The 72,089-nt window shown below is 42.2% G+C and overlaps 2 protein-coding genes across 51 annotated transcripts in view; both read right to left on the bottom strand.

Moving 5' to 3' along the window:
- Positions 1-8,318: 8,318 nt before the first annotated feature.
- bbx (BBX high mobility group box domain containing) lies at positions 8,319-36,502 on the bottom strand. 10 transcript variants are annotated; one of them, XM_079649912.1, is made up of 16 exons: positions 36,380-36,436; positions 33,518-33,595; positions 30,045-30,216; positions 29,653-29,910; positions 27,146-27,350; positions 26,997-27,064; positions 26,770-26,859; positions 23,892-23,972; positions 23,015-23,077; positions 21,609-22,434; positions 20,440-20,572; positions 18,894-19,045; positions 18,590-18,679; positions 18,069-18,263; positions 12,679-12,871; positions 8,319-12,354 (listed from the first exon to the last, which is right to left on the bottom strand). In XM_079649912.1, the coding sequence occupies exons 3-16, from the start codon at positions 30,201-30,203 to the stop codon at positions 12,276-12,278; spliced, it is 2,592 nt and encodes an 863-aa protein (XP_079506038.1). In that variant the 5' UTR covers positions 30,204-30,216; positions 33,518-33,595; positions 36,380-36,436; the 3' UTR covers positions 8,319-12,275. The 10 variants fall into 10 exon arrangements, with proteins under 10 accessions (XP_079506038.1, XP_079506044.1, XP_079506042.1 ...); XM_079649918.1 differs by lacking the exon at positions 36,380-36,436 and adding an exon at positions 34,828-34,888 and having other exon boundaries at positions 26,785-26,859; positions 29,653-29,907; XM_079649916.1 differs by lacking the exon at positions 36,380-36,436 and adding an exon at positions 34,828-34,888 and having other exon boundaries at positions 29,653-29,907.
- A 34,268-nt stretch (positions 36,503-70,770) lies between these two features.
- dlg2 (discs, large homolog 2) overlaps positions 70,771-72,089 on the bottom strand; it is a gene marked incomplete at its 5' end in the record, with an annotated part of 449,978 nt that continues 448,659 nt past the window's right edge. For all 41 annotated transcript variants that reach the window (XM_079650348.1, XM_079650371.1, XM_079650358.1 and 38 more), the window contains 2 exons: positions 70,771-71,491; positions 71,899-71,990. In XM_079650348.1, the coding sequence (XP_079506474.1) occupies positions 71,385-71,491; positions 71,899-71,990 (199 nt within the window). In that variant the 3' untranslated portion in view covers positions 70,771-71,384. The remainder of the gene's footprint in view (positions 71,492-71,898; positions 71,991-72,089) is intronic.

The raw sequence follows: 72,089 nt of genomic DNA on the forward strand, positions 1-72,089 counted from the left end.
AAGTGTTTCCGGGCCTGGCAACCAAACGGAAGTGTAGTACCGCCGTTTGGCCAGCACGAATATTTTCCATATATTTTCATCTGAGTCCGGCGCACTTCCTGGGGGCTTGGGTGGCAGCCATAGACTGTATATATAAATAGACGTAGTGTCCGTGACGTCACCCATAGGATTCTGCAGAGTTGCCGAGAAGCCCTTAGTAGGCGTAGTCGGCCACTAACGGCTTGACAGCGACGTCAGAGTATAATCCCGCCTGCTCCAAATAAGGCTAAAGAGGCGGAGCAGAGGCTGGACCTGCTGCCTCCAAACTGGAAGTAAACAGAGCTAGCTCAGGCTAAGAAGCTAAGCTAACATGAAATACGTGCATACCAAGTTACTGCTAACAGTGTAGTTCCCCTATATAAACGTTACATTCAAATGAGACAATCTGCAAGAGAATTTGCTTTGTTTTGTTATTCTTAATGCTTGTCATTCACACGTTAAGAAAAGACGGACTCCACTGCCCGGCCCCGGACCTAACGGAGCCGCAGTGGGCTAGCTCTGGGACGCCGGCTGGAGCTAGCCCCCTGCGGCTCCGTTAGCTCCGGCGGCCACCACTGGGATAATTGGGTCCCCTATTAACATTTGCTCCATTTTAGCATTATGGGCGTCCTAGCCACTATAAAAGTCTTACCCAAGGCTGAATCATAAACTAAAATGTATATAGTATAAAGGGTTACGTCCTTAGCTGGCTAATAAGTAACAAGCTAAGCTACCAAGCACACAAACACCTGCGAACGGGACATGTATAATATTATCATTTTAGACTTCTTGGAAGTTCTGTTAGTACATTCAAGCGCACAGCACAACATTTTAGTTGTCTGGTATTTGTAACAATATTCACTAAAAGGCACAATCACCACGAACACGGCTAAAGGGTCAAGTACAGTAACTACAACTAACTAACGTTGTAGCCTCTATGCAGAGGCGCGGGAAGGTATTTTGAGTGGGGGTGCTGAGGTGCTGGACTCCAGTGAACACTATTACGGGCACTATAGAGCACGCACAAAAAAACTCCCCACACGCAAACACACAGTAAACCCGCGACTGTTACAATGAAGGCTCGATAATCAGCTCACGGCATATAGGCAGGGGTAAAGTGCTATTTTTTACGAGAGGGGAGCGGACCTTACCTCCTCTAGGGGGGTCCGGGGGGATGCTCCCCCGGGAAGATTTTTTTTAAATATTGAAGTTAAAAGCATCAATCTGGTGCACATTGAGAGCAACATTAAGAGATCTATGGATACATCTCTCAACACCCAGATGAAACACAACTGTAAGCAGATGTTCTTTTTCTTTATGGATATTTTACAAATCACTCCCCTTTCAAACTGTATTCTTGTTTTACTGCCATATAGTATTTCATAATTGTTTTTCCTTTATTCTCTTATTTTTTTTATAACTATAATGATCATATGAAGGTGTGCCGCGGAAATAATCTTTTGAATAATTTTTGACCAAACTGTTTGAGACCCATTGAGATAACTTAGACTAAAGTTAACTATCTAAACAATCAGAGAGTCCTTTAGCTCATCTGAGCCTCTCAGTCTGAGAGGAGAGCTCTCCTCCAGCTTGTTGTGGAACAAACAGCTCCGTATGTCCGTTAGTGCAGCTAGCTAACCAGATGCTAACAACACGGTCCCTGCTGCTGGCACCTGTCCCTCTCTCTCTCTCCCTCTCTCACACACACACTAAATGCGCTATTTCCGCACACACACAGAGCCGCGAGCTTGAATGACACAAGCACACTTTTATTTCCATGCAACTCTCTGATTGGTCTGGTGTCTTGCCTTTGTTGCAATCACTGAACACGGGAAATCACAGTCCTGCCGTCCTTTCTAGTGTCTTGATGAGGTTCAGGTAAAGCACGGTTAATGTATTATATTATTGAGGTAGAATTGTCCGGGGCTACAGAAAAAACATTCGGGGCAGGCCAAAATATCATTTTACCAACAATGTGGAATTTATTGGCTACATATTACACAGATTATGCACAGCGGGAGCAGAAATAACCGTCAAATAATAATTCAGACAGGGGAGCTCCGCACCCCCTGCCTGCCGCTAGGGGGTGCTGCAGCGCCCTCAGCACCCCCCTTCCCGCGCCCATGCCTCTATGGTTGTAGCCTAGCAGAGTGGACAAGTTGCTGTTAGCTGACAGTGAGGCATGTACATGTCCATCAAAGTGACCACGCCCTAATTTATGCAAAAGCTTTAAGGCTTAATATGAATTAAACAGATGACTTGAGAAAAAATTCACCCCCCCAATCCATATTCATGAAGGGGGGATCTAACTATACAGAGAATATGGTTTTTTGAACCACGATGTAAACATGTTTAATTCTGCTCTAAAGTTGGGCATTTTAACATTGGGGTCTGTGGAGATTCCTCCCTTCTGCAGACTGCTCCTACTGGCCACTAGATGAACTGCAGTTTGAGGCACTTCCGCATTGGCGTCCCGGCTCTTCCCCAGAGTTTGCCGCTTGGTGGCAGCAAGTCCCGCCTCGGCTCCGCCTCTTTGCCCTTATTTGGGGCAGGCTGGAGTAGGCGGGAGTTGAACTCTGACGTCACTGTCGAGCCGTTAGTGGCCGACTTCACCTACTAAGGGCTTCTCGGCAACTCTGCAGAATCCTATGGGTGACGTCTCGGACCCTACGTCCATTTATACAGTCTATGGAATAGAGAGCCGCAGTGACGCGTCCTTAAACCCGGAAGTAAACTTCTTCCGGTTCCTTCGTCTAAAACGCAATGCAATTTCTCCATAGGATTTTGGAAAATAGCTTGAAATAAGGTCTGTGGTTGACACATATTTAAGAGATGGATCACGTTTTGTTCAGCCGGATAATATCCACATGTCAACCCTACTTTTATAATTTTTGAATAATAAATCTAGTCGGCAGAAGCAAAATGCTAACGTTATGCTATAAACGAACTACAAGCCAGTACAGCAGCAGGGTCGCACGACTTCAACGTCACGCCAACTTAAGATCGTTTCAACTGACTTGCACTGAAACTGCACTTTGAAAACTTTAAATATATAACAATTTTAAACTGTATACCCCGGTTATCTACGCCCGTTTTGTTTAAGGTATACCACGTTTATCTAGGCCCTTTTTGTTTTATGTATACATGTCACACTGTGGGAAACGATATTTCGATATTTCTGGATGTATAAGACATGTAGAATTTTTGACAATAAAGCTGAATTTGACTTTCGCGTGCTTGCATATTTTAACAAAGCTTTTCATTTTAGCCACACTGAATTTAACTAGAAGTCATGGCTGTGTTAATTACCAGTCTGATATTGTTTTACAAAGATGACAAGAAGAGTGTAGATAGAGGAGAGAACCACTACAAGTCAGGACACGTTACAGTGCAGCCTAGATGAAGGTGTGCTTACCGGTGTTGTCAGGGCTAGCATGAGGGACAAGGTTTATAGTGTCGGTGAGTAGTGATAGCAAGAGTACCGTTAACCTTTTAATACCGAGTTAATTTATTCACATTAATTCCCATCAACAAATCAATTTTATGTGTCACATGAAATCTTTATTAGGTAAGGCAAGTTTATTTATATAGCACTTTTCAACACAAGGCAATTCAAAGTGCTTTACAAAAAATGAAAGACATTAAGAAAATGGCATTTAAAATCAGTCATTAAAAAGAAAAGCTAATAAAATAAACATTAAAAGAAAAAATACATGGATAAAAGTTACAGTGCAGTCTAAGATATTAATAGTTGAATTAAGAGCAGCGACAAAAAGAAAAGTCTTCAGCCTGGATTTAAAAGTAGTAAGTTGCAGCGGACCTGCAGGTTTCTGGGAGTTTGTTCTAGATATTTGGAGCATAATAACTGTACGCTGCTTTACCATGTTTAGTTCTGACTCTGGGGACAGAAAGCTGACCAGTCCCTGAAGACCTGAGAGATCTGGATGGTTCATCATTTAGCAGGAGGTCAGAAATGCATTTTGGTCCTAAACCATTCAGTGCTTTATAAACAGCAGCAGTATTTTGAAATCTATTCTTTGACACACAGGAAGCCAGTGTAAAGACTTCAGAACAGGAGTGATGTGATCCACTTTATTAGTGTTAGTGAGGACTCGAGCAGCGGTGTTCTGAATCAGCTGCAGCTTTCTAATAGATTTTTTAGTGAGACCTGTGAAGACACCATTGCAGTAGTCCAGTCTACTGAAGATAAAAGCATGGACACGTTTTTCCAAATCCTGCTGTGACTTTAGTCTTTTAATCCTAGATATGTTCTTTAGGTGATAGTAAGCTGATTTAGTAACTGTTTTAATGTGACTGTTGAAACCAATAACTAATTTAACCCGCTGACAAAGGAGCCCACCTCCGAAGATCGTGACTGGCTGAGGGACAGACTCGGGGGCAGGTTCTCAGGAATTTCTTGGCTTCTCTCCCCCGAGCCAGAAGAGGAACACTACAGCTTGGAAACACTTACTGTTCCTGAAATTATCAAATATGTTGGGCATCAGGGACCTGAGGCAATTGTGGCAAGCATGGCATTGTCTGAAGAGCAACAGAGGGCAATTCAGGTGGCTACCACTGGTCAGCGAACCAGCCCAAACTGGCATTTGTTCAGGAAAGGAAGGTTGACTGCCAGCAACTTTGGAGCTGTCCTGAGGTCAAAGCATGTGACTGCTTCCTTTATTGCCAGGGTGCTAGGGCAACAACAGGCCCTTGATGGTGTTTTGTCTGTACAGTGGGGGACTATGAATGAATGTGAGGGCGTCAGGGCATTCACCACTGCAACTCAGATGCAGGTCCATGAGTCAGATTTGTGGCTCTCCCAATCAGGAATGTTGGGGGCATCTCCAGATGGTCTGGTAGGGTCTTCCGCTGTGCTGGAGGTAAAGTGTGCCTACGGAGCAAGGGAAATTACAATTAGTGAAGCATTGCAAATCAAGGCCTTCTTTGTCAGTAAGGAAGGAGAAACATTCAGCCTGCGTGAGGAACATCCTTACTGGCACCAAGTGCAAGGTCAGCTTCACCTCACTGCAAGAAAGAAGAAGAAATAATAAAATTTTGAATTGTTTTTAATTTACATTTACTCGCCTTTGCAATGTTGTGGTTGTTAGAGTGTTAGGTTTTCTGTCAGCTCGTCTGTTGGGAAGATATAAAATATAGTTTCATGGAAGTCACACCGTCACATATACTGTAAGAGCATTAAGACATACAGTACATAGGCTAAAACAAAACATCTAAAGATATAACCTTGCACTTTGATAAGTCTCGTGAACATTTTCACTATTTTGACATTTTTATAGATGAAAATTGAACTAAAGAAACAAATGGTAGATTAATCCATATTGAAAATAGGTGTCAGCTGCTACACTAATTATAATAGTTATATTTCTTAATTAATTAAGATAAGATATTACTGTATTGATCCCAATTTGGGAAATGTTTGTGTTGCAGCAGCATAACAAGAAAAACAAAATATAAGTTATTATATATATATACAAAAGTATGTGAGAGATTTATATTCATTAAATTGAATATAAATGTGATTTTACATCCAAGAGAAGCTATGGAGCAGAGAGTTCTCTGCCAGCCAGAGGTGATTTGTTATTAGTTCTAGTTCAATATGTCAAACTGATTTCCCTGACTACAATCTTTAGTTACATTGTGAAACGTTATGCTGCTTGTACTAATAAGACTTATCATATAAGCCACGCAGGTTTTAATAGGATGTATTCATTATCTTTACTTATGTTGCGGTCTTTTCAGCAGCGCCATCTCTATAACGGCGATACAGTCACTACCCATTATTTACATTTCACCGTGACATGGACAAAAATGTAACGTCAGCTTACCTCATGGCACGAATCCAGACTCTCCTTTGGAAAACATTGGCCGGGAAACGATAGCACAAGCACGTTTCATGCGAAGACCTGTGGCTGCAACCCGGAGCAAAGCAACAAACCATTGCGTAGCTAACTAGTAGCGCTAGCTTTAGCTAACGTTAGCCAACGAAACGAACTGCCGAGTAAAATTGGAGAACACTGGTAATTAATTATTCTATAATTTGTAAAACTACGGCGTTAAAAACGACAATTTCAAAAACACAGATTCTAATGGTCAGATATAGATATACAGATACTAAAGATAGGCAGGTACTTGCTTTTAAGCAGAACACAGGGGAAAACAAACTTAGCGGGAGTGTTTACGTGTTCGGCGTAATGACGTACAACGGCCTCGACAATTTCTGTAGTCCTATTCAGCCATTCGGTAACAACCATCGTTTTTCAGACAAGTAAACTCTTCAAAAATCCCCAGTGGGGTCACTGCTGATGTATTTAATGTCGTAGAACAAAACATCAATTACCTCTTAAATTAGTGTCAACCACAGACCTTATTTCGAGCTATTTTCCAAAACCCTATGGAAAAAATGCATTGCTTTTTGAGGAAGGAACCGGAAGTGCCAAAAATGCTAACTTACTTCCGGGTTTTACGACGCGTCACTGCGGTTCTCTATACACACATGTGTTTAATAGTTAATGTCAGATATGTACTAAGTAAATAGCCTACATTTGTTCCTCCTCAATATCAGATTCAACTTTATTGTTATTGCACTATTACAGGTACTGAGACAATGAAATGCAGTTTAGCTTCTAACCAGGAGTGCAAAAAGCAGTAAAGTGAAAAGTAATGTACACAATAGACAGAATAAAATATATATGAATGGAATGATGAATAAACAGTGAGGGGTATGAATACACTAGATATACACAGCAGCCTGTGAGCAGTATGAACAGTGTGTATGAATATGCTAAGATATATAAAGTATGAAAACGGTAAGCAGTGCAAGTATAGTATAAAATATATAGATATTAATTTCATGATAAACATTGTGGAACAATGATGAAAAATGTGAATGGAAGTGGCGACGTAAAACTGACACAAAACAATAAGCTTTTGCCGAGCCAATTGGAGAGCTTCATCAGCAGCACGGGGTAAAAACCACCAATGAGCGCTCAGCTCGAGATACCAGCGAGTCGTTTTCCATCAAGCATTTCGCTTCCGCAGCCCGTGGAGAGGAACTGCGCCTTCTCGCTGCGCCTCGCTCTCAAGGCTGCGGGCGTCTGTGTCCCGCGAGATTTCAACGTCTCATATAGGCGAGCCTCCAGAGCAAGTCGGTTATGGCTAGAACGGATCCGTCTAGTGTAAATATGACGTCACGTTCTCGTTGTAACTCTCGTTGTAATCGGAGCGGCTCGGAAACACATCTACAGCAGTAACATGATGCAACATACACATTAATGCAGCGGCAATATTAATAGAGAAACATCAGACTTAATAGTAAAACACTGCAAGGGAACATTTTATTGCACCAGGAGCTATCTTGGGACTTTTACTGCGACAACGTTGAATTGCCTGTGAATACAAAATAAAACATAGTGTTGGTGATTTACAGTGTTGTCATTCTTCTTTGAACACCAACAAGACCGCTAACACCCTATTTCAATAATCACACTCCCTGTCATTGACATAATTAATAGATAGTTTAGCTTCTCACCATCATTTGCTGTGGCCAACTGATGTTAACGATCGTAACTGAAAGGCTGCCTGTCAAACGTAAACATTCAGCCATGTGACATTCAGCCAAACTCTCGCGAGAGTTTTACACTAGACGGATCCTTTCTGGCCATAACCGAGCAAGTCGGACAAAATGACTAACCATCATGCAACGCACTAGCAAGACGGCGATCGCAATTGCGCAGGTCTGCGTCGGTCTCGTTCATTCTCGTTCAAACAAGCCTAGTATTAATGTAGGCTATATGAAAGGCACTGTCAACATTTATGCTCATCATTTAAATATAGAGCATGACAAAAGCTCTTCCAACATGTTTAATGTTTTTACTTCTAGTGAGATCCAAAGCAGGACACATATCTATCTGACAATACCTAATAGTATAGTAACTAGCCTTGTACGCAGAGTTGATATTTGGCTCTATATAAAACAAAAAACAATTAAAAACTAGGGCAGTGAATATGGAACTACTGAATATATGCCGAATTAAAAAAGGGGCCCCGATCCTTCTGACTTTTGGGGTTGAAGCAGGAGGTTAAATTAGAGTTTGAGTGTGTTGTGGATTATCTATTATGTTCTACCATTCAAGGCCTCAATGTACACTACAACAAAACCCTGTGAGGAATGAATGACCCGTGTCCATGTTTAAGTTGAGGTGCACATCGTTACTCATTGAGACTAACAATGTTTTTTTTTTTTAACAAAGCAGCATTAACAACCAATATTTTCACACAGATGCAACAGAGGTCATTTTAATAGGTGTTCAACAAGTAATAGTTGCGTCAGCAGAAAGTGTAAAAGGAATAATAGTTGCATCAGCAAACAGTGTAATGACATAGGAGTTGTGGGGAGGGGGGGGATCCCTCACTAAGCTTGGGTTCCAGTAAGGCAAGGCTGCATTTAACCACTGGGCTGTAGCAATTAAGAAGAAACAACTAATCGGTGATGATGCTTACCAGTACCATAAATTAGATCAAGCACATGTTGTACAAATTAGTGGAAAGAAACTTGCAAAGATCTGGCAAAACCTCTTCAACTCTAAAAACAAAGGATAAAAGGAAGCCATGATCTACATTCCAGTAAACGGTTGATCATCTTATACATGTTTAGGTATAAATAGATGCATATTCATTTTTATATTTCATCGTTTTTTATTCAACTAAACCTATAAAAAGGAACAGAAATAAATAAGTTGAAACTCAGGCATTCAATAGTTCTATGTGATTGCAGGAGCGTCCTTGTTTAATAAACTGTCCTGATCAAGCTTTCACTTTACTGCAAAGGAAAAGGAAGTAGCAAAGCAGGGAAAGCTTTTGTCCCACCACGCTTAAAGAATAACTCGGTTGTCAGTCTCATCGATGCTCACATGGTACAGTAAGTCCTTTGGACTTAAACACCTCCATACATTTCCAATGAGTTCGCAGCACAGCAGCTATCCTGTCATGAGAACTGTTAGTTGTGGAACTATGCACCTAAGGAACAGTATACCATTACAGCATACATACAGTACAATCAAGACTGAATTAGAAAAATACAGGTACAAAATGATTACATTCAAGTAGACAGTACTAGCACAAAAGGGTATTGTAGTCATTTAGGTAACCAATATAGGAATATCAACTTTATCGAAGCATTTTTCTGGATAGAAAAAGTGAGGAGATGGGAAATGACAGTATTATGGCTCCTTATTGATGTATGGATTTGTTATTGACTGGACTCTCGCATATAGTTAAAATGCATAATTTACATAGAGCGGGTAAGAATTCGTTTTTTTCTTCAAAGACCATGATCGTTCTGGTTTGGGTCCTAAGGTACTGTGTATTAAAAGAGGCATTGAGCAGTGCCCTTTTGTTGCACTTCGTTCCGACTCTGGGCTCCACACCACCAAAGTCCCATTAGATACACAGGATGAATTGTGCTGATATTGTTACCTGAAGATTTACACACATAGGAAATGCAGCACAACTGCTATGACAGCTTTCTTAATTAAGACAGGATTTCCATTGAATTGACATTTCCCTTTTCTTTGGCAAATGTTAATAAACTCACTTGCTATAAGCAAATATATCTCTTTCTTGGGGGAAGACAATTTCTTTGTCTTTGCAAAGAATTACACTGATGTTCACCAGTGGAAGAACTATACAGTTTACTGCTTGGATGCAATCATCCTTAATGTAACTTTGTTCTCATATCTGAAAAAATAGATATACCATTTCATTAGTAAGATTATCATAAAGCAAAGAGTGATTCCCTTCAGCTTAACTGGAACATATTTGCAGTTAGTTGGTTATTAGGAACAAATTTAGTGAGGAATTGTAGATTTGTTGCATGTACTGTACTATTTGCACGCAAGGGCCTACAGAATGTTATTACCAACAACTATTAGTAACAATGTGTTGATATAGCAAACATGCTCTATTTCAAGATGCACGAGTTCTCGAAATCCCATTCATTTGTTTTTTGTTTGCCTGTCATTAAGATTCTGACAGAACCTTGAACACAACCTTAAACCATATCCAAGAAATGGTGCTGCAGTTGCAGTCAAATACACACCTCCAGAGGAGAAAAGACAACCCATTGTCTGGAGACCGTGCATTTTATCTCAGTGCCTGTTTGCTTAGCAGGTAAGCATAGATGCATTCATAGTCTATGAACTTGATCTTTTTGAAAACATTCTTAATCCAGTAAACTTTACCTCAGAGGAAAAAGCACAAAGAGGACCTAGTTAAAAGGGCATTATAAACACTTCAACAGAAGAACAATTAAATAGAAAACAAAGCGCTATAAAAGTCATAAATGTGGATCTAAAATGTGATAGATTAAGTATTGATCTACGCAGAGGAACAAAAGGCTGGGGTTCAGAAGCTGAGGAGTATTGCTGGCCAGTTACCCTCTGTGTGGCAGCAACCCTTGGGAAGACAACGCCCCTGCAGAGGTACTGCATTCATCCTCATCCTCGTCACTACTACAGCTGATTAACTGTAAACCAAAGTATGTCCAAGACAGAGGCGTGGAAATGGAATGATTTTGACTAAACACTAACAAAACAAAGCCAAAAATAAACACACAAGTTGCATCTCAATATAAATACTTCAAAAAATCAAAACATTGATTATATTGGACCTCTGAGTAGACCATTACTTGGCAAAACAATCTCAAAAGGCTGATAGGACAGAGAAAGAGGAAACAGTTATCAAATGCCTTGTCTCCATTAGTTCTTTAAGGAACATAGCATGGTCGGATTTTACTATATTTTTTTCCACAAAGAATCATAAAACAAATAACATTTCATCTCTGTATTGTGTTTTTTCCAAATAGCTAATTATATGAGACATGTAGTATAAAACATTTGCATGAAACAAATATTCCAACAAACTAGCAAACTGGTGAACTTTTATGATGGGGTTTGTGGCTGGCTTTAGCCATGCCTGAGGACAAAGGAGATACTATCAAGAGCTATGTTTGAAGAACACTGCAACTGGTGGAGACAAGGCATGTGTAACCATTTCAAGAGAAACCCAAACTTCAGCTACAATTCAATACACACATGAATTAACCTTTCTAATTGCTACGCAAACTGCAATAAGATCTATCGATAAAACTGCTTTTCACTATTCAATAAAAAAAAAAAAAGATATATTCAAAGAAAAATGTTTTCACTGACTTTAGGACTGTAATGGCATTGAGCAGAAAGCTGGTTCTAGGTCTGGGTAGGAGGGTCTAGGTGGGAGGGTTAAGGCTATATTTGGATCACTTTCACTCACCCCCCCTATCACAAAAAGAAGTTTTGAAGCTGAGCTACTGTCTCAGAAGCCTGAAAGGGACACTGCGAACCTACAACTAAAGGATAAGCAGGACAAACAAACACCCTCAGCTATAGTCAGCTCTAGTTCAGAAGCAAAGGTAAGAACAGGTTTACTCTTACACATTCAGTCTAACGTGATTAATCATAGCTACCACATACTGTTTTACAGTAGCATCATATCTTACATACAAATACTCAACCATGATTTCTTTGTAGTTTGAGTACACCAGATAAGTGTACCACAGGAAAACACTAAGCAAGTAGTTGGTATTAAAAGTCGATCCACCATGATCATTTACCCTGGTTACAGTCATTTTGGGTTGAAGCTGGAAGGAATGGGAGGGATAAGAACTGTTCAAATACAGAGGTATTCTACCAGAGGTGGAGGGAACTCTTCAGTAGGCATGTGTGTGAGGTAAAAAGGTGACAGAAAGCTGTGTTTGTCTATAAAAGGAATGCAGTGTTGGGTTTTTTGCCCTACCTAATAAAATGCAATTGTTTAAAATCGCAATACTTGACCTTAAAAAGAGCCTCTATTGGACAAAACGGTGTACAATAAACCCATGACAACCACCTCTATAAGGGAAGCCATGCAATGGGGGACAGCTTGGTTCCTCCACAGGGCCAAACAGAGTATCTAAGGGGGTTGGAGAAGTTCAGAAAGGCACCCTCCCTCAAGCCAAAGGAAGGCATTCGGGAAAAACACTGAGATAGCGAGGAACAGGGAGTAGGAGAGCGCTTTTTACCCACTAAAACCCAAGCTCAAGCAAATTCAACACAAGGGTAAGGTGGAGTTTGTCCAAAGCTTCCCTCATTAAGTCTCCCTGCAGTGTAGGGTTACCACCACTGCCAGAGCCATGTTGTGGCTTCTCCTCACAGCAGAACACTTCACTGGTCGGCGCAGGAGATGAGGACTGGAGTCTGGCTAAGCTCTTTCTTCTGGTTCTCAGCCAAGCCTCTCTGGCCTCTGAAAAGGTCAAACAGGATACATACAAGGCTTTACTTAAAAGTGCTTTACCAACTGAGTTAAAGTGCAGTGTCTCAATTGTGATGGGTGCTACTATAGGAGAACAACAGATGATGAGGATTGGCTTTTTTTTTACTTTTGTGTATTTTTACTCCAAACCTCACATTAAGTAGTATTTCTACAGCCTATAACGTCTTATTTTAGTTGACATTATCATTTATGGGCTCACAGGGAGCGATGCGATAAAAACACTCTATTGACCAATGACTCCAGGATATTTTAGAACATTCCACAGTGAGAAAAATAAGTCCAAGCGGTGTCTACCTGTGAACATTTTCCATGGCTGCTACCTCAGCAAGGGCTGCCAGGCTGAAGAAAGCAGGCAGCTCTGGTGCTGCAGCGCTCCTCTCCGCCTCCTGTGCTCTGGGATTACTGTAGCAACCCTTGACATTGCATAAAATCTGTTGGGGTAATGGCTTCTTATCCTCTTCGTGGTTCTGGTCCCACATTTTGTCCTCTGTAAAAACACACAAAAAGAACACAATTGTAAGGAAAACCTTGGAAAATTCCAATTATTTATTTTTCTGCATTAACAGACATCATTTGATGAGAAAATACACTAGTGTCTGCCATGCTTTTCAAAATACGTCTGTAAAGTAACTACTCATTTTACTCATTCATCGAGTGGTTACTTTCCACTGTATCAGCTTTTAGAGTGACGTAGAGAGTTCTTTCAATTACATCCCATCCAAACATAAAGAAAGGACAAACTAAAACATGTCCTAAGTATGATATCACAAATATTCATTACTAAGGTTTCAATAATGTGTAATAAGGAAACAATTTTATCAAACCTGTGGCTTTATTTAGCAGATTGTGTCTCTAGCTAGTAAGCTCTCCTTTATATATTCTGTTCTTAAAATACAGCCCATAAAGTGTTTATTAGGTTCTTAAAATACAGCCCATAAAGTGTTTATTAGTTCAAGAAAAAAAGAGTAATGACAAACAACTTTTTGCAATCCAAACCTCAAGACTTCTCACAATAATAATATTCCTAAACAAGCTAATAATAATAAATACAAAAATTAAAGTAACATGTGATGAGACCTTTTCACAAGGAAACTTTGGATGTGACTGTGGGGCAGCGATCCGCCCACACCCCTTCACATTGGTATGAATCCCGGATGACCGCCAGAGGGGGTGCTTAGCACTCAATATATTCTGTCTCGCGCATGAGCAGGTCGAATATTTATATCAACAAAGTCACATGTAACCTCATATGACCCCGGAAGGCATAAGTTCCGGTGTTGTCAACGAGTTCAGTCCTATGGAATCTTCTCGCGGGAACACGAGATTCCGAGTGACCAAGAACTCTAGCGGTCATCTGGGATTCATAGAACCGTAGTTACATATGTAACTATCGTTCTATTTCATCCTTACTGACCGCCACAGGCGGTGCTTAGCACTGGATGACTTATATCAACAGAGTCACGAGGAAGTCTGAGTACTTACCCTATAGGGATGGCCTAGGTCACATGTGTCAAACTCAAGGCCCGAGGGCCAAATCAGGCCCTTGGTGGATTTAATGTCGGCCCGCAGGATAATTTTAAATTACTATTAGATCTGGCCCGCCGGTATATTGGCAGCAGCGGGTGGGGCCCTCTAGTGGCCAGACCCACAGCTGGAGGCAAGGAGCTTCCCAGCTCAGGAGAGTCTGGGACACCTCTAGCAAGCGTGCAGATTTGGTGCCCCCCTGGTGGTTTGTGATACACCGTTGTAGTGTTGTCCGAGCGGACAAGCACATGCCTTCCCCTCAGGTATGGCAGGAAGTGCCTGAGTGCTAGTTGCACAGCTCGCAGCTCTAACACGTTGATGTGTTCTGTGCAGTCCTGAACAGACCACTGCCGCACGGGCTGTCCTGTTTTGCCACACCGCACCCCATCCCGAGAGGCTGGCATCCGTCGCAACGGTTTCTCAGCGGAAAGGGACGGAGCCCATGGCCATGCCCCTCAACATATCTGACCTCTCCCTCCATGGGGATAGAGTGGAGAGGCATTGTTGTGACACCCTGATTTTTGTGTGCCTGTGCAACTTGGGGTCTAAGTGGAGGCCGTTCAGCCACCTCTGCAGGGGGCGCAGTGACAACAAGCCCAAGGGAACGACAGCTGAGGCAGCTGTTAGATTGCCCAAGAGGCGGAGAAAAATAATTTATGCCAGAGACCTTCCCCTTTTGAAGAGGGGAAGAAGCTGGAGGATGTCTTCCAGGCGCTGAGCAGATGGACAGGCCCACATAGTGACTGTGTCCAGAGCGACACCAATGAAGGTTAGGCTCTGAGAGAGGTTCAGACAACTCTTCTCCATGTTCACCTTGAGGCCTAGCCGGGCGACATGAGAGAGAAGGAGAGCCTGGTCGACTGCAACCGGGATGGTGCACGGATCAACCAGTCGTCTAAGTATGGCAGAATCTTCATACCCTGAGACTGCAGGGCTGCCGCGACACACCCGGTGAACACCCTTGGGGAGAGGGAGAGTCCGAATGGGAGCACCCTGAACTGGTGAACTGGAAATGACAGCCTTTGAAGGCAAAGCGAAGAAACTGCCTGTGATGAGGCACAATAGGCACATGAAAATAAGCGTCCTTCAAGTCGACGGACGAGAACCATTCCCCCCCGGTAACGGTTCGAAGAACGTCCGCTGTGCTCAGCATATGGAAAGGTAAAATATTTAGGAACTTGTTGAGTCCCCTCAGATCGTGGATTGGGCGAAGTCCACCGCCTTTCATCCTTACCAGGAAGTAAGTCGAGTAGAAGCCCCCGGGCTGTGAGATGGGGTTTTCAGGCTCGATTGCACCCATGGCAAGGAGGACTGACAGCTCCTGGTTTAGGGCGATTTCTTTTGCCGGGTCGCTTATGGTGGTCATTTTGACCCGACTGAAGGCTGGGGGCCGGCGTCGGAACTGAAGCTTGTACCCTTGGGTTAAGGTGGAAACCACCCAGGGGTCTGAAGCTTGAGCTACCCAGTAGTTGAGCTGCTGCTTGGAGAAATAACCGACAGCCGGCCCCAGACCCTCAGTACCTTGCCCCCCGGCCTCTGGAGGCTCTGGGGGGGGGGCGACGGTTAGGCACCGGATGCCGAGGCTGCCTTGACCGCGCTGGCCCCCTCGTGGGACGCTGAGGCCTTAGTGTCCCTCCAGCATGCATATAACTCCCTCAGATACTCACAAGAGGGAGGAACGGTAAAGGTGGCGGGTGCCAGAGTGCGCCTGAAGAACACACTGGCAGGCGCTGTTTCGGGCTGCTGTACATCCAGCCGCTGACGAGCCAGTGCCAAGCGAATGACGGCACCCATGGAGCCGTCATCTGCCCCCTCCCAGGCAGGGCTCGAGCTTAAGGACCTCCCGGGGCCGAAAAAAATAGTGTCAGGGAGGATAAAAAATAATTTTGGGACGAATTTGGGACGAGAGTTAAAATAAAAATACCCTGCTAACTCTACTACAAACGGCGATGAAAATGTAATCGACTGCACGTTGTGTGTAGCACACAATTATTAAACCTCCTTGTCAACATAAACACACAAAACATTTAGCAACCCGCGAAAGAAAGAAAGAAAGACAGACAGACAGACAGACAGACAGACAGACAGACAGACAGACAGACAGACAGACAGACAGACAGACAGACACACAGACACACAGACACACAGACACACAGACACACAGACACACACACACACACACACACACACACACACACACACACACACACACACACACACACACACACACACACACACACACACACACACACACACACACACACACACACACACACACACACACACACACACACACACACACACACACACACACACACACACACACACACACACAGTGTCCATGTGCTGTCAGCCAGCCGCACAGCTGGCTGTGCCCGCGAATTCCTGGCCCGCAAATTCGCGGGTCTATCTACAGTAGGCTATGTACTGAGTGTGTGTATTTCGCGGGTTGAGTGATGTAAAATGACAATGGTATCCCGTGGAGGAATTCTGAAATGTTTTACCGTTACATCACAAAAACGCACAGCAGAACCAGAACCTGGAGCGCCGGCCTCTTTATTTACTTACTCCACTTCATCCCCTATGGGTAATAAGGCTGAGATGAGAACCCTCCATCGTATTTAGTCCTTAGCAATATGCTGCGCCTCTCCCCATGTATGGATGGGTACCGAGCCCCGGTATTAAAACGGGCTCCGCCCGGGCCGGAGTTATTAAAGACAGTGGTAACGTTAAGCTCCGACGTTATCTGACTTTTTATCAGTACTGGAGACATTTAAAAAATATGTCATATTTAGTATTGCTACATAAACATTATATCGCAGTTTTAGTTTATCCAACTCCGTTTCTAATATGCAATAAGACTACAACATGCGTCTATGATGTATTTTCGAGCTTTCCAATCCAGACGAGATCTCTCTCTCCCGTCAGTGTGCGAGGGGGCGGGGCAGTTTGTAAAGGTCTCCTGACTGTGTTACAGACTTTCCTCCTGGTTAGTGGTTACTCTGGGTTCTGTCTTCAGGACAGAGTGTTGGATTTTTTTTGTTAATTGGATGGGACTTGATTTGATTCAATATTAGTAATTTTCTCGTTTGTGTGTTTGTTTAAATATATTTGGCCTTTGTCATGTGATTGACTGATTTACTCAAATAAAAAGGTTGATGAATTATCATCTAATGATTTGTATGATGTTTTATTTATGTTAAAGGTCACTTTGAATGATTTTAACTAATGATAAGTAGTAGAAAAACTAATATTTTAAATTCGGGACGGTCCACATTAATTTCGGGACGGTTCCAGGAGGATGGTGAAAAAAGTTAGTCGAGAGCCCTGCTCCCAGGATCAATGAGCTGAGGTACAGGAGCCAGGCCCAGAAGCATGGGATGGGCTTTCCTCGTCATACTCATTAAAATTAGTGGCTGAAACTGCCATCGAGAACCAGCTAAGCAATGGGTGGATTAGGTGCAGCGGCGTGCTCTGTACGGGCACCAGAATGGAGAGCCAGGAGGAGTGACTTCATCTGGGCTAGCTCAGTAGTGAGCAGGTCCACCCTGGAGGACAGCCTATCAGGCTTAGTCCTCTTCTTGGGCGGGGCACCCGCAGCCTCTGCGGCCCAACACCTAGGATGGGTAGGTTGGGCTGGAGTCGACTGTGCAGGGGGAAGGCCACCCTCAGCTAGTAGTTCTACCCCGGCTAGTCTAGCAGCTCTTACCGCACGAGGCATGATGGCATTCAATAATCCCAAAAAATCCCATTGGTTTCTACCGCAGCTTCTGTACAGCCATGTGCCATCCAACAGTTCCAGAAATGAGTCCTCTTTATCAACTTGTTATCCCCACAAAGTCTCTCCTGACCTAATGTAGTGGCTATTTTTAGAATGGTCCATGTTTCTAGGCCATTGAGTCCGCGAGGTGTCTCAGTTCTTACCTGTTGCTTGAGACAAGTGAAAAACATCTCTGACATGCTTGCAGTCTAAACAGGAGGTAAAACATTGTGTTTTGTATTCTTTCATCAAACATGACAGTAGTGACCATGCACCTTTAAAGTTTAATTGTGTTTTCATGTTTCAAATGCTTTTTTAACATACAGTGGTAATCAAACTTTGGACTCTTTAGACACGAGACAGACCCTATAATCCAACACTGATCAATATTATCACTCACCCTCAGCAGGAGACACACTGCCATCAGCTGTGCGCACCAAGTGTGTGATCTTGGTCTTTCTTGCCTTTCTCTTCTGGCTACCAACAAGCATCTCCATACTATTGGTACCCTGGACATCCGGGCACATTATGGCAACGGGGGCACAGGATTTGGCTTTTGCAGCTGAATCCAGCACGGTGGAATCACTCAGTGCCCCTGTGGTTGGGAAAAGGTCAGAGGACAATTCAATGATTTTACCTCTGCACATATTGTATTAAGAGTGCGAGTTGAATCATGTGAGTGTATAACATGAATTACAGAGTTGTTACAGCGTTATTTACTGCAAATTAAGGACTTTTTTGGGCTGTAAAGGTACATTCTGAAAATGTAAGTCGTTTTTCTCACCAAAGGATATTTTAAAGCAATAATGAAGACATTTTTTTATAAATGTAAGAATAAGCAACTGCAAGAGGAATCGGCAATATAGCTATAAAACAAATATTCCTACGTCATTATGCTCAAAGATTAACATTCTAGTTCACCTTTGTCCACTGCACCTGGTTTCTCCTTTTTGTGTTTTTGTTTCCTAACAATCTTGTGGAATGAAGTCTTTTTCTGAGATGGAGATGATCCTGATACGACAAAAAAAAAGATAAGAAAAAAAGAGCATGGCAATGTTATGTTATTTAATGTAGTTGAAATGTTTTTGCTTGAACAAGGGGAAAATGTGCTCGGAACACTAGCGGTGTGAAAAACATGATTCTAAAAACAGGTGCAGAGTGGGACATGGATGAGATGAAAGCGTATTAAACAACATTAATTGTTTTGGTTTATTGTTGTTTTTACCTTTCCCGGCTTTAGAGACTTCCTCTTGGACGCTGGGGCTGTCAGTCTTCTTCTTCTTTACGACAGTAGTCCCCTTCTTATCAAATGTCATTGGGCTATACTGTGGCAGGCTGTTAAACTTCCTTTCAAACTCCTCCTCCAGTTTCCCCAGGCTGACAAGCAAAGTTTAGAGTTCACACAACTGAGCATTTAATCAATAGCCTTGCCTAACAATGAAAACAAAGCAGTATCTTGGTCCTGCAGGGCAAACAGACAGAGGATCAAACACCTTCCTCCTCAATTACACGCACTGAATACAATTCATTCAGAATGTATGCAGCATAGTTTGCGTATCAACGGTACATGTTTCTTCATGCAACGTTTAGGTTAAGTATAATATATTACCTGAATAAATGATTAATTAACTTTAGAAAAATAATCAAGACAGGAGAAGCAGAAAGGCTGATTTTAACAGGACAGAATATTATGAGTGCATTTGGTAAATTGCAGGAGCTAATATTGTATAAAGAGGTCTGCTGCAGGAAAACCATTCATCACCAGCGGGCTTAATCCATTTTTTATTCAATATTATTATTTTCGCTAAACAATATTTTATGGTAATTAGATTGTTTACACAAACTACTCAATGGGCCATTTCTGAATGCCTGTTATCCTTTTACACTAAGAAATGGCAAGGAAACGGTTGAATACATGTTTAATATAAACATGAAGAAATCCCCTGCAACATGACATTATTAGTGTGCTTTTTCTCTTAGTGTACGTTTCTTCATCACATTAGATGCCTGGATGTCGGTGTTAATAATCAGTTTTTAATTTGACCATCAGGTCAACAACATATTTTTTCTCAGTAAGACTGTGATACTGTTAAAATGCAAAGTGTCATCAACTGGTGGGATTTATATTACTGGAGGCGCAGTAGGTTGTTAGCGATTTAATAATAATTGAAAGCATACAGACATGCAGGTGACAGACCGGATTAGATCACTGACCTGTACATATCACAAAGATGTACAGGACGTTTTAACCTGGCTGTGATTCACAATTGTGACCATGGGCCATTTTAACTTTACACAGCCGATTTTGCTTTAGAAATTGGACTAGTCTGTTGTTACTGCATTCTGTTAGCTGGCTGGTTGACCCAGAGGTGGAGACTCAAGCTGATCCAGGAGCTGCTGTATGGATTTACTCTGGGTCGCACTCAGAGACAAACTTCTCAATGAGTTCTGTGATCTTGGAGTCACAATTTTTTCACATTGCTATAATAGAGGTTGTGACTACCACGTTATTAAGACCCATAGTGCACAAAGAGCCACAATCAGAAGAACCAGACCAGGGAATGTATTTTTTAAATTTTAAAAGAAAAACCCTGTATGAACATTGCTTCATTGCACGAGCTAAATACACGAGAAGTGTGAGCAGCTTCTGTAATTACTGACTGGTGTAGATTTACAAAAAGAAAAAAGAGAAAAAGATTCTCAGCACATGTTGAAACACTTGTAATATATGCTAAGGTACAACAATTACAAAAAAAGGAGACGTCACTCACCCTTGAGAACTCTCATCTTTGGACTTGGACTTTTTCAGCTTTTTGGGATTATTAGGTCCCGTCTGAGAAACTGACCAGCTGTCATCACTCCAGTTGGCATCATGATCAGAAGCACGTAAAGCACCGCGCTTACCTGAGGATGCATGAACAAACAACAGTTCAGACAAACAGAAATAGATCAAGTAGAGCTTGAAAGGATCATTCATGCTTTCATATCATCCCGGCTGGATTATTGTAACTCCATTTTCACGTGTCTCAGCAAGTCATCCCTGAACCTCAGGTCTCCCTTGGAAAAGAGATCTTTTGATCTCAAGGGGCTTTCACCTGGTTAAATAAATGCTACAAACAAAACCGTCTCCAAATGGTCCAGAATGCTGCTGCAAGACTGTTAACCAGGTCCAGCAGGATGACTCACATTACACGCATTTCAAGATCTTTATATTTGCTCCCCATCCGGTTAAGAATTCCTTTTACGGTTCTTGTTATTTCTTATAAAGCCCTGCATGGACAAGCACCTGAGTACTTGCGTGACCTTCTCCATCCCTACATCACCAGTATGTCCCCTAGGTCTTCAGACCTAGGGGACTGTCCCACGGCCTCGTTTAAAACTAAAACTGACTGTGCCTTTTAAGTGGTGGCTCCAACACTATGGAACTCCCTCCATACAGACATTTGGTCTGCAGTCTCTGTAGAAGCTTTTAAAAAAACAACTGAAGACCCTTCTTTTTACATTGGCCTATGTGTCTCCTTGAGATGTGTGTGTGTGTGTGTGTGTGTAATGTGTGTGTAATGTGTGTGTAATGTGTGTGTAATGTGTGTGTAATGTGTGTGTAATGTGTGTGTAATGTGTGTGTAATGTGTGTGTAATGTGTGTGAAGTTAGGTTATTTTTGTTGGTTCCTTTTGGGGCTCTTTGTTGCCTGTGCTTTGTTTTTATGTTGACCTTAACTTCTGGCATATGTTTTTATGATCTTCATGTTTCTGTGGTCTTGTTTTTTACTTTTTTCTTTGTGAATTGTATTTCTCTGAAAGTTGATATATTAAATAAACGTGTTATTATTATTATTCATTCATATTAATTAACTACATGAAAAACACAGGCTTGTAACATTAGCTTTAGATTATGCCTCATATGTAATCATTGGTGTTTTCTTGAATTCAAATGGATACCTCGGTCTATGTTGGCTCTCAGTGAAGTCAGCATTCCTTCAGAAACCAGCGTTTTGTACAAGGCGCCTTTGCAGCTCCGCTCTGATTTCCTGGAGCCGTGGTGCTCTGCGGTGGAGTCGCAGTTTCCTTCACCCGACCTCTCCTTCCCCTTGTCTTCCTCTCTTAGCTTAGAAGGTGAGGGGCTGCAGGGGGAGTGCGGGGCTTCTTCCATGCAGCTCTGAAGACCCGTGCTTCCTAAACTATCTTCTTCAGCGTCTCGTTTGGGACAGACGTCGGCCATCTCTTCCTTAATTTCTACCTCAGAAGAAGAGGTCTGCCCACACTGCCCGCTGTCTTCCTCCATCTCCTCCTCTTTTTCTTGAACAAAGGTCTTGACTTTGGGCTTATTCTTCTTTTTGAGCACAGCTGAGTTACCAGCACTAGGACTTCCCTGGATCTTCTTCTTGGGGGTCTCCTCGGTGTCCTTCCAGACCCCTTTGGCCACTGCCTCAATTGTACTGAAGACACTGTCCACGTTTGACTCTGCATGGTTACACTTCTTGAGGATTTTCTTTGCTGGGGAAGCTATCTCAACATTATCATTTGACTTGGCCATCTCTTTTTTCGTGCTCTTGGTTTTGACACGTGCATTTTGGCTGCTGCATTGTGGGGGAATGGCATCAGAGGAGAGCAAAGGTAGAAGTGATGTCTGACGGGGGGGGGGGCCGTCGTCCCAGTCAGCTCTCTCCTCCTTGATCTCAGTTAGCAGAGGGGCGGCTGTGGAGGGGCAGACCTCAGGCTGAGACCCCACTGGGTCCATCTGTCCAGCTTCAGAGGCTAAGCACATCTTAGCAAACAAAAGACAAATATAACATTAAAACAGTCTATGCTACCAATTATACATCTCTGCATTTAAATCCTATATTTGATTTCTGAATAGATCAAAAATGTCTACTGATTGCATTGTGTAATATCTCTAGCTTTTTTTAATCAAGACTGAATTATTTATTAAACAAATCTTGTTTTTTTCTATGCAAATATACAGTATATATATACTTATATGTGGACCTACTGTGAAACAATTAATTATGATTTATACAGTTCATGTTTAACTATATCCTGTGCTGTTGAGTATATGGATAAAAGGAAACATGTATGAAATGGATCAAAGGTCATATATAAGGCTTAAAATTATCAAAAGTAACAAAAATGTCATTGTCTGCTTTCAGCAAATATTGACTGTTTTCCAGATGACACTTATAAACAAGTCACCTTTGTCAGGTTTGTCACATTTTTAAATCTTGTATTCTCTGTGGTGATAGAATGCTGATGTGACAGTGCCATCAGCTAAATGGCATGCTCTCATGGTTATTTTAAAAAAGCTGCAAAGTGTTACTTAAGATGAACTGTGTAAAGACTGTCCTTACCTCGGCGAGCTGGAACAGAGCAGACTGTGGGCAGGGCTTTCCTTCAGGAGCAGAGACAGACGGCTGAGGACACAGTGAGGGACACTTATGAGACCACTATTATTATTTAGCAATATACATTTTTAACAACAAATGTTAACTGTTACAGTATGATCAAATAAATGCTGGGCCTCTACTTAAAGCTAGTTCAACTTGTCTGGCTCACTTTGGGTTACGGGGCCTCACTGAGGCTAACATTAGCATCCTTGTCCATCATCATGAATCAATATTCCAATCCAGCTATGAACGCCATCACATGTAAAACGACACAGCTTTAACCATGACTGAAGTACAGTGATATATGGTCACAGCCACATATTAACAGGAGAAATGTGGTCAAATAGAGAGGGAAATCTAATTAAAACCCTACACAATTATTAAAAGTGAGGCAATAAGATTTAAAATGTGTGTAGTAAAATAAAATTAAAGTATTAAAAACAGAGATAAACTGAGAAACCAGAAAATGGATGAAATTAAGCAGTGTAAAATCCTGTTAAATATCCTGTAAAGATAAAAACATTATACTGGTAAAATGCAACTATAATCTTAATATTTACTTATTAAGTGCAGTAAGCTGTGCCTCTGATGGTTTGAACATTTTGGCCTAAAGGTGGCACTAGAACGGCTTTTCAGATCATTTTCTCAGCATTTTTTGTTGATTAGATATAGATCATTTTCGTTACACAAAGCACTAATTTGTGATTATTATCAATTTTATTTTTGCAGTGGCCGAAGGAGTACACAGATCTGAACAAAAAAAAGATTTTTTAATGTTATCAATGTCATCTGTCATAAACTGAGGTAACTATAGAAAGATTGAATTGTATTTCAGTCTTACTTCTGCCAGTTGGGGGGGGGCAGACTGAACACTGCCTCCAGTACTGTCAGGCACTCTGCTTGGTACTGTCCCAGACAAAATCTGGAGATTAAAACAGGGTGAGCAGAAACAAGTCAATTCTGTTGGTCATCAAACAACAACACAGTGTTAAAGTGGGTTCAGCTCATAACCATTCAAATATTTGGAAAACTGAGAAAGTGTATTACAAGTATAAGTGCTGGTTTTTATTACTAATGTTGTTGTTAGAATCCTTTGATTGGAGACGATCGAAGGCTAAAGCAGTCATTATGAAGACTAGCTCATTCCAGAATAATAAAAAAAAAAATATATATATATTATTAGATTCTAAAAATTGACGCACTAACGTGCTAGGATCTACAGAGAGCCTAAAAAAAAGTGTCTCTCGCGCACGGGAAAGTTACCGGTTCGCCAAGGAGGAAGTGGAGCACACAGGAGACGACCGTTTCATTGCAGACTGTTATTTTTATGTGGGGAAATGGCAGTGCATACATTATTTGAGATGTATTTCGAACTCGGACTTCATTTTAAGGACATTTCGGCCAGGGGTGTAGAGATATTTGTTTAAGACCAGAGGAGAGCACTTTCACTTCATGAAAACGCTGCAGCACCAGGAGGCAGCGGGACATGTAACTCAGCCTCTGAGAAGAGCAGCACCAGCTGCAAAGAGCTGTACCTTTTACGCACCGCCTTCACTGTGTTTATCTTCATTAGAACAGCTAAAGAGCGACCGCAGGCTGCTACGTTACCACACACATCGAACTGCCAGATTATTCCCCCTATTACTCATTTTATGAAGGAGATGTCCGGTCACCAAGGCGCATGATGTGTGTGTGTGTTTGTGCTCTGCTCTGCTCAGCTCCGCTATGTATTCGGTGTGTTTGTGTGTGTGTCCGACACCGGCATTTGTTTTCAAATTACCATGAAAAGTAATTTATACACATCTCCTTATAATAAAATGGCGTACTAATCGGGCAGTTTGATGTGTGTAGAGGTGTGTGTAGAGGTGTGTGTGTGTGTGTGTGTGTGTGTGTGTGTGTAGAGGTGTGTGTGGTTAAAACGTAGCAGCCTGCGGTCGCTCTTTAGCTGTTCTGATTAACTTAAACACAGTGAAGGCGGTGCGTAAAAGGCACAGCTCTTTGCAGCTGGTGCTGCTCTTCTCAGAGGCTGAGTAACACGTCCTGGTGCTGCAGCCATTTCATGAAGTGAAGGAGGTTTTCCTTCTATCAAACAGCTGTGGGCAGCAGATACTGTGAGAGTCACGGACATGAATTCATAGATCAAGGCAGACTCTCCTGACAATCTGGTCTTAAACAAATATCTCTACACCCCTGGCCGAAATGTCCTTAAAATTAAGTCTGAGTTTGAAATACATCTCAAATAATGTATGCACTGTTATTTCCCCACATAAACATAACAGTCTGCAATGAAACGGTCGTCTCCTGTGTGCTCCACTTCCTCCTTGGCGAACCGGTAACTTTTGCGTGCGCAATAGAAAGTATATCGTGCGCACAAGATACTTTTTTTTTTTCTTCATGACCCTTTGGGGCAGGGGTGTCAAACTCAATTTCAACTTGGGCCACATTAGTATCATGGTTGCACTCAAAGGGCCAGTTTTATATATAAGACTATATAAGAATACATTTATAAATATTTAATATATATAAAATAATGTATTATATGACATTATTGCCTCTGCATTGGATTATTATCGGATAGGGTAATAACTTAATAATTAACTACGTCTGAAAGCATAAGTCTAGGGCAAACTATTACAAGTCTCTTCAGTGAGCATGTCACAAAATGATTTGAAAAGGAAAGCCAAATTCTGAAAAAAAATACAATAAAAAGTGAGATTTTGAAAAAAAAGTAACATTTAAAATAAAAAAATCAAATTCCGAGAAAGAAATTCTAATTTCAGATGCATTGTGGGACATGTAGTATATGGGCAATGTGCTTCTGTAAAGCGGCATGTAACCGTATAATAAATATATTATAAATGAAGTTGCGGGCCCGGATTTGGCACCCGGGCCTTGAGTTTGACACCCCTGGTTTAGGGGCTTCTTAAGGATCCCTTTTGTAAATAGAATCTATCACCAATCATTCTTGAAATAGAAACATACACACCTTAACTTCTACTTGAGTACAGTGCCTGTGTATATATAGCCTGTGTATATATACTTGGTTACCTTCAACCACAAGCCACTGCAACCCAACATAGGACTAGGTATTGTGCTGATGGTGTATACATCTAGTTTTTTGCTTGGCACAATTCTCTGTGACGTCAAATCAGATCAGTGAACTGCTTAATAGAGACATCACAGCGTATCAGGATATAGTGTATATAGAGTAGGGATGCCAGCGGTTATTCGATTTTTCGTTACAGTCTCCATAATCGAAAATTATTTTTAAAATTCGATTTTATTTATATTTTTTTTTATTATTATTATTATTTTTTTTTTTTCCTGGCTTAGTTTCAACCAAAATATAGACTAATGCTAATAATAGTAATAGTATTAATAATTGTAAATGGCCATTGGTCACACCACCAGTTTGTTTTACTGTAAACTTGGAGGAAGCCAGCAGCGCAGCCCTTCGCTGCGCTGCTACACACCGACCCACCCCCCCTCCCCCCTCTCCGTCACACGTGCGATTAATTTATTGGAGTGAGAACACAACTAAAGATGAACAAAGGAAAGAGGAGTTCCTCGTGGAACTACTTCAAACTGACAAGTGCAAATTAGATCAAATGTAAGCGGTCGTCGAATAATCGATTATTATTCGCCAGGGCTGTCCGATTTTCGATTTTGATCATGGTCAGTTTCTGGCATCCCTAATATAGAGTATATATATATAACACCTTCTCAGAACGCACCCCTTCCTTGTCCCCTGGAAAGGAGTTCACTTCGCTGGCTGCGTCAGGTGACCTGGGTTTAGTGCTGGAAGGGATCTGCAGTGGAACACAATACTGGGGTTAGTCACACATTGAAATAAGAAGACATTATTTACACACATGTACAGATAAAATAGTATCAGTGATTGGTCTGACTTGAGAGCATTGTAAGGATGCACCCATGGGGGGCCTACCTCTTTGTTTGTGAGGGCATGTTCCCCCGCTAACAGTAGCATGCTTAGGCCTCCCATTTTCGTAGGGTCTGAAAGAACAACAGAAGTTAAAGAATCATCCAAAATGTTGTCACTTGGTCACTGAACAAATAATATTTTATCATACACACCTGCCATGGCAAAGTTTAACTGTGGCATGCTATCAGTTTTGGGCACTTTTTTGGCAGTGGGGGAGTCCTTGGTTGAGTTGGAAGAGAAGGACCAAACTTTTTTGCGGGGGTTGCTGACCGGGGGACCAGAGGGGCTCTTCACTGGCTTGCTGGTGGCGGGACACCACTTGTAGCCCGGGTTTGCCTTCATAAAGGCATCCTTGTACTGAAGGAACATAAATGATTTAGTTACAATAAAAACTTGAAAAATATATGAATCAATACTAAATAAAATATTTTACGATAACATGAAATATTGTGGATAAATATGAGAAATTAACTAAATAAAAACGGTGTGGTTTAGGGTTTGATCAGAAATTATTGAAAATAAAATGGCCTTGTCTAAACAAATATCCATCCTTCACTCACTCCTTTACAAATAATAATAATAGAAAAGGTATGAATTTGAAGATTTATAAGTCATATTTGTGATTCTCACTTTTGTGCAATTTGGGATGGTTGGCAAAAAGTAGTGTTTATGATTTGGACATTTTAATGCCATCAAATATGTTTCTGAGGCATAAACCTGATATCATCTTCTATAACTTCGGATCAGAACAAATGTAAGACGATTTTATAACATGTCTAAAACAAAGCTGTTTTGAAATGTTAATAACACTTTCTGTTGCATGGACATTAAGCAGATGTTTGCAGTTGGTCAATCAAATCAAAGGTTCCTGCTGGTTAACTTGTTAAACATAGACAAAGACATAATAGCCTTCATGATGTCTTTCAATAAAACAGACATTCATGCAGAACAACTATTTTCTCTTGCTATGAGCTTTCTTTTGCATTTTGTATGATATCAAGCTGCTTTTTAAAACACTAATAAAGCCAATCCAGAAGATTATCACCAACAAAGCTGCAGCAGTTCGTTCAAAGAAATGTAAAATCATGTTTCACACTGTCAAGTTACTTTGGCGCTACCAGAGTTGGGGACTCGAGTCACATGACTTGACTCGAGTCCGACTCGAGTCGCATATTTTTGGACTTGAGACTTGCTTGACTAACATTGATAAAAGACTTGACTTTGACTTGGTATTTATGACTTAAGACTTGAGACAGATGACTTGAAAGGACTTGACTGTTTAAAATTAAATATTTGCATTTGTTTTTGTATTGAGATATCACGTTTAGTTTTTTCGAAAAACGTGATTGGGTGATTATAGCGCCATGCGCGCAAACCTGGCAACCCACTAGAAGGCGGGAGTCTCAGTTAACATGGCAGCGGCTAGTGTTATTCCACAAATAGTGAAGTTTGGATTCAAGGATTATTGTCAATGACGCTAATAAAAAGAGAACAGCGGTATGCAGGGTCTGCAGCATAAAGATCAGTGACAGGACCACCACAACATCCAACTTCATTCGTCACTACAAAAAACCCCACAGAGAAAGGTGCGTGAATGTGTTGTGTTAGCTAGAAAGCTAAAGTTAAGTTTAAGCTACGTTAGACTTGGTTTCAAATCGATTAAGCAAAGAGAAGGCAAAACAGTAAATGAACACTAGAACCGCCAAGGAATTCATTTTGACTAACCCCGATACTGACGGGCTGTCAGGAGAGGGAGAGAGAGAGAGAGAGAGAGAGAGAGAGAGAGAGAGAGAGAGAGAGAGAGAGAGAGAGAGAGAGAGAGAGAGAGATGCCTCATTTATTTCCCCTGTGTTATCAGAAGTTACTGTAAACTTTTGAATAATGTAGTTCATCTGCTTTTAGTAGTTTGTTTAAATGTTTTAATTATGTTGTTTTTGTTTGTAGAAGTGCATCATTCCTTGATTTATTGGAAAATGAATCTGAACTTTTTGATCCGTTATGATGATAAACTGAAGCCATTTCAGAATGACCCCAATTAAGTGAGTTTTAAATCTTCCTACTTAGTTTATAAGGAAATTATGAAGAGGAACAAATGAAATGATTTGAAAATGATACCTAAGTAGGTGCTGACGCTGTTGGCGGTTCTAGTGTTAACAGAAATGTAAATTAAAATATGTGTAATGGCAAATGCCATATCTGATTCTCTTACCTGGAATTCTGCCTTTTTGAACAGACTTTTTGAGTCCTAGCTATATTGTCAACAGTTCGGGGGTTAATATGAATCTAATATGATTGTCATCGGTCTAAATTAGATTTCAAATGATTAACTGTGTATGTAATAAAGATCATAGTGTGGGTTGAATCCATTTGTCCACTGTCTTTTAACTGATTTAAATGCGGATACTGGGCTTATTCATCAGAATTTCGTATGACTTGACTTGACTTGCTTGACCTGAGCAATGGCTTGACCTGAGCAATGACTTGACTTGACTTGCTTGACTCTCACCACAGGGACTTGGGACTTGCTTGATACGTGTAGGTCAAGACTTGAGACTTGCTCATGACTTGCACATGTAGGACTTACTCCCACCTCTGGGCGCTACTGTAAGAGAGTGGGAAAAAGGGATAGTACACGTGCAAGAGTCAGAGAGCACGTCACCTCCTTGGCCATGTCGGTGTATTTCTGCTTCTCTTTGGGTTCCAGAACAGCCCACCAGTCGGCCAGGATCTTGGTGGCCCCGCGGTTATCCAAGCGGGGATGTTCCTGCCGCACCAGGGAGCGGTGGCGTTTGCAGAAGAGAAGGAAGGCATTCATTGGCCGCCGAGCCCGCTGTTCATTGGAGTCCTCCTCCAATTCCTCTGTTTTGCTCTCACACTGCACCTGTGACCCCTGTTGCTGGCCACACAGCACCGGCTGCTGAGACACAATCACAACCAATCAGATGCAATACTGTCCCCTGTTTTCTGTCTCGTTTGTATGAGAAACTGATGTTTCTCCTGAGTTTGAGGATTAGGTGATAAAAATGACCTGTCAAGCCGTTACACACTTACCTTCTCCAGCTCTTCTTCATCCTCCTCTTCTTCCTCCTCGGAGAAATCCAGAGCCTTTTTGGAGAGAAGTGGGTGCCACTGCAGACATTTACGTTTGGGACGCTTGCCAGCGACCTCCCCTGCAACAGGTGGCTCCTTACCCCTTCCTCCACCCTTCATGGTACTACTGCACCTAGTAACCAATAACAACCATAAGACCTTCAAATAATGCACAGTGAATATATACATTGGTGTTTTAAATGTGTTATAATAACCACTGGTAATGTGCATGAACTAAACAGAACATTTAATGACCTCAAGCAGGTTTGCAAAATAGGCATGGAATTGACCAAATACATATTAGTAATCAGGCCATTTGTACATATAACTTGAAACATTTGAATACTGAGCTGATCCTTTGATACATATATGTAATACACTTTATTTTAATAAGCTGAACTCTCGCTTCAAGCTATAGTGACGGACATTTTAAATATGAAAAGTGAGGCTGACCTCTGTCCATGTCAAAGCTTTTTTGGTTTGATTTCACATGAGCAGGGGAGCATGTGAAGATATCAAACTATCCCTCACCTGTATGCTCTCATTAGCTTTTAATTTACAATGCTAGTTTTCTTCCTTAATTTCCCTTAGAGAGCCCCCTATACTGTGAGTGACATAAAACAGAACTGCAAACATTAACGGATGGTAATTTAAGGCTGATGGAGTGATATTTTGAATTAGATACCACCCTCTATCAAATAATGGCCTATATATTACAGAGCTGTACTCGAACACTAATCAGAAGAATTGAACCGTGGATGTTCACACTTCATGGGTTTCATGGTGTTCCAGAATGTGGCTTTTACTATGAAGCAGGGCAAAGTAAAATACCAAAACTAAAATATCAGCTTATATTGTATATAAAAAAATGTATCACTTAAATGAAGGTTATCCCCTAAAATTATATTCAGAGAAACTGTGACCTTCCACTACATCCACAATGGTATGTTTAATCACTGCTATGAAGTAGTAATAGATTACTGAACTACATTGCGACTGGAGCTGGTGGAGTTTCAAAATGGTGTCATGATACCTCTAGTGCTTCTCAAAGTGTGGTCCGCGGACCACTGGTTGTACGTGAGCGCCCCTAGTGGTCCGTGAGTATATTGGTAACATTTCACATTTGAAATAAATAAATACATTTAAGTTTTCCGCAATGGAGCGAGCTTAAGTTTCATGATATAGCCCAGCGCAACACCTTCGTCACACATGTTGCCACTTGTTTGTACCATTTTCAGGCGATTTGTAATCTGTTCAAGAAAAACGATGTGTTTTTTTTTAGATTTCAAGAACCGTATAAAACAAACTATGGATGTCTTGTATGAACATTTATCCATGCTGGAAGTAGATTTAGATGTGTTAGGAGTTAGATTGAGATTATTATCTAATATATGCATCCAATGAAGCATTACATGAAGTCTGTTGATGATCAGAGGCTCTTGTTGGGACTGCAAAAACGTTTTTTTATTTTTGTTTTGTAGGCAGACCATGCAGGCCAGCCCAATGGTCACCAAGGTTCATGTTTTAATAGCATTTTTACAACAACAAAAAAGCCCACGCGAGCCAAACATGTGAAAAAATGTCTTAGAGACATAAAGAGAGTTAAACTTCGGCCTGCGACCATAAGGCGCTTTCAAACCAAGTACTTTACCCAGGAATAGTTCCCGGAACTTTTTCCCGGAACTTTTATTTCCTGGAACTATCGAGTAAATTGCATTCACACCGGAATAAGTCCCTGAGGGAGCCTCTGACGTCACTTCTTCTTCTTCTGCTTTGGGTTTACTGGCAGGCCGCAAACAACTTCTCGGCGTATACTGCCACCCGAAGTCCCCGGCCGGAAGTCCCCGGAGTTGGGGACTGGCTTCAGTAGAAGCTGCTGGGACACCCAGCCTTCCGAGTAAATCGCTAAAACGCTGACACCTCCTCATCTCCACCGCTCCCATGTTTTTTTTTTGTGTTGCCATAAGTCAGTCTCTCTCTGTTGGTGCGCTGGGCTAATGGTAATAATGCTAATGCGAGCAAATAAAATGGCGGCTTCACAAAAACTTTTCAGAGTTTTACGGGGCGTGGTTTGCAATTCGCCCAGCCAATCAGAAATTGGAACCTTTTTCTCCCCAGGAAAGTCCCTGCTCTCTAGCAGGGACTAAAAAGGGTTGTAAAGGTTAGCAAAATCCCAGGAACTATCGGAACTATTCCTGGGAAAAGTTCTCCGGTGTGAAAGCGCCTATAGTTTTACTGTATTTTGTTTTGAAAATTCACAGCGGAGGTTTGTGTCGTACTAAAAGCAATGTATTTTGCATATCTCTCAGTAGCCAACGATCTGTGAATCTGTTGGCTCAGACATAAACTCCGTAATAAATGTAGTCTACATTTCATAAGAGGTGTAAAACCTGAGCATTTTAAATCGCATTTGAACAAAATGCTTATATAATCTGTAGTTGTATTTGTATTTTTGATTTAATGTGTGAACGAGGCGATAATTTGTTATATACTGTTGGAGTGGTAAGCAGGCATATTGTTTTGGGATATTTGTGGAGTTAGGTGGTTCGCGAGTGTTTTTTTATTGGTTAAGTGGTCCTTGGTATGAAAAGGTTTGAGAAACACTGCTATACACCTACACTGAGACTGAAACAAAAAGCAGTTTAAGCGCTATGGATGACTTTTTTGTCCCAATAAGAGGGAAGGAAAAATCTAACAACTAATTATTTGAAATATAATTATTATCTGACAAAAGAGGTGAACACATGATTCTTCGTATTGAGTGAAAAAGATCTTTTAGAGGACTTAGTGCTTTGTTAGAGCTTTTCTTGGCATGTTTTTCTTGTGAAGAAGACAAAAGCTACAAAGTCACAACAGAGAGTGGTCAATTAGCCAAAAGACTATCACTGCTGCATTCAATCAAGTCAATAGAGTTATGTAAAGTGATTTAAAAGAGGCTGTGTAACATAAAAAAAAAAGATTATCTTCCTAAATATTACAGGGCTACAATGATAAATTGCTGTATGGGAAGTGTATATTTAATGCTTGCACCTTCAAGTCCTTCATTTTGAGTTATTAAGCATAATACTGTCAAAACACAACTAAGTGTAGGAAACTGCACTTTATTAAACTTAAGTTTTCTCCAACAAAACAAGATAGTTGTTTGAAAAAAGCAACCCATAACAGTATATTATTTTCATTATAAGGGGCACATGTAAATGTTCTGCACACACTACAGATTAGTGGAAAAACTAGGCATTGGTCATCAATCCTGTCTGTATGTTCCTCAATTGGTTTGTATTTCTCAACATGGTTGCACTTGTTCAGGATGTCTAAGACACAAATGAAATTAGCTTTCAATTAATTAATGATTCAATATTTTCTTCAGGACATCATCCAGACTACATGCCAGTGTATGTATTTATGAATGTTGAGTGGAAAACAGGGATACTTACTGAAGAAAAAACTATGGAAATACTGTATGAGTGATGATGATGAATCTGCCACAGCCTTTGTCATGCAATGATGATGACCTATAAATACAAGACACTGTTCTCAGTCATTTGTTACACCGTCAACTCTGCAAACAAATAAATGTACAATTGACCCAGCTTAGCACCTCGTCAGCTCCGGAATACGGTGGGACATTTTGTCTGATCTCGTTTCTGATCAATTAATCGTGCAGGCGATCCGCCCTTGTGGCCAAAACCAAAACAAGTAGGCCAGACCCTGCGATCTCTAAATGCACTTCTCCATGACACAGGCTAATGAAGCTGCACCGACCGGGCTTTAACGTGTCTCAGGTGAACTGCTGATGCTTAGCCGGACTGTTCGGGAGTGAAGTGTTGGGCTGCTGTTCTGAGCTTCTTACGCTCAATAACAGCACATATGTTGTGTATGCGAATACATCACGGTTAATGCCTACATACTAAGATTCTACCTCCAAGCACACATTTTTATTTCCGTGCAAAATGTCGATGTGTGAGCTCTGACAAGACAGACACGCCGAATGAGAGTCCATCTTGCTTTGGTTTGGAGGAGAAGCCCAAAGTACAGTATTGGACATATTTCACTGCTGTCAAACTCTGCGAGGACAATGCCGTCGAAATGTCTCCCAACATCCACAGTGATTAATGAAACTGGGGATGTTCTGCCCCGGCTCGTGCATCTGTGCACAGTGTTGTCTGAGCCGTGGCTCCATTTCCTCGCACTGTTACTAGGAATAAAAGTAGCTAGTTAGCCTGCTAGCTCTACAGCTCGCTAACTGGACGTGTCACGGTTTTAACGTGCAATGGTTTCCGAAACAGGAGAAGCTTCTTCCACAGCTGCTTTCTAGACTCACCGACTAAACACAATACTGGTTTGTGCTTTTGCAACTGTTCGTTTACACACAACGCAGGTTTGATGCGGATAGGAAGAGGGAAGAGGGAGGAGGGGAGGGGAGGGGAGGGGGGGGCAAGTCACACCACCTCACTGAGAAACAGTTGATTTGCCATTTATTTTTCAAAGAGGAGTGGAGCATATTTAAGCGACACAGTAAAAGTGTCAACCACGTATGGTAGGCTGTATAATATCGCTTACCAACTAAATGGCGGGGGGAAGCAGCAGTCACAGAGGGGAGAGTCAGCAGGCGGACATCATGTCCACAAGCAGCGATCATAATATTTCTCAAAGACTGAGAGGGTGAGACCGGGTTTAAACGGAAAATCAATTAAAGCACACTTTCTCTGTCATGAACCCCCCCCCCCTTAATGTCTGAACATACCTCTGATATCCTGCTCAGGTGCCGGGGGGGCCCTCTCATCATTGATGCCGTCCACCTTTTTAACTTATTGACACATCATAACAGTTCAGCACTGGCTGTACGAAACACAGCTGTGTCAAGTACATCCAAATTGCACGCGAGCAAACCGGAAGCTCAGCGACGTGTTACCAAAATAAAAACGATTGCCTTTAAAGCATCAGAGCTTTATTTAATCACTTGTGTAAAGTATCTAAGTAGATTTACTCAAGTACTGTACTTAAGTACAATTTTGAGATAGCTTACTACTACTTTACTATTTCGAATTGGTGCTACTTTGAGCGTCTGAACGTCAGAGGTAAATGGTGTACTTTTACTGCACTAGGCCGATATTTATTTAATACATTCAGTTACTTTGCAGATTTGGTTTAATGATGTGAAATATATTTTTCTGCACTTGAGTTTGAGCACTTTAATTCATCAATAATTATAGTCAAAACATATATATTATTCTGAAATGGACCAATATGCATTATGAGTACTTTTACATTTGCTACTTTAAGTATATTTTAATGCTAATACTTTTCTACTCGTACTTGAGTAACCTTTCAAATGCAGGACTTTTACTTGTAATAGAGTATTTATACACTCTGGTACTTCTACTTGTATTTAAGTACAAGATCTGAGTACTTCTCCCACCTCTGTATTTATAGTAATTACCAATAACCTAAAGGAAAACATGTCCTCGTCAAATGAGTATTTGGATTCTGTGGTGAATTTGATGATCTCTGAAGCCTCTGTTCCATCTGTTAAGGCTGCAGGAAACATATGTTACTGCCCAGACCTTGAGGCCTCTGATGTTGGAGAGAAGCTTGTACCGGCGCTCTCTGTGGAGGATGTACTTCAGTAGAGCACCTTTCAACTGCGAAAAGCCTAAATACACTCTGTATTTATTACAGTAAAAATGTTTATATAGAGGAGCATATTTAACACTGGCTCGAAATATGTGCTTGGAATAGCCTACCGTTTCTACCTTAAACTTAATTCAATACTTTATTTGTTGTTATGTGAACCGGAAGTCCTCTGTGTAATGCTGCGTACTTTGACAGTGGTACAGAAACGCAGCACTTCACTAGATGATGAATTTTACTGTTGGCGACAGAGACGGATGTAAAGATCTAAAGCCACAAAAGAAACACATTGACGCGTTGATTCCTGCATAAACACACACTTGTTCAGTCATATAATGTTAGAGAAATCACTTTCGTTTCCTCGAGGTGAGAGAAAATTCTCCTCTAAGCTATCCCTCCCCTCCCCCGGTTTGCAAAGTGCTCATACCCAGACTGGCCTGTAGCCTACTTGCTAACAACATCCCTGACTGAACTTCCCCTGAATGCCCTGTCCCGGTACAGAGGTCCCTGAACGTAGCGGGTACATCAGCAAAGCCCGGTTCAGACCCACTGGCTGCACTCTGGATGGAATCAGTTTAACTTGTTTCCTCAGTGTTTGTGCGCGTGATAACTGATAACATTTGATACAGACATGAATAACTGTGGTTTAACAGTAGGCTACATACCTGTCAGTAGCAGTGTAGTAAACGAATGGCTAGTGTCAAATCGTCTTTAAAGCTTCAGCCGTGAAATTATCAACAGTTTTGCTGCATACTACACATTGAACACATCCACACTGTCATGTAATGCTGCACCTGACTGGACCCTCCTTCTGATGGACGGTTGGATTCCACCAATGAGAAGCGACGTTATATTCTAGTGTTTGGAGATTACTGTAACGTCCTACAATGTAATGTGAGGTAAACGTATGGTATGTAGGCCTATAAACATGCATCATAATGATAATATGAACTCAGTGGTGTTAAGTACCTAAGAACATTTACTCAAGTACTATAATTAAGTACAATTTTGAGGTACCTTTACTTTACTTGGATATTTCCGTTTTCTAGATAAAGATTAATGATAAACAATGAGATCAACAGGTTATAGGACTTTAGTTGGATCTGGATTAAATTCACAAACGACACGCAGTAAATACAATAATTACAATTAGTTGTACTCGCTTGACATTGTTGAATAAATCAATAATTGTAATTAAAACATAATATATGATTCTGGAATGGGCTAATCTGCACACAATGAGTACTCTAAGAACAGAATCATTTACTGCTAATACTTTTGTACTTTTAATTGAGTAACATTTTGAATACAGTCCTTTCACTTATAACCAACAGAGTATTCCTACACTTTGGTATTTCTACTTTGTATACTACTCTACCTCTGTATTCAGCAGTGGGACTACACAGGCTTTGTGGTATTTCCTGGTGTATTTTTAATCTGCTATGAATGCCTCTCCAATCTTTTGAGCACTTAAGGGATATATCCTACTAAATGTTATACATTTTGTCAGTGTGCCTCTAAGCAGCTTGCTTATTGGTCAATAATAGGTTAATCAATAAGAGCAGATCAGATGACTACCTTAAATTAAGAAAATAATAGATGGTCACGACATAAATATTTTGCAGATTTTAATTTAAAACAAAGTTAGTGCTGTTGTGGTGATTGACATTATTCACCCACGGATCTATGGTTTGGGGTATTGTTCTGCACAGACATTTTAGTGAGCCGGACTTCCTGTTTCCGCCGGTCTTCGCTTCCTGGGCATGAAGCTGTTCACATGTGTTTTCAGATGCTAAATAAAAGTCTAGCTCTACCTTGTTTGTAACCTTTATTTATCCGGATTGATCCCATTGAGATCATAGATCTCTTTTTCAAGGGAGACCTGCAGCAATTAGGTTCCACATGAAACATAAAACAATACAGGATATCATACAGCATATTTACAAGCTACATTTACATACTTATCAATATTTACAAATACCCATAGTTCAAAGAGCATTTCACTTAGACTTGCTTTAAAAACATTCAGAGGAATACAATTATTCAGTTTCAATTTTAGCTGTAGACTGTTCCAAGCAAGTGGAGCTGCGCACATAAAAGCTGTCTTACCTAAGACAGTCCTTGCTCTTGGCACATCTAACAAGACTACATCATGCGATCTCAGACAATAGCTGCTTGCAACTCTCTGTGTTATCAGTGAACAGATGTAATAGGGGAGTCTGCGGCTGCATGGTTCGCTCAGGCGGGGGCTCAGTTCGCCCTCCGCGGAGTGACTGACGACGCAGCACGCTATTTTCACGTTGTTTCGGCGCTGGGGAGCTCCACTGCGACCCGGACGGTGGGCTTTATTACATCTCCTCCTGCCCAGGATAAATATGTAGCGTTCAAGGCTTTCCTGCTGAAGACTTTCGAGCTGTCACGGTCGGAACGGGCACGATGCCTGTTCGCTATTCATAGCCTGGGGGACAACAAGCCTTCTGACCACATGGAGATGATGCTCAGCCTGCTGGGTACGGAAGACCCACATTTTTTGTTCATAGAACTGTTTCTTCGGCACATGTCACCGCATGTTCAGACAGCGCTCGCTAACACGGCTATTACTGAGCCCCGCGCTTTGGCCGAAGAGGCTGACCGGTTCTTCCTGGCAATCCAGCGTTTTGCCCCGGAGATGCTGGCCCCGACACGCAGCGGCACCTTCCCTGGTACAGGCATGCCCCCAAGCAGAAACTCCGGGCCGACGTCGGCAACTCCAGCCCTAGGCTGTGTTATTACCATGCACGCTACGGGCGAAAGCGAAGATGTGCCTTCCCCCCTGCACCTACAAGGTAACGGGAAACGCCAATGCCTGCGCTTTTTCACCGAGCTGTGGTCCGCCCGACAGCAACGCCAGCTTTCGTACATCTCCGAGTACACCACGGACATACGACACATCGCTGCCAAGGCTAACGTGGTCGCGGACTGCCTCTCCAGATCGGTCATCGGAGCTGTGCAGCTGGGCCTCGATTACCTCCGCATGGGCGCTGACCAGGCCTCTGACCATGGGGTCCAGACCCTCAAGGCCTCGGTCACGGGATTACGCCTGGAGGAGGTCCAGGTCGGTGACTCTGGCGCGAAGCTGTGGTGTGACATCTCCACGGGCCAGCCTCGACCGCTGGTCCCTGCGGACTGGCGCAGACCCGTTTTTGAGGCAGTTTACAATCTTTCCCACCCCGGTAGGAAGCCTTCCGTGAAGTTGTTGTCGCAGAAGTTTGTGTGGCAGGGGCTTAAGAAGGACGTGAGGTCCTGGGTCGACTCGTGCGTGGCCTTTCAACGGGCCAAAGTCCGACGCCATACTAGGGCCCCTTTTGAACTTTTTGCGGTTCCTGAGAGGAGGTTTGACCATGTCAATGTCGACCTCCGACGTCGCCCGCGCTTTCATCGGCACGTGGGTGGCGCGCTTCGGGACCCCGTCTGACCTCTCCTCTGACCGCGGTTCTCAGTTCACCTCGGAGCTGTGGAACGCTGTTGCTGTGGGTTTGGGGGTCAAGCTGCACCGCACCACCGCATATCACCCCCAGGCTAACGGATTGTGTGAGCGGTTTCACCGGTCCATGAAGCCGGCTTGACAGACGGCAACTGGGTGGATAAGCTCCCCTGGGTTATGTTCGGCCTCAGGTGTGCCCCCAAAGAAGACCTGCAGTCCTCGTCGGCGGAGCTCGTCTATGGCCAGGCGCTACGGGTCCTCGGGGATTTAATTCCCACCGCCATTGTGCCCTGGTCTGCGGATGGGCAGCGCTCCTCCCTGCTGGAGACCGCCGGGACATTCGCGCCCGTCCCCACGTCGCAGCACAGCCACCCAGCTTTCCGGGTGTCCCCCGGATTACGGTCGGCGGATTTTGTTTTTATTCGCTTCGACGGTCCGTTCAGGGTCATGCGTCACGGGGACAAGAGCCTGGTGGTGGACGTTGGTGGCAGGCCTGAGACTGTGTCCGTTGATCGGATTAAGCCTGCTCACGTGGACGTTTCCAGGCCGTTGGAGTTGGCTCTGCCCCCACGTCGGGGCCACCCTCCCATGGCCCGCCCCCCCTCCCCCTGTGGGGATGCCCTCGCCCTCGTTGGCGCCCCTGCCCCGGCCTGTGGCCCCGCCCTCCTCGGGCCCTGTAGTCCGTACGCGCCGGGGTCGGGTGGTACTTCCTCCCAGGCACGAGGATTTTCTATCTATGGGTTGGGGTATTGTTCTGCACGGACATTTTAGTGAGCCGGACTTCCCGTTTCCGCTGGTCTTCGCTTCCCGGGCATGAAACTGTTCACATGTGTTTTCAGATGCTAAATAAAAGTCTAGCTTGTACCTTTGATACCCCGCCTCCACACACTGTATATATATAAGACATAATTATAAAGTATGCCAAATCAAATAAAAGTGGGTGTCATGGATGGATTATTGGGATATTTATGGGGCAGAGTTTTGTATTACTGTCATACTAGCAGCAATTGTGCTATTTGAGCATATTTGATTTATGCTGTTAGTACACCAGCAGTTGGCAAACAATGCACATATATTTACTTTTAAGTCATTCACAGTGTGGTATAATGAGACAATAACAGGCTACACATACATACATACATAATAAATAGGCCTTTCCATGTCAATATTTTACCTAACAGAAAATGGGCTTTATTGTGAAATGTATCATTATTGTGATACAAATTACCTATATTATGAAAGGAGCTTTTGGTCATGGAACACATTATTATTACTATTACTGCTTACCTCTAGCCAACCGCTGTTGCTCTTCATGTCCAAGTGTCCTCCGTTCTTTGTGGGCGGCTGCTGCACAGATCCACTGATTTCACCAGAAGGAATGGAGTCCCTGATCCAATTAACCATGTACTCATTGTGGCAAGAATTGACAAATTAGGTTTGACTATTTGAAATAGTATTCAGAGATACACCTTATACATCGTGTACAATATATGTTGGAGCTATATATATCTCTTTACATATTATTTAATAGTTTAACATTTATTTTCTTGCTGTTTATAGTGTTTATTATTATTATTATCATTTATTTATATGTATTCTTAGTTACCTTCATAAGTTAAAGTAGTTTCTATGCTTTTATTTTGAAGGCATGTTTTGGACACTGGGTGATGAGAGCACCTGGTGTAATTGTATATATTGGAGATAGGTGGTTGGTTGGAGCCAGAGCACTAGAAGGCAAACGTTTTTTTTACCAGGGTGTTTCAAGCAACACAAAGGAAAGCCATAGGAAAGGCTTAAGGAAAAAGGGATATAGGAAACCTGTTCATTGTACTTTGTTATCGGAATAAACTGCACAAATGGAGAATCTTGTCTGGACCTGGATCATTGCCCTGCGTAAGATCTGCTAACTAGTGCCTCAGCGGCTGTATTATTGTAAGTTAATTATCTGTTTTAGTTCTATATGATTTTGGCCGCTACAATATACATTTCCAGTTCGCCTGTTTTAAGATATTGAAACAAGTATGTATGAGTTGTTAGCAAGTTCAGCTAATTCACATTTAGGTTTCGCAGATTTCCTATATTAAGCATGTCTCAGCCATTGTAAATAATGATTTACCTGATTGTTTGTATGCTGCTGGTGAACCTCTGGATGATGTAGAGAGAGTCAATGTTCCTCTTCTGCAGTTGGTTAAACAGCATGTCTACACACGGCATGATCTTGTGGAACAATGTCAATAAAAAGACAAATCCAGCATTCTCACAAAGCCCCCAGCTTCTCACACTATTAGAGGATCAAAGTCACCTGAGTCTCTGATGGTCTGTAAACACCTTAGGAGGACATCCTTGTGCTCATACACAGTGTTAACAGCAGACTGTGGAAGTTCCATCTTGTTGTGGAAGTGCCAGGAAGTCTGTGTACCACACTTGATCCAGGATGGCAGTTCGCTTAAATTACCTGGAGAAAAATGCAGCAAATTCACCAAGGTCTGAAGAAAAATGTTCTTATCTTGGGGATGTGTGATGTTGCATGCTGCATGATGAGGTTCAGCTCATGCGCACAGTGGATGTAGTGTGCACTTCTGGACACATCCTTTACTTTCCGCTGAACTCCACCCTTAGCTCCCCTCATCACCGCTGCACCGTCATAGGCTTGGGCGATTCGTTTGCCCTGTTGTCCATCGGGGAGGATAGTGCCCAGCCTCTCCCTCAGCGTGCTGGCAACTGGGTCAGCATTCGCACTCTGAAGAGGGATGAACTAAAAAAAATGCTCTTTGATGTTGTTATGCAGGTCGATGTACTGTAGCGTTTTCTGGTACCAGGGTTTTGAATAACCTTCTCCACAGCTAAAAGAGAAAACCCATTGGGATGCAACTTAGTAGCGGAGGAGATAAAACTGCGTATTTGCAAGTATCTAAAGAAATTACTCTTAGGAAGGTTGTACTTTTCTCTCAGCTGATCAAAAGACATCACACTGCCACCTGACACTACAGCGTAGTAAGTTTCGACCTAGTACGCTTATTTCTCCAAAGAAAAGAGGACAAGCAACTGTTTATAATCGAAAGCGATTTTCTTGTTAAAAGAACCGGGATAATTTGAAAGGGGTACAACAATCGTGGAAGTATTATCATCTTAAAGAGGCTCACTTGTCCCAGGAGTGACAGGGACAGGGCCTTCCAGCGGACCAGGTCTTCTTTAAACTTTCGGATTAGGGGCAGAAAATTAGCTTTGTAGAGGCCAGAGAGAGAGGGCGTGATATGTAAACCTAAATAGACGAAACCTGACGGGGACCAACAAAAATGATTAGAGCAATTTGGATTCCAAGATACGTTAGGGGTCAGTGGCATTGCCTCAGACCCTAGCCACACGGGGAAAAGTATTCCGTCCGCTGTTTGGCAGCACAACGTTATGAAAGTTTCTCTGGCATTCTACAGCTATCAGACTATCTTGACTACTTGTTGCCATCATATTGTGGCATAAGCCAACACAGTCCCAGTCCCTGAACGTCCAGGAGCGGCGCTTGGTCAGGGTCCTATGGCGTGCAGTTGTGACGCACCAAGTCTCCTTCAGCTTCATAAACGGACACAAAGAGCTTTCAACTGATTGCAATGTATTCCCATCGGCGGCGGTATTTGACGCTCAGGGAAACACCATCTCATCGATGTGTTTCTGTATGAATATGATAATATTAACAATCATATCATTCCTATCAGCTGTCAATCCCTTTTATGATTCACATATTCAGTGTTATTATTAAATAAACTATATTTTTTGGAGGAGTTAATGATGAATGTTCCTCAAGATGCTTGCTCACCCTCCTTCAAAATTTGAAAGACAAGTAATTACTATCATAAATCAAAAATAATCAAAAGAACAGTTCAGCGCCCCACAACTTCATTGCAAACAGTTACAACCTGTAATTTACATCAGAAAGAACAAACATTAAAGAAGTGACTAACTGCATCAGTTAGGGTTAAAAAAACGTGTATTCAGCTCAAACATATACATCGCTGCAGTTATTATCCAGTGGAAAGTCCTTACCTACTGGCCTAGTTCAATCAAAGTGGTTACTTTTTTTTGGCTGGGCAGTGTAGTTTTACACACCGTCTTATTTGACTTTCTCAGGACTTGAAACTGTTTTTTGGGGGCAGACCCCCTGTCACGTTACATGTAAGTTTCGTTTTTTGTTGTTATAGCACCTCCTAGGTTATTGCTTGAAAGCATCCGTCTAAATATTCTCGTTGTAACTCTCGTTGTAATCGGAGCGGCTCGGAAACACATCTACAGCAGTAACATGATGCAACATACACATTAATGCAGCAGCAATATTAATAGAGAAACATCAGACTTAATAGTAAAACACTGCAAGGGAACATTTTATTGCACCAGGAGCTATCTTGGGACTTTTACTGCGACAAGGTTGACTTGCCTGTGAATACAAAATAAACCATAGTGTTGGTGATCTACAGTGTTGTCATTCTTCTTTTAACACCAACAAGACCGCTAGCACCCTATTTCAATAATCACACTCCCTGTCATTGACATAATTAATAGATAGTTTAGCTTCTCACCATCATTTGCGGTGGCCAACTGATGTTAACGATCGTAACTGAAAGGCTGCCTGCCAAACGTAAACATTCAGCCACGTGACATTCAGCCAAACTCTCGCGAGAGTTTTACACAAGACGGATCCTTTCTAGCCATAACCCACCTCCTAAAGGCAACTGGCTCGATTGCAGCCTTTTCCTGCTATTTTTGGATGTAAGTGTTTTCATTGGTCAGTGGAGGTCACATTATCATAGTCACATGACTGAGTTGAAAGGTCAGCGGCCATGTTTTTCCAGCAGAACAGCTAGAGTGCCACATGTTATTGTACTTCCTCAAACATCTGGCTCCATCTGCTCATGTGGACCTTGGAGAGGCATTGTTTGTGAGTTTAACGATTCATCTATGTTTATAGATTTCCTTTATGTTTATATTTTGTAACGTGTCATTGTGTTGATTGCAATGCTTTGTGCTTTTTACTTTCAGTTTCACAAGATTTCAACAATAAACTGTTTAACTATCTGGCGATGTGTACATCATTGCTACGTGCCCAGGGGGCAGAATAGTGAAAAAACAGCATCACAGCGGGTTCTACACAGCAGACGCCTTCGTAAACAAGAGAGGTTTCTTCAAAGCAACTTCAACTCTGCCAGACTGATATTCCCTTAAAGTTACATGATAGATGCTACACCTCACGCAGAAGAGCAACAAGCGGGTCCATCATCAGACAGGAGCTTTCTTATCAGGTCTGCAGCTGCTAGCTCCAGCTCAAGTTCCCAAAACTCTTCAGAGCTTAGCTGCAGCTAAAGCACGAGCTAGAGTTCTAGCTGCACGAGCCTGTGCAGCTTTCATTCAGAAAGAAAATGAGCTTTTAATGGAAAAGGCTCAGAAAGAAAATTTGTTTTTAATGGAAAAGGCTTGGATTGATGCAGCTCTTGCTACGCTAAAGCTAGACAAAGAGATTGCAGCAGCAGAAGCAGAGGCTGATGCCCTCGAGTCTGCAGCAGAACAAATAGACGGAGGCAGGCCCGGACTGGCCATCGGGAGGACCGGGAGGTTTCCCGATGGCCTGGCCTGTTAAGTGGCCTGCTGGCGTATGTATTGTGAACACAACGCTGCGCAAATGTGGGTCTGACTGCCTCACAGAGGGTGGCTGGCTGTCTACATGATGTGGCCTGCCGACATGGCCACTTTCATACAGATCATACACCAATATTGACAAATAAATCCAAGAAAATGGCACAAAAGAAAACTGGTAGTGGCCTGGCTGGGTGTATAATTCCCGGCCTGACTTATTGTCCCAGTCCGGCCCTGGACGGAGGCTCCAGGGCCTCAAACCTTGGATCTCTTCCACATCAATCTCCTCACGAAAGAACTAGCGAGTACGTTCAGTGTCATTCTAAAGCTGCCTCGCAGCATGCACTCGTAGATCTTGCACATCATCAGCCTCAGCCACACAATCCTAATGCTCTCAATAACGTTGCCTTTGATCACTCTGAGAGCGCCCTTAACAGGAAAAGAACACATATGTTACCATCCCAGATAATAAAGCCGGATGCTAACACTGATGGATCCTACCCCATGGGCTCACATCAGCCACTCTTGTCCACTCTCCACAATCCAGCTCCACAAACTCTCTCTGTTGACCGCTCAGGGTTCGGTGATGTAGCTAGATTTCTCGCTCGACGAGAACTGCTTACCTCCAGTCTCACCATTTTCGACGACCGACCTGAAAGCTACTGGTCATGGAAGTCAAGCTTCCTGAACTGCACTAAAGGTACAGATCTTACATGCAGTGAAGAGCTTGATCTACTAATAAAATGGTTTGGCCCCCAGTCTTCAGCACACGTTAAGAGGATTCGAGCTGTCCATGTCAACGACTCAGCTCGAGGCTTAATTATGGCTTGGTCTCGTCTTCAGGACTGTTACGGGTCACCAGAAATGATCAAGAAGGCTCTCTTCGACAGAGTGGAGCAGTTCCCTAAGATCAACAACAGAGATCCTGTGAAGCTCAGAGAGCTTGGCGATCTGCTACAGGAGCTAGTATCAGCACAGCAAGAAGGCAACCTACCTGGGCTATCTTGCTTAGACACCTCAAGAGGCCTGGACCCTATTGTGGAGAAGTTGCCATTCAACCTTCAGGATAAATGGATGTTTCATGGGAGTATGTACAAAGAGCAGAACCATGTGCATTTCCCCCCATTCACCTACTTTGCTGAATTCATCAGCAGACAGGCCTACATCCGTAACGACCCACGTTTCTTTCTGTCTTCTTCAACTTTTGCAATAGTGAAGCAAGATGACACAGTTAAGAAGATGGACAGCTCTAAGAACTTCATCTCCTCGCACATGATGGAGGTCTCTTCTATGTCTGACTCTGACAATACAGAGACTTCCAGTGTCAAGCCCGATGTTGAAAAGCAATGTCCTATCCACAAAAAGCCTCACCCTCTTAAATATTGCAGAGGCTTTAGGACCAAGACACTAGAAGAGCGCAAGGCATTTCTTAGGGAGGGTGGCATATGTTTTAGATGTTGTTCTTCTAGCAAACATCTTGCAAAAGACTGTAAGATTGCAGTTCAATGTAAAGAGTGCAACAGCGACAAGCATATAGCAGCTCTTCATCCCGGGCCAGCTCCATGGCATAACCAGAACCGTGAGTCAGAGAACGGCGGGGAGGATGACACTGAGTCATCTCCAACAGTGAACTCTAAGTGTACGGAGGTCTGTGGAGAAAACAACGGGCCACGCTCCTGCTCAAAGATCTGTCTCATCACAGTGCATCCTAAGGGACGACCTGACAGGTCAGTGAGACTCTACGCTGTCCTTGATGACCAGAGCAATCGATCACTCGCCAGATCAGAGTTCTTTGACCTCTTTGGCGTTGAAGGCACACACACTACAGACATGCGCTGGTCTCACTGAGATTTCTGTAAGGAGAGCCACAAGCTTCATTGCACAACCTGACAGGTCAGAGATACCTACACCAGAGGGGGCTGAATGTCACACTCACCTCCACTCCATTGCTCAGCATATAAAACAACTTGATCCAGAGGCTCAGATCCTTCTTCTCCTTGGGCGGGATGTCCTACAAGTCCACAAGGTGAGAGATAGTGCTGCGTACCGGTACGCCGAACCGGTACTGGACTTGTAAAAAGTTTCGGTTCAAGTCCGGTTAAAACCGGAACGTCGGGAACCGGTACTTACGTATATTCTCCTTTTTGTTCTAAACCAACTAAAACCTTCCATAGATCGAGAAATTTGCGCTGAGAAAAGACGAAAAACATTGTTTTGGCTTCTGATATGGCGGCCATTACTGAGCTCACGAAGTCTCGCAAAATATCGCAACTGCTCGCGAGATCTGTGTGACGTCAAGGGAAGCTGGCTTAGACATAGTGGACACTGACAGCGTGGGATGCTGGTTGCCATATATGGTAGTGTAGCTAAGCTAACTCCTTTGTATGTATGGTGATATAGTGTCTGCCGAAAGAGCAACACTTCACCCAGACAATGTCAATATGCTGTTGTTCTTGAACAAGAACACATAGACTTGTACTCTTGCATATTGAGTCTTGTATGTACATCACTATGTATGTAGTTGTGTTGTGTAGTTAGTAACACATGTAGAGTTCTAGAAAAGACATGGTGTAGACACAAGTTGGAAGGGGGCACAATAAACCTGACGAGTTTGAATTTGAGTTGATTATGAGTTTATTTTCAATTGATAATTAGCTAAAAATAAGTTCACTTTAGTTACTCACACAACTTGACACAAGTCCGGACTTATAAGTCCGGACCTGAACCTGAACCTCTGGACTTGAGTCCGGACCTGAACCTGAATGTGAGTCCAGGTACACAGCACTAGTGAGAGACCAGCACAATGGATCCAATGAGGCACCATATGCCCAACGCTTGGATCTTGGCTGGGTCGTCATTGGCGAAGCCGTCTAGGCTCAGCTCACAAACCCAAAGATGCAAGCAGTGTTCGAATTACCCATTTGCTTTCGGGGGAGCCCTATTTTTTTTTTTTTGGCAATCATATAGGCAGACCTGAAAGATGTGTTTCCTGCATTAGATCAATATTGATTGCCAATAGGCCTACCTTGTTTGGTAGGACATATTTTTTTCTCATCTCCGAAATTTCGATCGCTTTTTCGTGTGCCTGGCTCTTAGTGCTTATAAATCTTTTTCTGCAGGTTATTCTGTTGATCACAGCTTTCCCTGAATCCATTCTTGTGAAAGGTGAACAAAGGTGGATTTTTTTGCGAGCGGCAGGGAGATCAATATACTTTTTGCCTCTTTGCAAATCTCACATCCACATTTTTTTGTTTTTTTGAAAAGCCATGAATTCCTTTCATTCCACTCACTCCATATTTTCTGTGTCCAGTTAAAAGGCAGGTCATGGGCATCGTCAGGAAAGGTTCGTTAGCGCAGGTGGCGCCGTTGGATGTGGCTGTTGTTGAAGCCTCTTCAGCAGGGGCAGACTGGGACTAAAATTCAGCCCTGGAAACTGACCCAGTCCGGCCACATGAAATGTCGAATGTTAGAAATCCGCTGTTTATTATTTAAGTTTTACGTCCGATTTGTTCCTTTTTTCCTCTCTGTACACAGCTCCAGTTTGGGCATTGGCCTGTCATCAGGCGTTACAAAGTAATGAGGTGCAAACTGTGAGGTAAAAACTGTGTCCAGGCCAGAAGCTGTTCCACTGCTGTAGGTAGGGACGTGCACAGGTACGGGCTAATGTTGCCCGGGCAATGGCCCGTTTGGCCTTTTTGGCTGACCTGCCCCTCTGGAGAGAGCGAGAGTTTGTTTGTCTTTTTTCTGTTGTGGCCGAATCAACATGATAAGCCCACAATTAGTATTGTAGTGTCTCGCTGCGGGAAACACACTTTGTCAGCGCTGTCATCTGTCATGGGACAAACCAGGGACTTTACTTCCTCTTGATACCGTCGGTTATTTACAAAAAAACACCTAAATACAGCCTACTTGTTATGTTATTGTGGTTCTGTCTTTCTGTGTCTTTTCATCTGTAAACTCCCTCAACGGGGCCGCTCGCTCTCTTTTCTTGATTTCCCTCTCACGGGTGAACAGTTCAATGTCCTGCTTCATTGTAGGATTTCTGCCATGTCTCTACCACTTTAGTTTGACCATCTCTGTTACTAAGTTATGGAATACTAAATAAATAAGTAATGAGATACCTTACCGTTACTGCGCTCATAAAGAATGATAAGAATAAGAATAATGCATCTTGAACTGGTTTCATTAATTATTGTCTTTACGTTTCACAGACTGTTAGCTTGTTGTGGTAGGCTGGTAGCCTATTTTATTAAAGAGCAAATAAAAAGAAAGACTTGTGATTGGGTACAAGTGGAGTCTCGCAGAGGCAAAACTGTTGCGCGCTTACACTGTAGGTGCGCCGCAGTCTGCGTGATCTGCCTGTAGGGAGGGGCGGGCCGGCCCTGCGAGTAAAGTAACGAGTAAAGTAACGAGTTACTTTATGTAGAGAGTAACGAAGTAGTGTAATATATAACTTTTTTTTAAAGTAATATGTAATATATTACTTTATTTTAGTAACGACCCCATCTCTGGTCATCAGATTTCATTTTTAGTTGCTGCTGTAGCGGAAGTTTAGTACAATTATTTTTGATTAAATACTCTAAATCTCCACCCTCCATAATTGCACTTGCTTCAGTTGCTTGCTAATTGTTAAGGGCGGTGATGACAGTTACAGTACGAACTGAAGTTGATGCGATTTGATTGGATTGTGACGCATAACGTGAGCTTCATCTGATTAGCCAATCCCTCGATTTTTTTTCACCAAGGGAAGTCAATTTCGGCTAGCCTCCTCTCGCAACAGAGAGTGCAATCTACTGTTTCACCATAACATCTAGAGGGGCGCTGTTTCACTCTTTGTAAAATACTCAGGCCGTTTCTCAATCTCGAGGAAACTGGCTTCCAAGACAATATTTCAAGGATTCTACGTCATCGAGTGCCGCCGAAGGACTGTTCCAATCTCCAGCATACTTGGAATTCCACCGAGGCCGCGTCCTTGGTTTGGGGGTAATTTCGAAGCTGCACATGGGTAGACTTTGCGTCCTTAAAATCCCCACAATGCTTTGCGCACGGACCAATTTCCCCAAATCTGTGGCGGAAAATGTAAGGCGGGGCCTCTCATATGACGCACACCTGCACACTTGCTAGCCTGTTCCACTCTTCGTTTTCCGAATGCCAGGAAGGATTCTTGCCTAGCTTCTGAAGCAAGTAACTCGGAAGTGCATGTGCTACCAAGCAAGCATTCTCGCGATTGAGAAACGGCCTCAATGAGAATGGGGGAGAGATGGGCCGGCAGAATAATTACCGAAACTAAACTAAGTGTTTTTATTTATTTATTAAAATTATAACTACAATCCAAAAAAACATGGGAAGCCGGGCTTTCCTTGACTTCGCCTTTTTTTCTCTTGCCTTCTCGGCCCCACCTTTTTCTTTTCTTTGTTTTAAATTTGTATCCATGTTTTTTCATCCTCCCTGTCTGCCGTGGAGTCTAATCCCTTCTCCTTGTGTGGCCGGTCTTTTTTCTTCTTTGTGTGTGATTATTTGACAGATAAAAATTAAGAACCACACAACTGCATCAGCGGCCGCTGTCGCCCTCTGTCGGCCGTCAGCGCAACTTAAATGATGACGTTAACCATTTTTATTTTAAAGTGCCGGCCGGCCGACAACGGCCCTTGACGACCGGCCCTTGACGACCGGCTGTTCAGTGGTTCTCCAGATTCTACAGATGGCCAGTCCGCCCCTGCCAGCCTTCAGGCTCTGCATCGGCAGGCCTCTACCTCGGTGTGGAGCTGTCAAACTCGACCCTAACGGTACATCCACACAGCCACGTTAAAAAATATTGGAGGTGGGCGTATCTGAAGCTTGGGGATTTTTTGCGAGCAACGCGATCAACAACCAATCACATGAATCTCCCGCCCCCGACATACAATGTTAAAACGAAGTAAACTGGATATAAAATCCCCAAACAGGCGAACCTACCAGTTTCACCCACTGTCTCTGCCACCTCCCTCCATGCCTGGTTCCTCCGGTTTGTATCCCGGTAAGTTAATAGGGACTGGTCATAAAGAACCGGGTGATTTGCTACCGCAATAACTAATTTCTCCTCCATTTTTAGGAATATAGAAAATGAACTGCGGTATGTCACTCCCAGCTTGCACGCGGTTTGATTGGCTAGTGCTTACTGTCAGATTTGCATAAACGGGATTTGATTGCCTGACGCTTGCACCTCAGCTTCAAAAGTTGAACATTGCTCAACTTTTGAATCCTGAAAATCCTGGAAATTTTCGCTTTGCTTCCCACAATGCAGTTCGGCGAAAAGTGAGGCAACGTGACGTCACCCCATTCAAAGTGAATGGGCAGAAGCGTTGGAAGATTTTTTAAAGCTGCTGTGTGGACGGGCCGTAATGCCGCTTACAGTCGGCCAACTAAAAGTTGTTCCGTTCACATTGTCATTTTTAGACTCCTTCGCTTCTTCTGTGTAACACAAATATGCACGATTATTTTGGGCTCCCCCTATTTATCTCAAAGTCGGCCTTCAGGGGAGCTCCCTCCCTCTTCGGGGGAGCCAAGCTCCCCCTGGCTCCCCCCCATTTCAAACAGTGATTACAGGGTTTACAATTTACATAACTATCCACATGTGCAGGAACCAACAGCTTCCGATTGAGTAGCATCCAACCGAGCTTTAAAAACATTTAGTGGCACCAGATTGCTCAGTTTTCATTGCAGACTATTCCAAGACAGTGGAGCTGCGCATCTAAATGCTATCTTCCCTAAGACAGTCCTAGCAGTTGGCACATTTAATAAAACCACAGCATGCGATCTCAGGCAGTAGCCACTTACAATTCGCCGTGAGATCAGAGAGCAGATGTAGGATGGAAGTTTCTCTAACATGGCTTTGTATATGAAAATGTACCAGTGACTGAGCCTCCATACAGTTAGTGAAGGCAAACCAGCCCTTGCATACAGGGTACAGTGATGGGTTAATGCTTTACAGTTTGTCACAAATCTCAGTGCGCTGTGATACGCAGCATCTAACTTTTCCAATGGGCAGGTGCATTCATATCAATCAAATCACCATAGTCCAGCACAGGTAAAAAGGTCACAGTACCTTTTCCTGGCCTCAAGCGAGAAACAGGACTTGTTCCTGTAGAAGAAACCTAGTCTAACCCTCAGTTTTTTAAGCAGGTTATTGACATGACATTTAAAAGTGAGACAATCATCAAGCCAGATACCAAGGTATTTGTAACATGTAACTAGTTCAAGTTTTATTCCTTGCTTAGTTACAATATCTACAACAGGCTCTGGTGTCTTTTTAGCTTTTGAAAAGAGCATTACCTGGCCTGCCCGGCTGTTTCTCGTCTCGTGATTACCCCTCCCTGTATTTAGTCTTGTCTCTTCCTGTGTTCAGGGTTGGTTCGTTCTGTTACGGTGAGTGAAGCAAGCAGGACCCAAATGCAGATAACACTGATATTACCTTTATTTCAAGGATAATACTGATACTCGGACAAACAGAACACTCCCCGGTGAACTCAGTCACCAACAAAAGACGAACCAACACTGAACACAGGAAGAGACAAGACGAAATACAGGGAGGGGTAATCACGAGACGAGAAACAGCCGGGCAGGGGAGGAGAAACACAAGGGCAACAGGTGAACACACTCAGACAATTAGACACACCAGGGAAACTAACGACAGGGAAGAAAAACACAGGGAGAGGGACCAGACAATACACAAGGAGGAAAACATGACAGGGAGAACCGAACAGCAAAATAAACCCAATACAAGACATACAAAACTAAAAACGTGACATAACACAAGAATCGTGACACCCCTCCTTTCAGTAGAGGCAAGACATAAGCTGACTTCCATACTTTTGGAATTGCATTTGTGCTGAGGGAGAGGTTAAAAAAGTAGTGAGAGGTGGAGCAACAAAATCTGCAGCTATCTTTAAAAAGAAAGGTTCTACGTTGTCCGGGCCAGCCGGTTTCTTAGGATCTAACTTAGATAATGCTTCATGAACAACATCAACAGTAAAAGGAGTAAAACTAAAAGGGTTTTCCAAAACACGTTTTTCAGAGTCACAGACTGTGGTGTTCACAGAAGCAGAGTTAGTGACAGAATCAAACAGAGAGCCACAGGACACAACATGCTCATTAAAACAATTTAACATAGTGGCCCTGTCCGATATAGTGCCAGATGCTGTGGTAATGCACGAATGACTTTACTTTGTGGATAAGGGTGGATAGCCCCCATTGTTGTATCAATGTATATATATAGAGATGTACTACAGCAAAAGTATTCTCCGTCGGGACTTCCTGCAACAACACCACGCCGTTATCGTGATTCTGATTGGTCAGAAGACATTATCAAAGATGTTCTATTGAGAAGACGATCACTAAGTGACAAAATTTTTCAAAACCGTTTCTTCGGTATTTCCAGACAAGTGGCTACTGAAATCAATCTTACTAACTGCTGTCTGTGCAATTTACTCCGCGCGAGTTGGCGGACTTTATTTTGCTTACTTTAACATAATTGTTCATGGTGGGGCTAAGGTGGGGCTAAGCCATTTCTTGGTATGGCTGTAGCCTACCCCAGCCATACCCTGACCCTGACCGTAAATACCTCATTCCTTCCGCCTACTTGGATCCGAAATGCTTCTCGTTTTGCGCTTTCCCCCCGTTCAAAGGAAATCGCCGCCAATCATATTTCCAAGCTCGTGCCAGGGGGGGAGGGGTTACAAGGCTCGCGTCTTGTGCTGCATTCACTTGCAATCGGACATTAGAGATTTTCTCTCATCAATGTCCGATGAGCCACAACTTTTCTTTCAAAACAAAGCTGCCAACTAGGGTGGCAGCTGGGATGGCAAGGCATTTTTCTGAGGTGGCAGCTGCCACCCCGTGACACCCCGTAAAACCACCACTGCATAGAACGTGTGTTTATTATACATGAAAAAGTAAGTGAACATGTAAGTAGCAGCCAGTAGTGTGTGAATGTATATGACGAAATGCTCGTCTTTATCAGTTTTGAAAAGGAAGTGAGGTAATGTAGGTTTGCTGTGCCTTTCTGTAGTTACGAGAAAGATGTATCAAGTTCCACACCTGTGAAACCTGGATTGCCGAGACCCCCACCCCCCGCCGTTTCCACCATTTTGTCGGAGGAATTTTATGACCGGTAAGTGTAAAATGATGCGTATTCTAAGGGAACATCACGTAGGCTAACCGTTTTCATTGGTGGGCTATATGTAAATATTTGCATCTTTTTTGTGTCTAGCTCGTTTGTTTACGTACATGGCGGTACCCTATAGTTTAAATCTACTACACACAAATAAACTTATTTAAAAACAAATTGTAAATGTATTTAGGAACCTATTCATGTGATTATATGTGGGGGTGGACCTCAAATCCTCTAGGGGGGTCCGGGGGCATGCTCCCCCGGTAAGATTTTTTTATTATTATTTTTCAAAGACTAGTTGTAGCTCTCAACAAGTTTTAAAAGTGTATCTTACCTTTTTTCACCTAGTTAACATTAACTTTTTTTATTCATGCATATTTCACTAATCACTCCCCCCTCAAATGGAAATATGTGTTTACATAAATGGTGACCAAACCGTTTGAGACCCACTGAGAACTTAGACTAAGTGAACTATCTAAACTCAGAGAGTCCTTGACCTTTACCTCACCTGAGCTGTAGTTATTCCGAGCTTGAATGACACACAGAGACCAATCGAGGGCTCTGATGTATGATCTGTATGACAGTGGCCATGTTGGAAGGCCACATCATGTAATGTAGACAGCCAGTCACCCTGTGTGAGGCAGACCCACATTTGCGCAGCGTTGCATTGCAATATACTTTGGCGGCCGTTAATATACCTGGGCGGCCCGCCCAAGTAAAGTCTGGGAAACCCTGGTTTATTTTCGATTATTTTGCTTTTTTCTCAGTTTGTTGTTTTTTTTTGTCCATTTTTTCTTCAGTTGACATGTGTAAAACTTTAATTTGCACGTGTTTTAAAATAAAGCATCTGCTCAGTATTTTTGAGTTTGTATTCTCCTTCAACCAACACCGGGCCAAGTTCTACATATATCTGAATACAACGGAGAGATATTGGAATAAACCATAAAGCTTCAAACTCAGAACAACTAGAAAAGTGCTGAAACATTCCCTTCAAACATGCAAGACAATTGTAAGTGCTGCTGCATAGGTTGAACTCTCAAGTGATGATATTATTTTTTTGGACAAGCAAATCAGGTGGCTCTTCAGTCTGCGACGGAAGATGTGTAGACTGTCCTTATATCAGTGGGAGGCTCCTTCCACCATTTGGGAGCCAGGATAGCAAAAAGGCCTGTCTTAGTTGAGGTGTGCCTGGGTCCACTCCACATAAAACGGGTTCTCAATTATGGAAATAAAGCTTGTAGTCTTCCCACCTTGTAGGGATTGCTTTGGCACTGATGATAATGCATTATGTGGTTTCTTTATATACTTTATGTTCACCTAAATACATTCTAATTCATAACAAACACACCAGCTCATTTCAAAAGTATCAGTAATTTAATTTCCTTTTGAAAATATGTAATGTACAGCCTGTAAGGGAGTCCTGCACACGTCCATCAGTCCACTGAACAAGTCATCACCTACAGTCAAACATGTCATTAGATAAACGGCGTACATGTATTATTTTAAGTGCACGGTATCTTGATGATGAACAAAACCTAATAGTTTACAAGCAATGCTGTAGAAAAGCAGACCATTTAAAAACCACAAGATAATATGTATTTAGAGCAGCTCCCCCTAAGGTGCAGTATACTTTCCAGGAAGAATGAAAACTGGAAACATGGACATTTGTGTAAACATTTCTTGTGTAAATATTATTTTTAAATGACCAGAGCAAAACATCAAATGTCACCAAATTTCACAAACAAAATGATGAAATGCGTTTTCAAATTGAAACCTTCTGCAAGCAGCTCCTCCAGCAGGGTAAAGAGAGCAGTGTAATGTGAAGCCTCTGATGACACAAGAAGAAATGCAAAAAGTGACAAATATACATATACAGCAAATAAAGGTCCAAACTTATATTCACTGGGTGAATTCTCAAATATAAACAAAAGGGTGCTTCTACGGTGGCCCTTGAAGTGCAAGACACCACAGCATTTCACAAAAAACAACAGCATTTCACAAAACGCCATAGCATTTCAGAAAGCACTGCAGCATTTCAGAAAACGCCGCAGCATTTCACAAAACGCCGCAGCATTTCACAAAACACCACAGCATTTCACATTGGACGGAAAGGGTATTCCTTAGGGAGAACACTTCTTGTTTGTGATTGGACAGAGCCAGCCAGAGAAGCACTGCTGTGATTGGTTGTTTTTGCTGCCAGTCAAGAAATGACGCTTGGCCCAACACATCAGCTGTTAGCTGTTAGCACACACTTAGAGCTCACAGCTCTTCATATCTGTTCAAAAACTGGACAAAAGTTAAACATATACAAAACACAGACTGTCTATGTCATGGCGAATACAGTCGCTGCTTTATTTATGTCTGTATGACGTTGTTGTGAGTGTGGACGGAGCAGCTAGGTTAGTTTAGCCTGATGGATCCGATCCCGATAGGATTTACATGGAGATACGCCCCGCCCCCTCTCCAGCGTCTTGTTTGAATGACAGCAGTAAACACAGAATTAATGCTTTATTAATTCATGGTTTTTAAGGGGCTTATCTCCATGTAAATACTATGGTAGACTACCCAATATTCGCATCGCTCTAATCGCTCGAGTTTCACCGCGGCTGTCAGCTGTGTTTGCTTCTGTCATTCAAACAAGACGCGCTGCAGAGGGGGCAGGGCGTATCTCCATGTAAATCCTATGGGAGATAACAACTACAACAAAATGAACATATTTGACCATGATTTAATTTTAATACACGTTTCAAAGTGATGCCGAAGTAACTACATACTGATAACGGTTAGTAAAAACCATGAATTAACGCTTTGACAAGTCTGCAGACAAGACGGCAGCAGAAAAGCTTTTAAAATGCGTGTTTTCTGAATGGAATTGGATCCATTAGGCTAAACCAGGGGTCGGCAACCTTTTTGATATGAAGTGCCATTTAAAAAAAAAATTGTCATCAGCGTGCCAACGATCGAGAATTATCAATAGGCGGGGTGGGGTGGGGGGCGGGAGTTGTGGAGCCTGACGCTCGTGAACTATCAGCAGGAGGGCGGGGGAGCCTCGCTGGAAGCAGTGTGTGGACCTGTCAGTGCAACTTACATGATGCCGAATTTAACACATTTAACACATTTAAATAATTGGTTTAAACGCCATAATAATAAGGACGATCGTCCGTTCTGTGATTCTCCAGAGCACACCTGTATTAGGGTCATGCAGAGTGAGATGAGATCGCTGTCCCTTTAAGAGAGAGAGAGGGGGGTGTGGCTTGTGCATGTGTGTTTGTGGATGGTACAGCGACAGTGAGGGAACGTGTGTATGTTTCTGGAAGTGAAACGAGGAAGCAGAAAAACAGAGGTCTGTCTGTGATGTATTTTGTGAAACAGAAGAACAGCTAAATAAATGCAACGGCCTCCCAAGAAGAGCTCGCCTCTCTCCAGTCATTTAAGCTAAAGTGGGTTATTGAACCTGAAGCTTGCTGCTTCTGCCCTCCTCGATACGGTCTGGGAGCCGAGGAAAGTTCAACACACAGATGTCCAGTCCGCCCCTTTGTAGCATATTATTTCGATGAGAGATGAACAGATCGCCACTGGGCTTTCAACTAAATACACAGCCACGCAAAAACTGCGGTATTTGTACAGCTCCTTATGTGTAGGCCTACTGCAATTCGTGAAGTGCTTTCCTCCGTGGTGATACGATCAGCTCTAGACCACGGAGGAAAGCGGCAGAAAGTCGCTTGGACTTAAAGAGAGCGGGGCTGCGTTACGTGCATGGCTTCCTTCTGCAGGTAAAGGGGAGACACGCTCTGGCGGCGGTCTCGATCAGGATCCGAAAATACAATAAAAATATTTTTGCACACTTATTCCACTTATTCCTAGTGTGCCACTGGTTGGCTAAACTAACCTGTAGCTGCTCCGTACACACTCACAACAACGTCATACAGACATAAATAAAGCAGCGACTGTATTCGCCATGACATAGACAGTCTGTGGTTTGTACATGTTTAACTTTTGTCCAGTTTCTGAACACATATGAGGAGCTGTGAGCTCTGAGTTTGTGCTAAAGGCTAATGTCTTGGGACCATGGTTGGGATATATTGCGCTGTCGGGCGTTTACCAATCACAAAGTGTCATTTCTTGACTGGCAGCAAAAACAACCAATCACAGCAGTGCTTCTCTGGCTGGCTCTGTCCAATCACAAACAAGAAGTGTTCTCCCTAAAGGAATACCCTTTCCGTCCAATGTGAAATGCTGTGGTGTTTCCTGAAATGATGTTGTGTTTTCTGAAATGCTGCGGCGTTTTCTGAAATGCTGTGGCGTTTTCTGAAATGCTGTTGTGTTTTGTGAAATGCTGCGGCGTTTTCTGAAATGCTGTTGTGTTTTGTGAAATGCTGTGGCGTTTTCCGAAATGCTGTGGCGTTTTCTGAAATGCTGCGGCGTTTTCTGAAATGCTGTGGTGTCTTGCACTTCAGGGCCACCGTACTTTTCTGAAGAAAAAATTACATTTTATTTTGAGTTTGGAATAATTGTTCTCTTGGATACAGCACAACCAAAACCATTATGATGTTTTTTCTTGCCAATTATTCTCCCCTTCATTTATCCAATTACACATGAGGTGATAAGCTTAAGTTATAATTTCTTACCAAAAACGGGCATTATGTCATATTGCAGAAAATAATTATACAAAAAATGGTATAACAAAAAACAGTTTGAAAACCATGTAAATTGTGTCTGAATCCAGGTTACAATCCCAAAGTCATTGTCAGTGCTGGAAGCAGGGCAGTTTAGTTTAGTGGAGCGTTCCGTCAGTCATGTTGTGACATCACTTATAGGCTAGTGACAATGGCCCCAACATTTTGAGATACCCCTCCCGGAGTTAGGACAAAACACAACTTACTTTTTCCTCATCTCTAAGGCCTCCCATACATGAAATGGATTGTTGTATAAAAATATTTTACTGCAAAAGTGGTGAAATTGATATATAAAGTTAGACACCCCAAACTAAAAATAAAGCCTGGCCGTCTGGGGGTTGAGGCATAACAACTCATGTAGATTCACAATGGAAGGTTTGATAGGTTTAAAACTTGGCATACCTGAGGTCAGGACATCCCCCTGCATTATAGAAAAGACTGAATGTCAATATCTTAATATCAATTGGAGATACAGTCATTTGAACACATACCTACAATAGGCGGAAATGTAAATCTATGTAGAATGATCTCTTTACTTTGTAGTGACTCACACAATTGCTTGTTGAAAAGGTGTGGTTCTACTGAATCCAGCAATACCAATTGTGTAAAGGTAGCTTACATACTCATCGAGTTATGTCACTAAACGTTTATGGTGTCTTTATACACTGTTATGCCCACCTGCAGCCAAAATGTGCCAGGGACTCGAAGGTGAGACACAGAGACAAGGAAACAGGTTTTTGGATTAACAAACTTTAGTATTCAAATTAAATGTTCTTATCTAAACTTAAGTAAACCTAAGCTAGTGGGAGCCGGGGGATACATGCATATAAACACATCTCTATCACTCATCCACATTGTCATCAAAAACAACATGGCTCACATTTGGGCAGTCAGAGCAAGAGCAAAACTCTGTGCAGGTCAAGCCTACTGAAAGACATTGGCATTTGCTGCTATCATTGCACTTTCCGTCCTTACAGTATAGGTGGGTGATGTCTCTGACTTCTTTAGGTGCAGGTTCTTTGACGAACATCACTGGTTCAATAGACCCATCTTCTCTGAGCCTCCAGCCTCTACCAACTGGGTTCCAGAGATGAGGCTTGGCCACATGGCTGTGACACCACACTGCGGTCTGGTACATGGCTCTTAATACATGTTGCTGGAAGGCATCTTCTGTTGGGGGTAGATTTGCAGCTGATGAATCTGTTGTAGATGCTAGTGTGTACCTCAGCTCATCCAAGGTGGTGCAAGGATGGCCATCCTCCCTTTTCTTTTGGCCATACAGAAGGAGGGCATACTTTCTTGCCACAGGAATAGCCTCCTCCAGACTTCCAGAAAGTCCAAAACTGACCATCTCATTTAAGCCACTCAGATGGGTCTTAAGTCTTGTAAACACAGTAGCCTTCCCAATTCTGTACAAGCTGCTTGTGGTATCACAACCTGTGAGCGCGTGGCATGCAGGTAGACATGCACAAAATGCTGCACCAAGCTTCTTTGCGATGGCACAGACTGGGACAAACCTCTCCCTTGGGCCATGTCCAGAGTGCATGAACACCGTTGAGGATCCAAACATTCCTTTGCTGGAATAATACACAAGCAAAACCAGTAAGTCGGTATCATCACATCTGATGACGACCCGAGAATGAGACTCTGCTAGATGTATTGCATGTAATACCAATCTGGTGTCAGCCTCCTCCTGGTCACTATACAGATCTGTCAAGTTGTCAACACCTGACTTGCTGACCACTTTGACCTCCTCACCATTTTCAAAGCCACCTGCCAAAATGACTGTGTTCTCTGAGGAGATTCTCTTGGGCCCTGTATTGGCTATGTAGTTGCTTACAAAGCTGCATAAAGCAGCCTTGTTACCACTGACCTTGAGGTATTTCCTGTAGTTAGGAACTTTGGCTTTGCCTGTGATGACATGTGTAGATCTGCTTGCTTGGATGGTGCCTCTTCTTTGCCTTTCCAGGTCTTTGATTGAGTGTGGATGATCATAACTATCAAACACTAGAGCAACACAGTTGTTGTTTTCCTTTTCCATTAGTGTTGTGATCTTCTTCCAGACACACTCACCCAGGTCATTGAATGTCTGAAAGCCTGAGTCAGGGAGACTCTGTAGAAGAGCCATGCCATCGATGATGTATGCAGATGGTTCAGCAACATTAGGCAACTGCTGTGTCTCTTCAACTACTGACTCCAATTTTTTAGCAAGGTCGGCTTTTGTTGTCTTTCTCATGCTTCCATCATCATAAAACAAAGAGGGGGGGACAGCAGCAAGTTCATGAGACATCACAGTCTCCATGGATACCTCTCTTTGCTTGGATACAGCAAGTAATCTTCGAAAGAGCACATCTGAGTCCATGTGAACCTTTCTAGTACTGACTCCACCTGATGTTTTCATGTCTTTGAAGGTTGCACACTGTTTTCTTTTCTCAGGATCCCAGAAGCTCTTAGTTTTTTTGGATTTTGCCAGGCGTTGTTCAATAAAGATGGCATTCTGCTCAGCACCATCTTGGAGGAAACTTGACAGCTCTTTTGCAACTTTCTCAGATGCTACCTGACCACTTGCAATATTGATCAGTTCCTCAGGGATACTATCAAGGTCAAAGGGGTTCTGCTTCTGCTCCACAGCTTCCATTATCTTTTGTATGTCTCCCTAATCTCTGTCCATTCTAGAGGCTCCATGTTCTTTGTGTGCTTTTGGGCCCTTTGCATCAGTGTCACACAGGTCTTTCATGGCATCCACGTATGCTGTGGTCACATGCCTTGTCATCAACCATCTTGTGAGATCTGCTTTTCGCAATGTGAAGCCAACAACTCCACCCTGACTCTTGCCTTCTCGGTTAATGGTTTGCTCCAGTGCCTGATCAGTCGCCACACAGTTGAAGCTGTGATCCTCTGACCGGCGGACAACAAATCCGCCTTCTTGCATGAATGTGTATGCTTCTGGTTGTTCATGTTCAAGAGCTTTCATTTCTGCAACGTAGACCGGCATGTACTTGGCATAATTGGTTCTTCCAGCAGCTCTGAACCAAGGGATGACTTCACACATGCTATTCAGGTGAAGTTGAAAGTCTGCTTCACGTTCTGAACGAATGATCCTTAGCAACAGATCAGCACCCTTGAGGAACATTAACCAATATCCAAAAGTTGCTGATTGCTTAGCCCCTTCAACTATGAAAGTCTGGATAATGTTCTGGATCCCAGTAAGTTCCGTCTCCACCTCACCGATAAGCTGTTGAGCAGTGGCCTTGTCATTACCATGAAATGCATGCTGTACATCTTGTAGGAGTTGCTCTTGTGCTCCAGTTATTGCACATTTGCCTTTCTTTTCAAGCCATGATTGCATGGCTTTCCAGAAGAGCCTTAATAAGATAATCTTGTTATCATATGCATTACATATCAACTCATTACACTAAACCTCACCAAGTATTCATATTGAACACCCCCACCAATTAATTTGTACTGTGACTATACACATGAAAATGGAATGAATACAAATTCAAATAATCCAAACATACCTGTGAAGTTTCTCTCCATTCAAGTCAGCTGTGTTCAAGGTTGAGAGAGACCTTTCTGGGACTCGTGCTAGACATTCATATGCAGTGGAGACATGGCCTCTTCGGTACACAACAGATGCCATAGCATGAGTTGTTTGCTTCCCGTCCAGAGTATCCTCATTCTGATCAAAGTTATCTATGGCTGCATCAACAATTCCATGTTCAGTGACTCCAGTGAGGCCAGTTGGGATGTAGACACCACTCTCTGTCCTTGATATCTGGTCTGCTGCCACAGATGTGAGGAACTTTCGAACCTCTGTATAGGAAACACAGTGCCCCATTGCACTGAGCTCATTGATTAGTGACTTACTGCCAAATTGATGATGAATCAAAATGGCAAGTCCCAGTGTGATTGGCGTATGGATGTGACGGCACTGTGCAATGAGATCATGGCAGATTGCAATGACACGCAGATTGTCCTTCAAAACTGGTTCCTCATCACAGGTCTCGCAATTTCTGTGAGCATTTGAATCAACACACCAGTTCACAAAGTCATAAACATTGTTTGGTACATAGTTGCTGCAATGTAGACGTGTTAGTCGATCACTGCTGACATATGATTTATGGTCATGGTCAACCTGCTCCATGCTCTTTCTCAATATGTCTGCAGCTCTATGTAGTATTTGCCTGTCAGAGAGACCTTGACTTTGCTGTTCTGTCTCACAGTCTGCTGTAGAAGCTGTTGTCTCTTCTAGCTTGTCTTCGAGTTGTACAGCTCTCATTGCCAATCCCATGGGCACACTTTCAGAGCATACCAAATCAGACTTTCCAGCTTCAACATTTGCAACTTGTTGCTCACTGATATTGGTCTCACTGGAGTAGTTTGCTCTACACGATCGATGATATTATACCTTTATTTTAAACGAAAGTATATCATCTGTATATGGAGAGAGAGTTTTATGAACATCATCATCTCTCTGTTGAGCAACATTTAGTATACGTTGGAGGCCTTCTGCTGTAGGATTTTTGACATATGGATCTTGTTTCTTCCCTTTTTCAAAATGTTTACCACAGATGATACAACGATTTGGATCCACTGTTTGTACATCACTCTCCATTCTGGTAAAATTGAAAAAAAAAGAAAAAAAGATACACTTCAGAATTTGTACAGTATCTATGTTGTACTTAAACTGTTTTTGTTAGGCTCTATTTACAGTATTGTTACCAGTGATACTAATTAAGCCAGGAGACACAGAGTCTATTTTGAATATAGGCTACTGGACAGGCTGTTACATTAATGAAACATTAAGCTAGGTCACTTTCCAGTTAGCTAATTAGCCATTTTATTTGACAAGGTCCCATCTTTTCACAGTCCAAAGATATTTGCAATGATTTACCTGTCAGTTTGTGAAGAAACCCACGTAGGCAATGAGATGCAGATAAAGCAGGTGGAGTCAAATACTATAGTATAACTTCTTGATTCTGTACAGAGCTGAATGACTTGCTGTTATGAGGAGTGTTCTGCCCTCCAGGCAGCTTATCTTGTGTTTTGTGTTGTTTAGCACCTCCTATGTTGAAACGTGGTACTGCACCGTAGACCAGTATTTAAAAGTATATAAGACCACATGTTCAGTTATATGTGAGAGCCCAGCAGTGCCACATGGTCTTCTCTATCCAGTGCAATCCTTTGATTTGGCTCATCGTACGCATTGTTTTTTTTAATTCCTTTGCTGTAACGGCATGTCCATTGAGTCCATAGTAAAGCTGGAGCTTAACGCTATATCCTGACTCTCGTGTCCATTATTTGGGAGTTTGGCTGGCTGCCTACTTTTGATTAGAAACGTCATCAGGAGGACAGTACAAGGAGCATAAGCTTGAGTTGCTGGGCCGTCGATAAACAATGTGAGCAGAGACACATATTGCCCTCTTGAAGGTCATCCTACGTGAAGAAGACACCTCCAAAACCACGTTTGCCTCCGCCGACCTCAAAGACAGCGTCAACTCCACTCTGTATTTTATCGACGGCATGACGTGGCTGGAGGTTTTGCGCGCGTACTGCGAGAGCGACCGGGAGTACCATCACGTTCTGCCCTATCAGGAAGTGGATGAGTATCCTTATGGTCCTCTTGAGAGTCAAATCAAGGTGTTGCAGTTGTTAGTGGATCAGTTTGTGACCACCAACATCGCCCGCGACGAGCTGATGTCCAACTACTACTTCGTTAGTAGTTCTATTGCATTTTAAGCCTGCATTTTCTCTGCACTAATGTTGAAGTTGCAATATTTTACTTAAAAAAATAACAATTCTCAAGTTCTCATACCTTTTAGGGACTTCTACTCAAGATAATATGTTAATATTTTCCACCCCTGATAAGTGAAGTCAAAATAAAACAAATTGGTGATACTATAGATTTAATTAGGACTATTTCATATTTTCCCCATTTGGGACACCTTATACGTTTAGTGACATAACTCCATGAGTATGTAAGCTACCTTTACACAATTATTATTGCTGGATTCAGTAGAACCACACCTTTCCAACAAGCCCTCATATGTGTTGCTATGGCAATCCATGTCAGAGTCAATACAAAGTAAAGAGAACATTCTACATAGATTTACATTTCCGCCTATTGTAGGTATGTGTTCAAATGACTGTATCTCCAATTTACATTAAGATATTGACATTCAGTCTTTTCTATAATGCAGAGGGATGTCCTGACCTCAGGTATGCCAAGTGTTAAACCTATCAGACCTTCTATTGTGAATCTACATGAGTTTATATGCCTCAACCCCCAGACGGCCAGGCTTTATTTTTAGTTCGGGGTGTCTAACTTTATATATACATTTCACCACTTTTGCAGTAAAATATTTGTATACAACAATCCATTTCATGTATGGGAGGCCTTAGAGATGAGGAAAAAGTAAGTTGTGTTTTGTCCTAACTCCGGGAGCGGTATCTCGAAAACTAAAGCCCTTTTTGGCTGTTTGTCACAGGCCTATTACTGCTGAGGACATCGCTGGAGAAGCCATGAGGGTTGCATTCTGTACAATGGAAGCCATGCATGAACTCAGCCACCGCTCCAACTGAATATCACCAAACTTGTTTCCATCCCACAGTGCGATTACCACTTTGTGGTTTACAGGAAATGTCCTGCTGGTAAACTGTGTATCTAAGAGTCAATAAGTTGATAAGGATCACCTAAGGCAGTGGTTCCCAAACTGGGGGTCGCGACCCCCTTGGTCGCGACCCCCTTGGCCAGACCTCAGATGATTTGAGGCCTAATATCATATTTAGAATAAAAAATAAAATAAAAATGTAGGCCTACATATCATTTTTTTTGTACATATCATTTTTTTTACATATTGTAACGCAATACATGATTGGCGCTAAAAGCCTTATCTACATTACAATAAAATATAAAATATATATGTGCAATATATCGATGGGGAAGATTTGAAGCAGGACATTCTTATGTCAGTCAACCTTACCAATACCACCCGGGGTGAGGACATTTTTACTGCAGTGGATTCTCTCATCCCACAAGCTTTCCTATGAGAATTTAGTTGCATGTTGCACAGACGGAGCTGCCTCAATGATGGGGAAAAACAAGGGATTTAACAGTCGCTTGAAAGAAAAGGCCCCACACTGCACAATATTTCACTGTGTGATACATCGCCAGGCCCTGGCCAGCAAGAAACTGTCAGAAGACCTCAGCGAAACACTCTCAACTGTTATTAAAATAGTCAATTTCATCAAAGGTCGCCCCACCAACAAGCGTCTATTCGCAGACTTGTGCGAGGATGAAGCGCACCAAACCCTCCTCCTGCACACCGAGGTGCGCTGCCGAGTGCTGGCACGCTTTGTAGAACTAAAGGAAAAAATTGAAGAGTTTCTACAAACTCGTAACCGCGCACTGTCAGAGCAAGTGACCGAGTCATTCTGGATTAAAACAGCATACCTGGCCGACATCTTCAGTCTCTACAATGAAACAAACAAGCGTCTGCAAGGCGTGGAGTCCAACAGTCTCCAATGATGCATTTGTGCGCAAACTGGAGTACAGGGTCGGGAAAATGGAGAGGGGGGAGCTGCAACAGTTTCCACTACTGCTGAAACAATCCCAAAACAATCCTGAAACGGTGCCTGTGTCTGTACGTCGCGAGTTCATCCGCCATATGAACGCACTGCAAACGGAAATGCAATCACGGTTCGCTGACATAGACGAGTATGTCTCCAAGGAATTGTGGGTTTTAGATCCCTTTATTGCCAAAGTTGAGGATGTGGAATACCTGGATTGCGAAGATGAGCTCACCGACATCCAAGCTGACTCGCTGTCAAAGAAATACTTCCAGGAAAAAGGATTTTAAAAGTTTTGGATTCTCAAAGGACCAAGCCTCGCTCCAAAGCTCACACTGCATGCCACGACCAGGATTATACTCCCATTCAGTACGACATATCTATCAGAAACAGCCTTCAGCGCACTTGTTGCCATCAAAACAAAAGCACGCAACACACTGGACGTTCACAACGACTTTAGACTGGCTGTCACTCACATTACACCGGACATTCCATCCCTGGCTGCGGGCGTGCAAGCCCAAGGTTCACATTAATGAACCTACTTGAATCTCGTCTTCTCTCTGCTACCTGTTCCATGGCAGACAAGCATTTGATTTACCTGCTTAATATGCCAGTTTTTCATTTTTGTTTTATACAGGCCTATGCAACCATATTACCATTTATTTATTAGACATAGTATATTCTTTTGAAGTGTCCTGTTCTTCGACATTTGAAATAAATATGATGCATACATTTGCAAGTTAGTAGCTAATAAAAGCATACAAAGACAGAAACGTATCATTTTTTCTTTAATATAAATGTTTCTTCTGCGCGTAAAGTGCCGGTTTCAGTTGGATTATTTGTCACAGTTGCTCCGATCAGATCGGTCTCCTCCATTTTGTAGATTATTTACGATTTTTCAATCCACATAAACACATCGCCAAAATCCGGCTTACTTTGAGCATGTGTTTTAAACAGTTGAATCCCTTTGTGAATTGTTTCCACTTGCGCCGTCCTTTAATTTCTTGATACAGCGGGCATCCAAATTCATTCATCCTGAGTCCAATAACCAACAAAGTCACTCCAATAATGCTCCTTAATTACGCTTTCATCCTCCTTTAATGAAATACTTTATATTCATCCAGTTTTTGAGAATAGTTGTAGCATTTTTGAGACTTTTAAACTTGAATTACCGCTGTTGCCGTGTGTGTGTGTGTGTGTGTGTGTGTGTGTGTGTGTGTGTGTGTGTGTGTGTGTGTGTGTGTGTGTGTGTGTGTGGGGGGGGGGAGGGGCCTGGTAACCGCTGTTACCAGGCACGGCTGTCACTACCCGATCTGCCCCCCTGCCCGATCTGTACTGCGCATGTGCGAGATGGTCCGCCATACTGGACAACTACATACGGCAACTGTAATAGGACACTTCACACAGTGGCGTTTGGCAAAGCAGAAAAAGAACACAAAAAACCGGGAGAGATGAGTTATTGTTATGACAACGTGACTTCACTTTTATTTAACAACTCTTTTTATTGGGTTCTTTTATTTGGGGTTAAGTACATTGTCAGAATAAGTGAGACATAGATTTAACTTCTGTTAGACAGCTATATGCCATACATTTTTGCATACATACACAGTAAATATTTATTCAGTATGATAACTGCCAAACAGAAGTTAAATCCATTTTCTTTTTGTGCTTTGCCAAACGCCACTGTGTCAAGTGTCCTAGTTGGGTTGCCGTACGGAGTTGTCCAGTATGGCAGACCATCTCGCACATGCACAGTACAGATCGGGCAGGGGGGCAGATCGGCAACAGCGATAATTAAAGTTTCAAAGTTTTGGGGGGTCGCAAATTCCAACAGGAGTCATTTGGGGGGGGCCCTGGGTGAAAAAGGTTAAGAACCCCTGACCTAAGGTCCCCAACACTGAAGGACAAACCTTCCAAAGACGCAGCACCTTAATCTGGAAACAATGCATGCATGTGGACTTGTGTAGAAAGCACTGACATGCTCAACATGTAGTTAAAATACTTTTGATTGAACTCATATTTTATGATGCTAATCATGTCAACAATAGCTAAATCATAGACTTTAATTATAAATGGTGCATTTGGGTTTACCTCTGAAATCACTTAAAGGGGACATGCTAAATGTGTTGACCAAAGATATTGTTTGGACAGCCCTGGGTTGTTTGTTTTTTTTAAATGAAAGAAGACATAAGTCTGATTGCAGGATTAAGCGCTGAACTCTGATCAGTCTTCCAACACAGACAGAACCTCAGCGCTGCAGTTGTGTTGAACATTGCTCAGAATCAGAGGACTGTGGCAACATGCATCAATCAGACATCCTTTTCATTTAAAAAACAAAAGTGTTTGAACATCCATCTTTTTTTGCTGGCCAAGTACAAAGATCTAAATATTTAGGTGTCTCAGCATTAACAATTTAAATTGTTGCTACATAAATGCAATTTTTTTTAGATGAAATCAAGTATAAAATATACCTCCTTCATGTTACTTTATCAGGCTAACACCCGCAGCATGACACCTTACATCTGGTTTGAGTTTGGTTGTGAAGGAGGATTCAATCAAATGTTCTATTACCAAATAAATAGGACATTACTAAGCGTTTATATAAGATATAGTAAACCTACTCTGTTAAGGCAAGTGGTGACCATTACATTATGGAGCATTTGCAAAATAATGATTGCTGATATTTTTAAACATATTGCAAAAACAAAATAAAAGGCTATTGATGTGGATCTTCATATCAAAGCTGAACAGGTTTGTTCTTCCCTCAGCTGCAAATCTCATCCCAATTTACGAAAAGGGACAAGAGAAAAAGTATCCTTCTTTTACATAAATCAGCATTTTTATCTTCAAAGTTCACACTTCTAAGAATGACTTGAGAGCTTATCATTGGACTTCAGAAACAGAATATGGTCCATACTAACAGGTCAGGGTTTGGTGTCATCACATGTCACTCTTCCCTCTCACATAATAATCAGTGGATTTGAATTAGATTTGCTTGTTTACCAAAAACAATGAATAAGTGCACTTTTGAAAAGTCCCATTACCTAGAAACATACCTGCATTCAATGTAACTACTCTATGTACTTGGTAACAGGTTGGGTTGAACATGCTTCCAAACAGATTAGAATAAAGAGAATATCACTCACAAACTGTTGTCATGGGAATCTCACCAACGTTGCAGTTGAACAGAACAGGAGGATATCACACCGGTAGATGCATTAGTCATTCCAAGTGCTTTAAGTACAACATTTATTTTTATATTGAACAAAGCAAGGTACTATATTAGGCTACAATATGCCCTTTCAAACAAGGCAAGCCACTGGTGAGTAAACTGTATATAAAACGATATATTGTGGATTGAGTGAATCGTCTGCTCTGGACATCAGGGCTTATCCACAACTAAAACAAACAGAAATACAAGATTTATTCGGGGCAGTCCTTGTTTTCCGTCAGGTGTTCTGCTGAGTATTTCAATATTAGTTTTAACTCTTAAAAAGGTTGTTCCATTATGATTTATCCAGCTAGGAAGCCCCTCCTTGGTAAGATGACTTGAGTATGGTCAGCGATGGTGGTAGATATTAAGCAGCTCTCTGTTTGAGGGGGGCTCTTAGGGTCCACTGACAGGACACCTAAAAGTCAATATGGCACATGATTAGAACAACTGTGTCCAACATTATTATGCTTAATGTTTACATTTTTACAACAACAATTAAAGGGAATGTTCCCAATTAGTTCATGCTTGTCTTAAGACGATAGTCGGGTGCCCATTTTGAACAGCTTGCTACAGCTGTGCTAATTCCTCCTGTCATTACTGGACATTTAGATCCTTTCATTGATCAGGGATAAAGTCCAATGTCATCATAATGCAAATATATTCGAAAGTTTCTCTGAAACTCATAATACTGTAGGCTTCAACTGTTTGCGTAACACAAATCTTCTGTCAGAAATTTAGATATTGTATAGAAAAGTATAGGATCCGGGGCGCTGTGCTGTGGGGGTTACCAAGCTTCTAAAGCAATCATTATGACCAAACCCTCCTCAGTAAGACTCAGGAACAAGCTGTTCTCTCTTCAGAGACAAGTTGAACAACTCACCTGTTTAGTTTCTCAAATCCTCAATGAGCTCATCATGTTGCTTCATTACATCAACATCTGATCATTAACTGCATTTGGTGTTGTATGTTTTAATTATACTTAATGTACTGCCATCTTTGATTCAGTTCATGCTAAAGTATTGGTCCTTTATTTTCTTTCTTATTTGTTATCATCCTGCTTTTGTTTTCAAAAGAGAAAAACGTGTTTCGATATTAAATGTAGATACTATTTGACCTTTTCATTCTATGCCTTCAAAATACTGTAAGCATCAACTGATATTTCCATTTATCCTAAACAGTCACAACATACTACTTCATCAAAACAATATGCTCTTTGAATGACCTTTTAATCAAAGTTATATTTACAACAATAAATAATTGTGTGCTTTTGTGCCCCCTAGCAATTTAAGTAGCAAAATATAGTGTTCGATCTCAGGTGCCAAAGGTAGCTTCCTCCCTTAATCATTGTCAATGCAACAGCGTGGTGAGTATTGTAGACTTTTAAATAAAAAAACATGAAACTCTTACAGTGAATAAAACATTTTCCTCACTCATACTCAATGTCATGTCAGAGAAATAAATACAGTAATTCAAAGAAGAAAGAACAATGTAAACAAACACAAAATAAAGCTGTCTTCAGGGGATGCATAGATGCAAATCAGAGAAAAAACATCAAACTATATATGATTATTATTTGCTAGTTGCTGCAGTGTGGAGGGGGTGTGGGTATCGCAGTGGGAACACAAGTCCTGACATGTGCACTGTGTGTGCCAGCTCCAACTTCCTGTCTGAATGTCCACACAGTGCTGATGTGGACAAATGACCATATTTATTCCTTACTTTTAGTTTAAATAAAACTCAATAAATATGTTTACGGTTCATATTTCAAGACAAAACATTTTGTGGAATACATTCAGGAACATTCAAGTTGAGTGAAAAATGAAGCAATAAACAAAAATGAGGGAAAAAACTCAAATAGAACATGTAACATATACACAATAATAATTTATGAAGACAATTCATCGCCATGAAGTTATCATATGTTACAACTTATTACTAAATCCTAACAGTCCAGACTCCCTTCCAGGCTGAGGAGTTATTATAGTTTCTCTTTTGAGGGGATCCAGATATAGGGTCCTGAATGTTCTTCTATGACCTGTTTGCAGTGGTTATAAATGTCCTCTAAGGTGTCTCCTTGTACCAGGGCTGCAAAGCAAAGGGAACTCTTTATGTACTGTGGAACTTGTGGAGAACAGGCACATCAAATAAAAACATTCCTGTCTCACTGACACCTTTTTTTAAGTTCAGAAATGCAATCATACCACTAATACAATACATGTCTGTCCAGGCTGAAATTCAAAATGATTGCAATAATCTAAGATAACTGATCACACAGTGTTGTTCCCTTTATAATTGTAGATGTTAATCTTAGCTGAAGTGAGAGGATCCTGACAATAATCCTGATATTTCAGGCCTCTGACTGATGCAACTCTCACGTTTGAAGGAAAGCCTGTGAGTCAGCAGTTTTGCTGCCAGCTCGCATTGCCTCCTCATATACTGTGAGGGACAAGCTGAATATAGATGCTTCACTGAGTATATGTGCTTTTATTTACCTGTGAAAAATTCACCAAACTCCTGCTCCAGCTTCAAAGCTCTGTCAAACGTCTTCCTGGCCTGATCCTCTGTCAGTCTCTTGTTCATGTCCCTGTGTCAGGCAAAGGAAACAAACATCCCACACATGATTTGTCTTTTACATGTGCTGCTGTGGACGGGCGGCAGCAGACCATATTTCAGTTAACCTGAA

The sequence above is a fragment of the Notothenia rossii genome (genome assembly GCF_949606895.1).
Source record: "Notothenia rossii genome assembly, chromosome: 9".
NCBI classification, from domain to species: Eukaryota; Metazoa; Chordata; class Actinopteri; order Perciformes; family Nototheniidae; genus Notothenia; species Notothenia rossii.

Coding starts and splice junctions, on each gene's coding strand:
- bbx (XM_079649915.1), bottom strand. CDS start 30,203: ATGAAGGGTGGAGGAAGGGGTAAGGAGCCACCTGTTGCAGGGGAGGTC. Junction 29,911..30,044: donor ATGAAGAAGAGCTGGAGAAG/GTAAGTGTGTAA, acceptor ATTGTGTCTCAG/CAGCCGGTGCTGTGTGGCCA. Junction 18,264..18,589: donor ACCAGGTGCAGTGGACAAAG/GTGAACTAGAAT, acceptor TCCCAACCACAG/GGGCACTGAGTGATTCCACC.